At 45.2% G+C, this 71701-nt stretch overlaps 3 protein-coding genes across 3 annotated transcripts; 1 reads left to right on the forward strand and 2 right to left on the reverse strand.

Annotated features, from left to right (window-relative positions):
- Positions 1-8264: 8264 nt before the first annotated feature.
- On the forward strand, positions 8265-21825 carry LOC133381389 (zinc finger protein 883-like). Its single transcript, XM_061620468.1, has 5 exons — positions 8265-8446; positions 12094-12219; positions 14263-14345; positions 15153-15279; positions 17557-21825. Exons 3-5 carry the CDS (start codon positions 14331-14333, stop codon positions 18993-18995), a joined length of 1581 nt encoding a protein of 526 aa, XP_061476452.1. The 5' UTR covers positions 8265-8446; positions 12094-12219; positions 14263-14330; the 3' UTR covers positions 18996-21825.
- Positions 21826-36870: 15045 nt separating this feature from the next.
- LOC133381377 (zinc finger protein 665-like) lies at positions 36871-50305 on the reverse strand. Its single transcript, XM_061620426.1, has 4 exons — positions 50004-50305; positions 47296-47378; positions 46181-46307; positions 36871-41323 (listed from the first exon to the last, which is right to left on the reverse strand). Exons 2-4 carry the CDS (start codon positions 47308-47310, stop codon positions 39537-39539), a joined length of 1929 nt encoding a protein of 642 aa, XP_061476410.1. The 5' UTR covers positions 47311-47378; positions 50004-50305; the 3' UTR covers positions 36871-39536.
- Positions 47727-48625, reverse strand: LOC133381398 (N-acetylglucosamine-1-phosphotransferase subunit gamma-like). The gene is given in 3 exon segments (XM_061620485.1): positions 47727-47804; positions 47920-48007; positions 48009-48625. Coding segments are annotated over 3 exon segments (750 nt in total). The 5' UTR covers positions 48608-48625; the 3' UTR covers positions 47727-47741.
- Positions 50306-71701: the final 21396 nt, after the last annotated feature.

Genomic DNA, 71701 nt, shown 5'->3' on the forward strand with positions numbered 1-71701 from the left:
TCGGCTTCGTCACCTGCCAGTTGTAGGCCGGCACCTGCGGCGCCGGCAGTGGAGGGCGCCAAGGAGGAGGCCACAGGGGCAGCTGTCGGCAGCGGGTTCCCGCCTCTGCCGCCTCCCGCTGCTGCTGCTGCTGCCGCTGCCCGGTGGTTGTGCGTCAGTGGAGGCGCCGGCGCGGCGTGCGGCGGCGAGAGCAACAAAAGCGGCCCGCCATTGGCCGCCCGAGGACGAGCAGCCGCCGCGGCCCTGTCGCTCACCTGAGCAGCCGCGGGCAGAGGAGCAGCAGGAGCAGCGGGAGGCGGCGCAGGCGAGGCCGCCACGGAGGAGAAGGACGCGGGGAGGCTGCTGCTGCTGCTCCCCACCCTGGCCGCCATTTTGCGACGGAGGAGGAGGCGGAGGAGGCCGCGCAGGGCGCCGCCTTCGCCGCGGTGGAGGAGGGGGAGATGGCGGGGACGGAGGAGCAATGGGGATTCCCCTCAGGGGAGGGGACGCCGGGCCAGGCTGCGAGCAGGAGAAATATTCCGGCGTATAAGACGACTGGGCGTATAAGACGACCCCCAACTTTTGAGAGGATTTTTTTGGGTTAAAAAGTCGTCTTATACGCCGGAATATACGGTATATCCCGCCCCTCCTTCCAGCAGGAGCCCAGGGCTTCCTGTGTGTGTTTTTGAATGGCTTTTTAAAAATGCATTTTTAAAAATTTGTACATTTGCTTTTAATGTTTTTAATTGCTGTAAACCGCCCAGAGAGCTTTGGCTGTGGGGCAGTATATAAATGCAATAAACAAACAAACGAAAAAGGAAATCGCAACATTACATTTTTATGTGAACAATCATCAGAATGATTTAATTATAGACAGTCTGCATTTGTGTTGGAATTGCATTTTAAGACATTTATAAATCATTTTGATAAAGATGTTTTGTTTTGAAATTTTTTGAAGTTTTTAAGATCTTTTTGAGTGTTTTTGTTTGCTCCTCTGGGCTCGTACTGGGAGGAAGTGCAAAATATCGATTTTAATAATAATAACACGAATAAGAATAGTGTAAAAGCCTTATATGATGTAAAATGCAACACTAACATTTTCCCAAGATCTAAAGAGTGGCACTCTTTAAACCTTGTATTTAAATTTAAATGTAATACTATTAAAATTGGGTCTTAATATCAAGGCTTAAATGTAATATTGTGAGATTTCCTCAAGGTTTAGAGAGCGGCAGTCTTCAGATTCAGCACCTCAAAGTCATAAGAAATGGGGAAAAACATGTTATGAAAACCAAGGTTCAGGCGGGTCTACCCCGGACTGAGAGGTTGGGGCTGCGCGACTGCTCTGGCGGGAGACTATTGCCCTAGTGTAGGCCAACCCCATGGGGTAAGCTGCTCCTGGCTCTTGCCCAAGTTTACTGCCTCAGTAAACGTGGGGCTCATCTACATTGAAGCATTTCTTTGTAGCAAATACATTGCTTTTACCTTCATTATTCATTTGCACTGTTCACAGTTGATGCTCAATAGTAGCTGCAAATTCATTTTTTTGCATTCACACAATAGGTGTTCCTGTATCAAGGACCAAACCCACAGTTTCCTTGTGGCTCCTCCCTCTGATTTTGTATTTACACTCCAGTTACTAGGGAACTGGGCATGCACAGATTATACCTTGACCCTGTGAAGAAGGGGCGCCAGTCCTTCAGGACACCCTTCCCCATCCCAGGAGCCAATTCCCTACCCAGGGCGATTGATCCAGGCAAGATATCCTTCTCTGCCAAGGCTGTGCCTTCTCACAACAGCCCTGCAGGGTAGATAGCTTCCACCATCTCTTCTCTAGTTAATCACCCTGAGCCAAGGGGAAGTTCAGAGCCCTGTAACTTGCTTGAGATCCCCAGAGGCAAGAATCAAGCAGAGACTCCTTGCTCTGAGGCCCTAAACAAATATCCCAGTTTACACAGCAGTCATGGTCAGTGGTCAACGTACTGGTTAGAACCAACCCTCTCCTGAAATGAACACACACTGGTAAATAGAAGTAAATTTATTAAAGAATAAAAAAGAAAGGTGCACAGTTACAGTAGCAAAATGGTTTCCTAATATCCACACCCAAGAGGGCAAGGTAAAACAGAGAGAGTGCAATTACAATACAAAAAACAAGAAAGCTAAATAGTGTCGTCTAGTACTTACATAAAGGGTTTCAGTTGCATATCCACCCCTCCTCAGAGAGATGACAGTCAGGATAGTAGATGGCAAAAATGGATCCTCACTGGGCAACATCATGTAGGCATGAGGGGAACCCAGCGAAGGAACAACAATTAGAGTTTTCTGCGCATACTTATGGCAAAATCCCCCAGCCACAGACCAAGATACCACCATCATCATAGCCATAGTTGTCAGTAGAGACAGAATGCTCCCTCTGTGAATCAAGGGAAAGGAGTAGGAGTAGGGTGCAGAAACAAATACCTGGCTACCAAGCCCAGCGACAATCTGTAGACTCGGCTGCAAGCCCAAAACTGGGACCCATGGTCGAAGTTCACAGAAGCTGCCACCAGCTGGGCTAGAGTGAGGGGCAAGAGGAGACAATCAACATCAGCTGACAAGAGCTAAGAGTTACAGAAGCAAACTGCTGTAAACCGCCCAGAGAGCTTCGGCTATGGGGCGGTATATAAATGTAATTAATTAATTAACCAGTCAGGGGCCAAATCATACATCCTCCCTGAAGCCTGCCAGTCCTCTGCTGACCAGAAGGTGTTAAGTCGGGCCTCTGATTATACATCTTCCCTAGAGCTTCCCAGACTCTAGATCTTGTTGGAACCAGACCTCTGCTGATAAGAAGGTGTTAGGTTGGCCTCTGATTACACATCCTCTGTGAAGCTGGGCAGACAACTGCCACTCATGGCCTCATTGCAAAAAACAAATGTTAACCCGTGAAGAACCCACAATTCCCTGCTACACAACCATCTTGGATGCAGGATTTCATGACAGATCCCCTCCTCCAAAAGCCACAATGTAACCTGGGAAAGAAAGTACAATAAATACTGGAGCTGAATGGTCACTATCATTGCTTCTTTCTATTTACAATTCACAGCCATCAACCCCACATTATCTTCAGTTTGTTTAGGCTGCAGAGAGTGAACCCTGCTGTGAAGCTGATGGCTTTGCGGATGTGCCTGCAGTCGCAAAATACAAGGAAGGGAGAGATGGCCTGCCTGCCTGGTCAGTTACACGCTAGCAAAGCAAATGATCAGGCCCCTCTTGTCTGCTGGTGCTGAAGGCAGTGGCTTTGGTTGTCAGTCTCCCCCTCTCTTCTCTCTCTCTGCCTCCCCGCTCCTGTTAGCAAATTCTGGTGTTGGGGAACAGTCATGGAAAATCACAGCATAAAGATTCGTTTGCGGTAGGTGGCAAATGTGGGAGTGACTGGAAGTTCATGAACACCACAGCTCTATTACATTGCTATAGGGCTTCTGATTTTTTTGCATTTTCTATATGAAATCCCACTACTAACTTATAACTACATTGCTACAGAGAAAAGGTTATATTTAAATCACTACACTATAGCTGAACACCCCACAGTGTAAAGAGTGATCAGGGAACACAGTTAAGGAACTGGGTAATTCTGAGCCAGCCACTCTCCATCAATCACAGAGGAATGAAGAAGGCAGCCCACCGCAGAATACCTCTTACCTCGAGAACACATTATATTTAGAAGGTAAAATTGTACAGACCGTGCTATTGTAAAAATCAGTATCAAACTCAAATTGTATCTCTTTTCCACGTTGATTTTGTTGCAAAGATTTTCCCCTAGATGCGGCCATTGCTCTACAGCATACAAGACCAGGAATCTCTAATAATTCGTTTTCCCAAGATCAAATAGTGAAAAATATATCAAAGATTATACGCATTTTGCTTAGGGCAATATACTCACAGTGAGGTGAACGTGACCATTGCCTGCTAACCAGGCTTCACTCACAGGATTTAGGATTCTCTGGATATATTTCTTAATTTGTATATCTATATAAAAGTAAACATATAAAGAAAAGGGTATGTGAATTCTCCATAATCTGAACTAAACCCCCCCCCATATTTTACCATGGGACGATCTAACCAGACCCCCAGCACTAGTTACTTTGCTCACTTCATGCATGTTTGCTCATCAACAATATGTCGTTACTCAAAAGTTAATCGTACACACAGGCCTACTTGCTTCATTCAAGCTGAATTGCTTTTCTGTGATCAGAGAGCCTGTGGCCTTCTTTGTTTGGTTCTTTAGCTCCTTGTGATCTTTATTAATTTTCATATACCTTCTTATACAATAACCTATGTTTATATGTGTGAATATAAAAAATCCATTTTTTCTCCATTACGTTTTTATAAGAACAATCAACAAAATTATATAATTGTATACAGTCTGCGTCTGTGTCCGAATGGCTTTTAAAGAGGTTTTTAAAGCATTTTCATAAAGATGTTTTGTTTCAATATATTTTGAAGTTTTTAAGATGTTTTTGAGTGTTTTTGTTTGCTGCCCTAGGCTCCTAAAAACCTTATATGGTGGGAAATGTAACACTGTAACATTTCCCCAAGATTTAACGAATGGCACTTCCGGGAAGGGTGACTTCGCTTGTGCCTGCTTTTGGGACGGGCTCCCGCCTCAAAAGAAGCTTATTCAGATATAAATCAGTCAGAACATTTTTTTTTTTTGACTGATGAAATTTCTCCCGGGCAGGGAGAAACGTAGAGATCAACCTCAAAAGCCTGTTTTTGTTGGGAGGCCTGCCTGCCTGGTCGGTTACACGCTAGCAAAGAAAATGATAAGGCACCTGAACCCTGCTTTGAAGCTGATGGCTCTGCAGATTTGAGTTCAATTGCAAAATACAAGGAAAGGAGAGATCGCCTGCCTGGTCAGTTACATGCTAGCAAAGCAAACCATCAGGCACTTCTGATGCTGAAGGCAGTGGCTTTGGTTGTCAGTCTCCCCTCCTTTTTCTCCCTCTGCCTCCCCTCTCTTGTTAGCTAGTATTTTATCCTCCCCCCCAAGCAAAGAGTGCTCTAGTCAGTTTCTCAGTCACATTTGTACAGCAAATATAAAGCAAAGACATCAGTTCGATGTCATGTTTGCAGCAGTTTCATAAAAAGCAAATCCGGGTGCTGGGGAACAGCCGTGGAAAATCACAGCATAAAGATTTGTTTGCAGTAGAGGGCAAATGTGGAAACTACCCCAGGATGAATAGAGCATATAATTCTATTGCTTTCTGTGTACAATGTTACAGATTTACGCAAATTACAAGGCCCTGACATAAATAATAATGGCCTTGCTCTTCTGAGCACAGCTAGCGGAAATTGTTGGATAAACAAATTGGAAACAAATTGGAATTCACAGGAGGGATAGTAGGCACACTTGGTCAGTGCCCCATGCGAATTAATTCTTTGTGAGATGCTGGGCTTCTTCGACAGGAGCATTGTCATGGGACAGTGTCATGGGAAAAGGTTCCCTGAAGACAGAGGGTATAGCTCAGTGGCAGGGCATCCGTCTTGCTTGCAGAAGACCCCAGCTTTGCTATATTGGAAGATTTCTCTTTCTCCCCACTACCAATCATTTCCTTCCTGTTTTTGGAACACAACAGTTATTATTCCTCTGGGGGGGGGATTCTGTGGGAAGGAGAGAGAGCCTGGCTAGAACTCGTGGATCTCTCCATCTTTCTCGGTATTATTGTGTGTTTCTGGCCTTTTGTATATTAGCAACATGGTTATTTAACTATACATCTGCCCCATCTGCTCAGTTTCCTTCTCCCCTATACATTTTTTTTTTGCTATGAACTCTCAGTGGATTACATAAAATTTTATCTAATACTCATTATAAATTAGGAACACAAAGAAACTTTAATTGAGGGTTGCTACTTTTTTAAAAATGGCCCTCCCGTCATACATTTTAATGAAGCACTCTACTGGGGCAGGATTTATGGCAAATAAAGCTTTTCCTGAAATTGAGCTATTCTGGTGGGGGGATGTAGGCCGCTCAAAGCACATGCCTGGTGTTTTTCCACAAAGACAGAGGACTGGGAAAAGTCTAAGAAGGGGTTAAAACTGTACTGGCAGTCCAAGGCCACAGACTGCAGCTGTACAGTTCTGGATAGCTTAATTTGTTTATTTATTTATTTATTTATTATATTTCTATACCGCCCAATAGCCGAAGCTCTCTGGGCGGTTTACAGCATAAAAACATCCAGTATACAATTAAAAACATATATCAAACACATTGAAACAATATAACAAAATAACTAAACATAGTTAAACACATGGACAACGACAGACACAATCCTAAAATGTTAAGTATAAAACGTATTAAATCAGTTAAAATATTAAGCTGTATGTTAAAATTACTAAAATTAAGATTGTGAGTGATAGATGTAGGTGTTAAAGTAGATATTAAAATGTTAAAATGCCTGGGAGAACAAGAAGGTTTTTACCTGGCACTGAAAGGATAACAATGTTGGCGCCAAGCATACCTCATCAGGGAGAGAATTCCATAATTCGGGGGCCACCACAGAGAAAGCCCATTTCCTTGTTGTCACCTTCCGGGCTTCTCTCTGGGTGGGTCCCCGAAGGAGAGCCTTTGATGTTGAACGTAGTGTACGGGTAGGTTCATATCGGGAGAGGCGCTCCATCAGGTATTGTGGTCCCAAGCCGTGTAAGGCTTTATAAGTCAAAACCAGCACTTTGAATTGATAGCTGAAGCACAGAGTGTGGGGGTGTTGTTAGAGTTAGGAGAAGCCAGGAGTGCATTAATGTCTATATCTGCTAGTCAGTAAAAGACTCTTAAAACCTATCACGGACTTTGTCTGTTTGTCTTGGGCAACTACTGGGTTTTGGGCACAACCGGGTACAACCGGTATCTGGGCATACGCTGAAATCACCACAACTACAGGGGAAACCTCCAGCTGATAAAATAAGAAGTGCATTATTTATTTATTTATACTTACAAGGCCAGAGCAAAGGACAACAATAATAGCAAACAATAAATAATTGAGCGGCTTAAGGATTTATAAGCCAGTGAAACAGAATAAAAAAAGAAACAAAAAGCAAACAGAAAACAAAGGCCTGGACTTAAGTGGGAAATCTGTTTCTGGACTGAATCACTTCAGACTACAAATGGAGCTGTAGCAGAGTAGAATGTTCCTCCATGCAAGTCAGCAGAAAATCTCCCTGCACACAGAAATCTAGTTGGCAAAAGAAAGAGGGGTCTTCCCTAAGAGGCTTTTAAAAACACACACATAGGATTTGAAACTCAGAGGAAGGCAATGGTAAACCACTTCTGAATACCTCTTACCACGAAAACCCTATGAACAGAGTAGGAGAGCTTTGCGGATACCATGGACTGCGAAAAAGACCAATAATTGGGTGTTAGAACAGATTAAACCAGAACTGTCACTAGAAGCTAAAAGGATGAAACTGAGGTTATCATACTTTGGACACATCGTGAGAAGACATGATTCACTAGAAAAGATAATAATGCTTGGAAAAACAGAAGGGAGTAGAAAAAGAGGAAGGCCAAACAAGAGATGGATGATTCCATAAAGGAAACCACAGACCTGAACTTACAAGATCTGAACAGGGCGGTTCATGACAGATGCTGTTGGAGGTCACTGATTCATAGGGTCGCCATAAGTCGTAATCGACTTGAAGGCACATAACAACAACAATAGGATTTTTATTCTATTTTTAACTAGGGCTGCTGCCTCTGCTTGCTTCATTTACCAACCCTGCTTGCACCCCACCCTGTGGCACCCCAAGGCTTCCCCCCCACTCTGCCAGGGGCCCCTAGCTTTCCCCCCATCAACCCCACCCCAGTCTCACCATACATGGGTCGCCAGAGGGCCTGCCCCGTGTGCACACTGGTCGTCGAAGCCCGCCCTCTCCCCTCCAATGGGATCCAATCCTCCCCCTCCCCCGGGTCTCTACTCTGAGAAGGACTAGCATTGGATAGAACCCCTACGGCTTCCTTCGTCTTCCCCAAGAAGCAGGACCTCCTGCCCCATCTTCCCCCCAGCTGGATCTGCTCTCAAGTTGGGGGATGAACGTGAGAACGGCTTCGTCCCTCTGGTGGGGGATCAGGTAGGTGGAACTCGAAGGCTTAATCGGCCAAGGGGGTAGGGGTGGTCCTTAGACTTCCTTACACTTCAGGTTCCCAACCCATCATATCAGTAAGGAAGGGAGCCAGTAGCAAATAGGGACCAAGGAAGTATGGCAGCCATGAAAGCGACCCCAGCCTTTTCCCCTTGATTTGCTTTTTCTCTGGCGCAATGCCCTTGCATGCACACGACAGCGTTCGCATGAGAACCGGAAGTGGACGCTGCATGGTCCCCCCCTTTCTCTGAGTGTGTATGGTCGTTGCGCTTCCCTATTCCTCCCATCTGAAAAACGGGGGATCGGCCTGGTCAGTTTCCTCGGAAGGAGCCAAAAGAGCCAAGAAGGAAAGGTGGGAAACAAATTCTGTCGCCTCCATTGCGTGGTTTTTCTGCACCCTCCAGATGGCAGAGCGGGAGAGGGAGGGGGCGGTCCTGGTGCAGAGTAAGCCGCCTTGCATGGGTGTGTGTGTGTGTGTGTGGCTGGGTGGGAGCAGGCGCTGCACTTAGGGATGCCTGTCAGTTTGGATGGCTTTCAAAGAGGGTTACCCGCATTCCTGGAGGATCGGGCTGTCAGTGGCTGCTAGCCACGATGGCTCTGTGCCTCCCTAAACCGTCCGAAGCAGTCTCTGCCTCTGGAGGGCAGTTGCTGGGAATCTCAGGCGGGGAGGGGGTGGCTCTGGCCCTCAGGTCCCCCTTGCGGACTGGAGCCCCTCCTTGGCCACCAAATGGAGCATCTGGACGGGCCCTTGGTGGCCACACCCACCATCCAGGCTCCTCTGAAGTTATGAGGGGGATTGGGCCAGGGCGGGCCTCAGACTATGGGGGGCTCTGAGCCCGGTGCCAATATTGTCCCCCCCAACACCTGCCCCAACAAGGCCAGGGCCCTACCTTTCTCTGCCGCTTCTTTGACAGCAAGGCCACTCAGCACCTTCCACCAGCCCCCCCCCTTTCAGCAGTGGCCATTTTGAATGGGAGCTCACCGTTTGGGGAACAGGGGCTGCCCTTTTGGATGGCTGTCGATTTCCATGGCTTTCAAAGAGGGTTATCCGCATTCCTGGAGGATCGGGCTGTCCTTGGCTGCTAGCCACAATGGCTCAGTTCCTCCCTGGGAATCTCAGGCGGGGAGGGGGTGGCTCTTGCCTTCAGGTCCTCCTTGCAGACTGGAGCACCAGCTTGGCCTCTAAATGGAGCATCTGGACGGGCCCTTGGTGGCCACACCCACCATCCAGGCTCCTCTGACATTATGAGGGGGATTGGTCCAGGGCGGGCACCAAACTATGGGGGGCTGTGAGCCCGGTGCCAATAACATCCCTTCCTCCCAACACCTGCCCTCAACAAGGCCAAGACCCTACCTTTCTCTGCCACTTCTTTGACAGAAGGCCACTCACCACCTTCCACCAGGCCCCCCAGATACCCTTCAGCAGTGGACGTGTGTGTGTGTGGCCATTTTGAATGGGAGCTCACTGTTTGGAGAAGGGAAGAGAGCTCAGTGGAAGAGCACCTGCCTGGCATGCAGAAAGTCCCAGGTGTGATTCCTGGCATCTCCAGGTCAGGCTGGGAAAGTCTGAAATCTTGGAGAGCTGCTGCCAGTCAGTGTAGACATTACTGAACTAGATGGTCCAATGGTCTAAGATGGCATAAGGCAGCTTCCTGTGACTCAAGGTAGGGAAGAGCTCAGCTGAGGATGTCCACCCTCTCCTCCTCCTTTCCCCCCCTCCGCCCACCATGCAATGCTGTGCATGTTTACTCAGAAGTAAATCCCCCGTGTCAAATAGTCGCCTCTCCATGCCTCCTATCACATCAGCAGCTCCCAACTTTTTTCCCCATGGACCACTTGTAAGTTGACGATGCTTTTGGTGGACCACTTAACAATGTTTCTGGCTGTTGCAGCTGTTGTAATGCCCTCTGTTAGATGTTGTATGGTTTTTAACTGTATTTTTAATTGCATCTTTTGTACCTTGTATATTGCATATTTGTGACTTACAATCTGAATTCTGTAGAATTCCTCTGGAAGAGCGTCTTAAGTACCTGAGCTCAGCAAACATCCGTGGTGGCTGCTTCTTTCCTAACTTGCCCCAGATGCAATCTCCCTCCTCTATCAATAAATGCTATAGTTTTGTGGGCGGAACATTACATTTTGGATAACTTAAAATGAACTGTTTCCTCCTTGACTGCTCATGAGACTGATGAATGATTTGGGCCCCATCTGCACCATAAATGTGAAGCACTACCATATGCCTATAAACAATCATGGTTTTCCTCAAAGAATCCTGGGAACTGTAGTTTGTTAAGGGTGCTGAGAGTCGTTAGGATACCCCCATTCCCCTCACAGAGCTACCGTTCCCAAAACAGTCAATCTCTCTTCCTAGCACCCTTAACAAACTACATTTCCCAGGATTCTTCAGAGGGAAGCCATGACATTTAAAATGGTGTAATATTGTTTTAAAAGCAAACATTAAGAACGCAAAGCATATTTTGGGGTGGGCAACCCCAGTTAGTATTTTTTTCCCTGCAATCTTCACCTGTTTTCATTGTGTGTAGATGCCCTTGTCCATGCCATGCACCTGCAGGAATCTCTGGGCCAGGCAGAGATATTCTTTATTACTTATTTTTTATGGTTTTATGATGTCCTCATACATTTATGAGCATTTTGCAAGCCTGATAATTTGGACTGAATAACTTTATTGATGTAGCGGAAGGGAGGGGGAATCCCCTGATCATGGAGATATTTGATATGGGGCATTCCAGCACATATTTGGGGATTGAGGGACGTATAAACTTTACTTGGGAGTTCAGGGAACTGTGAATTTTCCTTTTAGTGTTTGGAACTTTCAGGCAAATGAGAAATTGGGAACTAGTAACCCAATTCAGCATTGTAATCCCAGCCAGGATCCATTTCTTTTGTCTCTGGAGAAATGAGATTGAGAAACACTCATAAGAATTCTGCTTTTAGGCTGCCGTCTTAAAGCACACTTTCAAAGAAGTAGAGTAAGACTGTCAGATCTTTATTGAGCATTTGTTCTGATTTGTTTATGGGCTGTTGATACGACAAGGAGCATTCATCCTGATTTTAGTGCAGGGCATTTACACCTCTGAGAAGTGCACTGTTGGTGACCAGAACAGTAACATCATTCACAGAAGGAGTAGATTAGGTGAGAAATCTGTTTCTGGACTGGATCACCTCAGACTGCAGGGGGATTGTAGGAGAGTGGAATGGTTCTCCATACAAGTTAACCAAAAATATCCCTGTACAAAGAAATCTAGCAGGTAAAGAAAGAGTTTATCCTCAGCTAAACTTTTTCCCTGACAGCCTTTTTTTTAAAAACACACACACACGGGATTTTTATTTCTATTCTTAACATGGAGCAGGGGAAGGGTACAGAAGCTTGCTGGCCGCCTCCCCTTGCTCTCCCTGTGAAGCAGCCAAGGCTGCAGCCACTCTGCGCTTTAATGGTTAACAACCACCACAACAGAGTAATGGGGAATTCTTATATTCAAAATGTAGGCAAAACATATTTTTTTAGAAGTTACTTAATTTCATAAAAGAGCAGCAGGACAGATAGGTGACCCTCTCCTTGGTGCTGTCATCACCGTCTTTAACGCAGATGTATCCACTATAACTACTATGCATGGTATGCTAGTAACAGCTTGACGCAAGAAGATAAGGGGAACAGAACACTGGTACTGGAAGTCTCTGTCCTCTCCAAGACATAAGAGGGATTAGTACTGGAATTTATTAGTTCATAGGAGAAATGTACTAGTATGAGAATTGTTAAACATTTCCTAATCGGCTAGAAAATAATGTAAACAGTGTAACCTTTGTGTAATGCTTATGATTGGGAAATGCTAATGTGCTTTGTCCTGGAATATATAAAAACCCAGGTGAACAGTGCCATGTTGCAGCACTCCACCAAACTCAAGGGAGACTGGCTGTGCGTACGGTAGTGACCAACAAAGGCCTACCTTTGCTGCAAGCCTGTATCTTCGTTTCCTCTAGGACCCCCAGTCCAACGGACCTCAAAATTCTCCATCAAGAGCAGCAGTTTCTCGAGCACCAGGGAAGGTTGCAAAAGGACTTCCCTTTCCTGTCCGCCAACTCAGAAGAACTGAAGTGAGTGAGCGGGTGAGTCTCTTTTTGCTTGCAGAGACGTCAGAGGGGGCTGCATGGAGGGAGCCTCAAGATCAAGGTGCACAATTTGGGGTGATGGGTATGGAGGAGGGGGATGTTAGAAGAATCCCCCCATTTAAGAGTCCAGCTGACTCCCAGTGTTTGAGGCTGCAATCCTGCCGTGCTGCTGGGTCCCCTCTGCCTCCTGTACTGAGCTTGCTGTTTTTGGGGCCAGATTTGAGTGTCCCTTGGGAACATCTGCATTTCTGGTGAGGAATAAAATGATGAATGTAGATAGAGCCTGCTTATTTTAAAGTGCTGCATTGTTTCTCTTGGAATTTGGCTATAAGCTTTTGATATCTGCATGTGGAATAGATATAATATATCTAAGAAGAGAGTCCTGAGCTAGATGGACCAGTGGTCTGACTCGATATAAGGTAGCTCCTCATGTTCCTTGTTTCCCTCTTTTGTTCAGCCTGGATGTTTTAATACTGAGGTTATTCTTTAAATCCTCTCCTGCCAGCCCTCCTCAGTTTCCATCTCCCCCAGAATAAGGTTGCTTAAAGCAAACGGGTGGCCCTGCCCCCCTGCTTTTGAAAGTTGGCTTGGCAGATGAAACGCTGAGGAAGCAAAACTTTTCCTGAAACTGATCTAAACAGTTGAGAACAACGTCCCATTCTCTCTTCCTATGTCCCGGGTGGCTGTTAAAAGCGCAGGAGCAGGGTCAGAAAAAAAAGTTAGCAAGGCTTGTCCTTCCACACTTGTGCGAGGTGCATGATTAAAAGGCTCTGAGTTCTTGAAAACACCTCCCTCTTTTAGTCATTTGGTAGGCATGGCCTGGTTCTGTTGGGAGATGCACGTGCCCCAAGACTGGGCATGATTTGCCCTTGATCTGAGCATTCAGTGAGTCTTTCTGGTGACCAGGAAAAGCCACCATAGTATCAATCAGTGTGTATATCCCCATGAAAATATGAACAAGAACGGGTAGCCACTCCCCCTTGCCCAGACCGCCTCCTATTAAATCAGCCCCCTGCCTTTCAAGCCACTAAAAAGCCCCCTCCCTGAGTTAATCTCTTCAAAATATTGGGCAATTTCTCCTGTTGTGGTGGTGGTGGTGGTGGCCTGCCCTGAGACTGGAAGAAGAAGAAAAAGACCCCTCCACAGGTGGTTGGCCCTTTCTGCACTGAGCGAGTGAAGGAGCACGATTCTTGACAGCACCTCCAGAGGGGCTTTGTGGGGGAGACGTGGGGTGGCGGGAGGGAAGAGAACAATCTCAGGCTGAGAGGGAGGCAAGGTTGGCTTTGAGGGACTGAGTTCCATTTTGAAGGGAGGAGATGTGGCAGGCAGAGGAGCCCATCCTCTTTTAAACAATCATTAAGGAAGAATGATTTTGAGTATACAATTGAGCAGTGGGATGGAAAGTCCAACAGTGACTGAGCATTTTTTTCCCCCGAGTGGGGTAGGGAGATACAGGCTACCAAGTAAAGGGCAATGAAGGAGAGAAAGGACATTTGCTGATTCCGGAGAGAAAGGAGGATGCAGGAGGGATGGTTTTCTTGTCCATCAAATGGCCATATAGTTGGGTCAGCTGAGATCATGTAGTCAGCTCGAACTAGAGGGCTGGTGGAGTTTAGGTGGGCCTGTATAGGATTCAGAATCAGTTAAGTTGTCCTTAATTTTAATCGTGGATAGTCTTCTTCCTAAATATTAAGTTCCATATGCATATTTCCTATGTTGTTTTTCTAGATAATAATTGTACGTACATTTTACCTCATTTCTCCCTGTACCAAGATACATTTATGTGCAACGTGCTGTTGATTTCTCTCTGACTGTTCTCATATTTTTCATAAGCTGAAATGCAGTAACTGGTGTTCTCCTGACTGATTTAAAATAAAGCTGTCAAAAATATTTTAGCCTCTCAGGCCATGTTGGGTCACCATCCTTTTGCCCATTGGGGCAATTTAAGAACCTCTTATTCAATTTTGACTTGAGGGGATTGGCTAAATAGGGCTGGGTACTAATTAGGTAATAATTGGGTGACATTTTCTCCCTTTGCAGGCTGCAAAATGGCATCGGAGTGACATTCTGGATCTTCCCCCCTTTACCCAGGAGAGGAAACATCCATAATGCAGCCAGCTCAGGTAGGGGAACATCATCAGGGAGACAAATTGGGGACAGCCAGAGTGGGTCTGTCCTTGTTCCAGGGGGACTAGTTGCAGGTGGCCTTGTCTCTTACCCTTGTGCTTCTGGGGATCCTTCTGTGGATGTCGATTCCACTGACTTTTTCCCATGAACCTTTGAACTTTACACTACGTAAGAAGAGCCCTGCTGGATCAGGCCCAACACCCATCTAGTCCAGCCCAGACACAGTGGCCAACCAGAGTCTTCTGGGAAGAACCTGAGCACAACAGCACTCTTCCAGTGATTCCCAGTAACTGGTATTCACTGGTATACTGCCTCTGACAGTGGAGGTACTACATGGCCCTCATGGCTAGTAGCAGTTCATGGCCTTGTCCTCCATGACTTTGTCTAATCCTCTTCTAAAGCCGTCCAAGTGTGTGGCCATTACTGCATGTTGTGGTAGCAAATTCCAGAGATTAAGTTTGCGTTGTATGAAGAAGTGCTTCCCTTTGTGTGTCCAGAAGCTGCCAACATGTAGCTTTATCGGACGGTCTCGACTACAGCATCAGAGAGGAAAATGTGTCTCTGTCCAGTTTGTCTGCACCGTACATTATCCTCTTTTCAAAAAATCATTTTCTGTTACAAAATGCAAGTTCACATATGAGTTCTTAAAGCACTTTCTCTTTATGTCAATGCTGTCTCAACCTGGTGTTTTCTGAATAGTCCCTATTTCCAACATCTCCCTTCAGATTATGAGTGGAGAACAGATTATTTCCACTCCTTGCCTGTGAGGATCTATGAGGAATGTGTTTGTTTTCATCTTCCAGGAGCCGGTGACCTTCAAGGAGGTGGCCATATATTTCACCAAGGAGGAATGGGTCCTGCTGGATCCAGGCCAGAGAGATCTTTACAAGGAGGTGATGGTGGAGATTCATGAGATGATCACCTCTCTGGGTAAGGATCCCCTTTAGATCACTGGAAGGGTATTGATGACCTTACCCTGGACATAAGAGTGTAAGAAGAGCAGGATCAGGCCAAAGGCCCGTCTAGTCAAGGGCTCTCCTTTCTCAGGGGCCAACCAGATGCCTCTATGAAGTCCACAATCAGGACATGAGTGCAACAGCACCCTCCCCACTTGTGATCCGCATACTGCCTCAGATACTGGTGGTAGCACAGCCATCATGGCCAATGAGTGTATCTGCTATGACTTATTTATCTCATGTCTTGTCTTCTGACCAGACAAGCCTCTTCTTGGGAGTGGGTGGGTGGGACTCCCCGTTTTATTCAGAGGACGCTGTACTAAGCTGGAGAGGTCCAGGAGCAGCAGGCGGGGAGTGCTGGGTTCAGGCTGTGTAGGGCACCTGAATGGCTCTGGAGGTTTCCCCACAAACCCCGACTGCCCCATTGCTTTGCTCCTCCCCCTATTCCTCAAGGCAGGCAGCAGCGAGACCAGCACTGGGAGGCCAGGGGCATAGTGCAGCTCCTCTCAGCCGCCCACTCCTGGATGGGCCAATGGACTGGCTCTGTTTAAGGCAAGTTCCTCTGTTTCACAAAGGACCTCTGAGTTTGAAAGCTAACCCCATCTCCCAGCTGGAAGGAGGAGGAGGAGGAGAAGAAGTCTTAGTCCTTGGCTTTTCAGGAGAGGAGAGATCAGCAGGTAGATGCTCAGATGTGTGATGGGACCCCTCTGTCTCTGGGTATTCTCACTAAATTGGCACAAATGTAGAACTTGAGGTGCCCCCCACCTTGTGCAGGGGTCTCACACCCTTTAACCCCAGTGCTCACTTGAAACACCTGAAGATTCTACTGATGCCTGGTCTATCTTTGCAAATTGCTTTATGGTTTACAACAGGATTTACTTTGTGGCAAGAAGTTCCATAGCTCAGGTTTGCCATACAGAGTTTTGTCTGGAGACTTTGTGACTCAGCCTTCTCCTCTTAGGCAGAATTTGCTGGTCCAGCAGCTATAAGGACAGAAAACCTTTTCATTGGCATCTTGGCATCCCATTGACTCCTTTCAAGAGCAAACACCTCAGATCTGCCATGTCCCAAATGAGCTGGTATGGAAGTAGAAGGATGAAGGGGTCTCCTGTGTGCTGCTTGGGATTTTGTTTAATGATTTCCATCAAGGGCGATGGATAGACCTCTTAGTCACAAAGCTCTCTAAATGCTGTGCATAATAAAATTATAGACTGAAATGACTGAAACTATGTCTAATACATCTTGGTGGGATGATTCATCCTAAAATGCAGCTATGTTTTTTTTTAAAAAAAATAGAAAATCAGCTAATTCTTTAATTACCTTGCTGCCCTCAGTTGGGAAATGACTGCTAAGAATCTTCCCATCTAACCAGTCTTCCATCTTCTGTGATTAAAGCAGGTCTTGTTGATAACACACCTCGCTTAGGATGTCTCTCCTCTCACTCTTTCAAAGGTGCATTAAAACAAAACTAATTCTCCTTGTTATTTTTAAACACTTATCTCCAAGAAGGCATTGAGTTTTATTTACTGCACAAATGCTTATTTTCTTCCTTGGCGCTTGTAGGGAATTGGGTCCCACCACCTACACAAAAATAGTTCCCTCAGCCTCACTTTGTGTAAACACAACTTAAGATATTTGTATTTTTAAAAAATGTATCTTTCAGGGTCTATGGAACGCTGTCCTGCAATAACTCAGAGTTCCTCAGTGAGATCCTTTTCCACTCCCTTAAAAGTCCTTTGAAGCCTCCTAGTAGTTTGGGATCTTAAATGTGTTTGATCAGTTTGTAAAGTCTCAGGAGATAATGTTCCTGACACTTGTTTCTAAGTGGCTTTTACCTTAGAGTCAAATCCCCTAAATCTCTACCCCAGCCAAATCTACCCACAACCCGGTCCACTGCTAGGGACAATCTTCCTTCAATCCCACATCTCCTCTAGTTGATCTTATGGTTGCATGGACAGTTTAGCTGATCTTAAAAATCCACTTGTGTCATGTTCCTATGTAAGAACATTACACAGGGCAACTTCTCGGCCTAATACAGCCACTCGCTCCCTTCTTCTGATCATCATCAGCCTTGTCACCAGTCAGCTACTGTTGAGCAGTTCTGTAACAGTAGAAGGCCTTGAACTTTGACAATTTTACTGGAATACCACAAGAAGTCCCAGAAATGTTTTTCGATATTCCAGATAATAAACAGATATATACACAACATTTCTCCATAGCTCTTTAACAGCTTTCATTTTAATTCCATCAGGAGATATCTGGGGTATCAAGGCTGATGGAGAGTCATCAAAGTTGTCACCAGAAAGAGCTGAGGAGCAGAAGAGTCGCGCTGGAGAGAAATCATATACATGCTCAGACCACGAGGAACATTTCAGCAACAGGTCAAACCTTACTGTACATAAGGGAGTGCACACAGATGGCAAACAATATAAACACCTGAAGTATGGAAAGAGCTTCAGTCATCATTACCATTATACTTTGCCTCAAAGAACTCATACAGGGGACAAACCTTACACGTGCTGGGAGTGTGGAAAGAGCTTCAGTCAGAGTGGCCAGCTTACATCACATCAAAGGACTCATACAGGGGTCAAACCATATAAATGCTTGGAGTGTGGAAAGAACTTCAGTTGCAATAGCGCCCTTACTGTGCATCAAAGAACTCATACAGGGGAGAAACCTCATAAATGCTTGGAGTGTGGAAGGAGCTTCAGTCAGCTTGGGCACCTTACTTCGCATCAACGAACTCATACAGGGGAGAAACCTTATGAATGCTTGGAGTGTGGAAAGAGCTTCAGTAAGCTTGGGCACCTGACTTCGCATCAAAGAACTCATACAGGGGAGAAACCTTATGAATGCTTGGAGTGTGGAAAGAACTTCAGTCAACATCACTCCCTTACCTTGCATCAACGAACTCATACAGGGGAGAAACCTTATAAATGCCTGGAGTGTGGAAAGACCTTCAGTTGGAGTAGCACCCTTACCTCACATCTGCGAACTCATACCGGGGAGAAACCCTATAAATGCTTCGAGTGTGGAAAGTGCTTTGGTCAGAGTATCAGACTTACTGAGCATCAAACAACTCATACAGGGGACAAACCTTTTAAATGCTTGGATTGTGGGAAAGGCTTTAGTCGTAGTGAACACCTTATTTCGCATCAAAGAATTCACACAGGTGAGAAACCTTTTAAATGCTTGGAGTGTGGAAAGAGCTTCAGGAAGCAGTTCAACCTTACATGTCATAACAGAACTCATACAGAATACAAACCTTACAAGTGCTTGGAATGTGGAAAGAGCTTCAGTCAGAGTGGCCACCTTACATCACATCAAAGAACTCATACAGGAGTCAAACCATACAAATGCTTTGATTGTGGAGAGAGCTTCAGTCACAGTAGCTATGTTACTGTGCATCGAAGAACTCATACAGGGGAGAAACCTCATAAGTGCTTGGAGTGTGGAAAGAGCTTCAGTCGGAGTAGCTACCTTACTTTGCATCAAAGAACTCATACAGGGGTCAAACCTTATAAATGCTTGGAGTGTGGAAAGGGCTTCAGTTGCAGTAGCTCCCTTACTTTGCATCAAAGAACTCATACAGGAGTCAAACCTTATGAATGCTTAGAGTGTGGAAAGAGCTTCAGTCAAAGAAGCTCCCTTACTGTGCATGAAAGAACTCATACAGGGGAGAAACCTTAAAAATGCTTGGAATGTGGAAAGAGCTTCAGTTGGAGTACAGCCCTTACTTTGCATCAAAGAACTCATACAGGGGACAACCCTTATAAATGCTTAGAGTGTGGAAAGAGCTTCAGTCAGCAATGATATCTTACTATACATCAAAGAACCCATACAGGGGTCAAAACCTGTAATGCTTGCACGGTAGCCCCTAAAATTATGGAAAACTGTTTCTACAGGTGTTTGCCCCGTGACCTGTCATGTACTAATACAGAAGTTAATCTTTCTTAATTAAAAGTGCGATGAAAGAAAAGGGCAATTTTGAATGACGTTGCGGTTTCTGTGGGGATCAAAAAAAGAATCCATGCAGTGTTAGAACTCACTGCTATTAATTGTTCATTCTTATACCATTTTTACCCCACTGTCCAGCCAAAAAGACTCCCAGGGTGGTTTACATCAAATCAATTAAAGTCAGACAGTCGCTGCTCACAGGTTTACACTAAAAAAAATGGCACAGGGAAGGGGACAGGAAGGGGGGGAATCAAACTTGGGGCCCAATTCTGAAATAGTAATGCTTGTGATGTTCTTTCTCCTTTCTCACAATAAGTTCTTACTACTTTTTTCCTGAAATTTATTTTTGGTATTTCTACTAGAGTCTTGGTTGTTCTGGAGTGTTTTCAAGCCCAGCTTGTCTTTTTCCTTCCGTTTTAGGGGAGAAGGGATTTCCTGCTTTGAATCAGTCCCTTCTTCATTTTTTATGTAAATTTGTATAAATATTAGCAGAGATTGTTAATGGTCTGAGATGTGTGTGTGCACTTACCTAAGTGGCAAGCTTTTACCCTGCATTAGGATCACTGAGACTTAAGACTTAGTAAAATAAGAAAAGATCTTAAGTGCCCTTGTGATGCTGGAGAGGTGGAAACAGTGACTCATGTCCTTCTATACTGTACATTTTATTGTGATCTACGAAGAACTCTAATTGAACCACTCTTATTGGAAACCTTAGGACGATCAGATGCATATTACGTTTTTCTACTCCTCTGACCAAAATAATGACACTACTTGCAGCGTTGCCAAATTTTGTGCTGCAGCGATTAAAATTCGCCACGAACTGAATCTAGCCATCTCGTAACTCCTGTCCTTTGCTGGGATCTCATAATTATGTCTTTGACAACTCTCTTTTATGATATCATGTTTTAATATAATATAACATAATTTTATTCTATAATGTTTATGGTTTTAACAACCTTATTTGATATTATTCTATCCCTTTTTATTGTCTTCTACCTTCGTATATACTGGGATAATTTTCCCCCCCTCCGATAGTTTTATGTTTTATATGTTTTCCTTCCCTTTTTCCTTTTTCCTTATGCTGGTCACTGACCGTAACAATAAAGATATATATAAGAAAAGCTACTTTATTTATGGAAATACATAGTAGATAGGAAAGGCATACCTAGTTCTAATTAACTAAGTTGGAGGCACAATGGCCAGGTTTGGGACTGCCCTCATGTCTCAGGAGGGAGAGAGCAGTTTTGAGGGTGTTTGTGGCTGTTCTCCTGTAAGTCAGTCTTTGGGGATTGGAGCTTTCACTCATAAACAAATTAACAGATTTTGTTTTCCTAGGGTTTATATACATTAGCTTCTTGATTTTGGCTTATTCGCCGATGAGGTTTATATTTCACAATTTTATTTTTTCCAACCTTTTCTTAGCGTTGCATAATGGTTAAAGCTATTACCAGCTTTGCATGTTGTAATTATTGTTCGTAATAGCTGAGTTGCACATTGTTCTTCTGAGTAGAGTTACGTTTACATATCCGTGTTCTATTTTTATTTGCGGAGTAATACTTGTTTGCATATTGTGATCCTCATTTCTCCCTTCCGCAAGATTCATTATGTGTCGTAAATTTCTCTTTGAGGTTATCATGCTCCTATCTTTCATATACTGAAATGCATTTACTGGTTTTCTGCTGATGTATTTAAAGTAAATCTCTCCAAAGGAAATATTGTCAGCATTTTTAGAACTTTGGAATTAAAGAGTTTATGCTTGAGTAATGGTATATACTGAATATTTAATTGAATGTAACACCTGCTAATCAATGATCTATGGTTATTTTTAGGTGTTTAGTTTTATACTTATAATCATTTCTAATTTAGGATAAGAATAGTTAATAGCATAAGCTAAGGGTTTGACCTTTTTCCTGAACTGACCTCTGTCCTTTTAGTGTTCTAAATGTTTTCAGTCAGCTGTTTTCAGATAAATATCTGTGGCAGGAGTAAACAAGGGTACAGGAGATACCATTCATCTGCAGCAGATCCAAGAATACAATGCTTCATAGAATTGTGGTTGAAAATAAGTGTAGAAGGCGTAACCACAATAACTTTAGTTGCTCTGCCCAGGTGGAACAACATTTTGTGACCAAAGAACATGTGCCAGACCCAATGGTGGCGTAAAGACACAAGAAAAGGAAGTCGTGATGACTCTGGGGGTCTTCATATTCCTTTTTTCAGAACAAAAATACCATTTAAAAGTTACTCTTTTTTTTTTAATAGAGATATATTAATAGGATATGACCCTTTTTAGGATGTGAAATGTTATTTAGCCAATTCGATTAAGAGATTTGAGAAAGGAGCTGATAAGCTATGAAACAAGGAAATAATAATCATAAGATGGAATGAAAAGTGTATAACAGCAAAGTCTGGGTTGTGAGCAGATTCTTCTGAGTTTCTGAGCAGATTCAGCCGTGATCTGAGCAGAGCGGTCCACCAGTGAAAATCTTTCCTTGTGTACTCTTCCTTCTGAGTTTGTAAGTAGAGTGCCTAATGCTTGCTGTGTAAAAGGGTGTGTGTCTATTTCTCTTCTAATAAATCTTTCTTTTGTTGATCAATAAATTGATTTTCTGTTAATATTATCCTTCAGTGTGGCTCTTAATCAGGTTTGCTGAGTCTCTACGCCTATTTTATTGATCGCTGGGCACTTGGGCCTTCTTCCCTTCATAGACTCCTGAGTTTTCATAGTGTTGTTGAACTCCTAACAGTATAGCCTTTCAGATTGCCCCTCTTCAGCAAGAACCTCCAGCAGACAGGAGCTGAACTATATCACTGCTGCAGGGGAGGGAATCTTTAGGTGCAAGTCCTTCTTGTTGGGAGAGCCTGCCTCTGGACAAAGACAAATTGTGGCCCAGCTACAATCAGACCCAGGATGTGAGGAGCAGGGCCTAGTCGGTGTGAGTGCCACAGCTTTATGACTCTGGATATTGACGCAAAAGGTCTCTGTCCCTCCCCTGTCCCTCCCCTGTCCCTCCCCTGTCCCCCCTTTCATGCCTCTAGGCACGACTCTCCTTCTGTCCTTTGATTTCCATCATTCCTGAATATTGTTGTACTCTTCTTTTTCCTAGTCCTATTCCATGTTTGGTGTGTCCCTAGGTTTGAATAGCAAGAGTCCCAACCCAGGAAGCCACAAATTATGGGCTACACCCACCCAAGGAGGTAGGATCTAGGCGGTGGGCTTCTCTTTGTGGGGACTGTAGTATCAAATCAAATTGTATTATGCAGTCAATGACCCACAATACAAGCGATTTAAACAAATTAAAACTCAATACAGTATCAACGATAATGCTTTGTTTAAAAATTCGAACTAGCACCGAGTTTCCTTTTTCGTAAAATCTGGGCTATACAAAGAAACTTTGCGACTGATTCAGTAATGGCCTTATGCTTGTCGGATAGAAGGTAATGCAATAGCCATTCAATAGATTTACCCGGGAAAGTTTTAGTAATTGGGAGAATCAGTTTGATACGAGCATCCTTGTATAATTCACAGTTGAATAGAACGTGATCGATGGTTTCAATCACCCCCGGCTTACAGAAACAGAAACAGAATTCCTGGGGAATTCCCTGGAAACGGCCTACAAGAATTGCAGATTGGAGGCAGTTAAATCTGGCACTAGTGAACAGGAATCTATATTGCGATAGAGTCAATTTTTCGAGGTAGGCCGCAGGATTTGGGAAGAGAAAGCTCAGACCAAAATAAAGAGGTGAACATGATGTTCGTGAACTGGACATTGAGTACTGTAGGTCTATGTCCCTAATCCGCTGGCCAATGATGTAGTTTGCCACCCAAGTAGCCAAAAGATCCAATGAGAGGCCAAGACACTTTATCTTCTCATTGAAAATTTTGGACCAGGAACTTATGAAGGAATCTCTCCATATTAGATGTAAATACCCTAGAGGGGGTCCTGCATAGGCCACTTTAGTCCAAAGGGGGCTGTAGTAGTGGATGACCTCATGGGTGCCTTCATCCTGAGTTTCACTTTCACCAGCTGGCGCTAGGCTCGCTGCTGGACTTTGGTGTGCATTATTATGGTGCCTCGGTGCTACTCCGCCTGGGTCCGAGATTGTAATGAGGTGTGCCTTTATGCTCCTCCTCACTAGGCAATGGGAGGTCCGGAGGGTCTTTATCATGGACCTTAGAGAGGGTAGGTCTGGGCTGAAATTTTGCTGCTCCTGGGTCCAGTGGCGGTGGTACTTTCTTGCAGTGTGATGCACATGTGGTGTCCTTAACACTTAAAGGTGGTGTTTATTGTTAGCAGAACCTGGAAGAGACCCCTCCCTCTGGGCTGGAGCTGGTGAGCCTTTATGTACACCCAGTCTCCTGGCTGCAGGGAATGGCATGGACCTTCCACTGGATGTGGCGAGGTTTCCTAGACCTGTGAGTGAATAGATCTGACACATTTCATTAGGGTTTTGCAATAAATTAACATGAGTCATCTGTGAGTTGTAAATCAAATTGGACACATGGCGGTGTGGCTGGCATACACATAGGGCGTCCTGTCAAGATTTCATGTAGCGTTAGGCGACGTTTATGATTCACAGCAGAGCTGATATGAATGAGGGCAAGAGGCAATTTGTCAGCCATTTCAAACTAGTTTCACCATAGATTTCAGAAAGCCTGTTTTTAAAGTCCGTATGTCATCATTCAATGCACAGTGTAGATGGTACTGTATATCAAGGGCCTTACAAAGATGTTGAGCTACTTGGCCTGTGACGTGTATTCCATGGTCACTGTCCAAACTCAAGGGCAACCACCGCCCAGGAAAGAAGGAGAGCTGTTTGCTGCTGCCTGCCTGCCTCCTGCCTGCTTGCTGCCACTGCTGCTCGGCTACCACCACTGCCCTCTCCCCGTTGGACTTCTGCGCTGCAGGTTGTCACACCTTGCAGGACCAGCTGGTACTCAGCCAGCTGTTGCTGATATCGTCCACCTGTCCCTTCACTGTAGGGAATACATAAGCCGGCTGGCTGAGGTGGCTCCTGCTTTGCAGATTGTCTGGCTTTTGGGGAGTGGGAGGGACTGCATGGAGGTGGTTGCACTCCTACTTGGTGGGTCGACTCCACAAGGTGGTGCATGGAGAACATTGCTCAGCTCCCTGGACTCTTCACTATGGGGTTCTGCAGGGGTCAGTTCTGTCCCCTATGCTGTTCAACATCTACATGAAACTGTTGGGTGCGGTCATCCGGAGCTTGGAGTGTGTTGCCATCAGTATGCTGATGACACGCAGCTCTATTTCTCCTTTTCATCTTCTTCAGGTGAGGCTGTCAATGTGCTGAACCGGTGCCTGACTGCTACAATGGACTGGATGAGGGCTAATAAACTGAGGCTCAATCCAGACAAGACTGAGATGCTGCTAGTGGGTGGTTCTTCTGACCAGATGGTGGATGTCCAACCTGTCCTGGATGGGGTTGCACGCCCCCTGAAGGAGCAGGTTCATAGCTTAGGGGTTCTCCTAGAACCATCTCTGTCACTTGAGGCTCAGGTAGCCTCGATGGCACGGAGTGCCTTCTGCCAACTTCAGTTGGTGGCCAGCTACGCCCCTATCTGGACAGGGATAACCTGGCTTCAGTTGTCCATGTTCTGGTAACCTCCAAGTTAGATCACTGCAATGTGCTCTATGTGGGGCTGCTTTTGTAGATGGTTCGGAAACTGCAGCTTGTGCAAAATGCAGCAGGCAGATTGGTAACAGGGACCAGAAGGTTCGAACATATAAAACAGATTCTGGCCCGCTTGCATTGTCTGCCTGTATGTTTCTGAGCTCGATTCAAGGTGCTGGTTTTAACCCATAAAGCCTTACACGGCTTGGGACCACAATACCTGATGGAATGCCTCTCCCGACATGAACCCACCCATATGTGATAAATGAGATATATAGTTTGGGAACTATAGTACATGTAGTGTTAATTTGACACAGCAGAAAATGAGTTAACTTGATTAACATAGAAACAGCAGAAAACAAAAAATTCTCTGTGGATACTAAAAGTGCCTGTGCAGGCTGAACACTCTGCTAACTTGTTTATCCCATGTAACCAGATACATTCAAGCTGGAATGTGCTGTGCCTGGGGGAGGTAAAGCACAAGGAGCGCTCAAGATTAGAACGCTCAGTGCAGAGACAATGGTGCACACTGACAACTGTTACTAACAAGCAATAAGGGAGGGGCTATGTGTGAGGAGGATTTGGAGCCATATATCAATGTAATCTGTGTAGCTATGCTTTCAGACCAGGATTCTGGCGTTAGCTGAATTCTTCGTCTCTCTTTTGCAAAAGATATAGGTAATCAATCAATAAAGGTGTTGTTTTTATCCTGGTTTCCCATCTGGTGATTATTGGAGCTTCCCCCAGATGAAAAGAGCCTTTTTTTGGGTGTAACAATTATGGCGAGCCAAGCAGCCAGGAGATTTGGTTAACCTGCTGACCTTCCAGGTCGCCCTTGGCGAGCCAAGGGGAACTCCAGGTTGTTTGAACCTGCCTTGGGGCCAAAGAAAAGGCGGAGAGTGGAAGTTACAGCAGTTTCAACTGGAGCTTCAAATAAGTGAAACCAGAGAAGTCAACACCTTAGGAAATAACGGGAAGCTGTAGATGACTGTGTGTGGCCGTGAGAGTCAGAGGCCTACTGAAAAGCCTGGTGAAAGATTTGTTTGTGGGATCGGGAGTAGGGTGACTTCACAGGGACTTGAGAGATGAGGGCCTGCTGAAAAGCCCAGGGGAACTGACCTATAGTAGGCAGTTGAAAAACCCAAGTGAAGTGGGAGCAGGGGCATCTCAAGAAGAACAGCTGTAGAATCCGTTAGCATGTTTTTTTGAGAAATTTTAAAGATTTTAAAAATGCATATGGTGTAGGTATTATGACTGAATGGAGTTTGATTAAGTTTTGTAATAATGAATGGCCTGAGGGGTGGTTGAGCCAAAGATGTGGTTGGAATAGGAGTCAGTTGTCAGGCTCCCATGTGTGTAGGTTGTAGCATTTTCCTGGGAAATGGGAGTGGTGTTAGGAATGATTTTGTCTGGATAGACGTGTATGAATTGAGTACTCAGGTGTGAATTGGTTATATGTGTGAAGGTGTGAAAGTGTGAAGGTTTATGTTGTTGTTGCATTTCTTGTTGCGTGGATCGGCTGTCCATGCCACTATTTTTGTTTGATGTCCTTGTTTGGCACAGGATTCAAAGAATGTAATTTGTTCCTTAAGTAGCGTTTAGCAATCTTTTAAGTTGCTATGAAGAGATTTGCTCTGTTTGTATTAAGCAAGGCTTGAAGAGAGGAAAAGGAACGAGAGATTTTTGCCAGACTTTCATACCCTCCTTGGCAGAAGGGGGAGAGAGGAAAAAGTATTTTAAAACCGATGCTTGAAGAGAGATAGAGGAAGGGAGGTTGAGGAACATCAGAGCTCCCACACATGCGTACTACGCTCTCAAGGAATGCATGAAGGACTGCAGGGAGAGAGCTGGGGAGACTCTGGGTCTCGGTGTAAAACCTTGAGACCAAGAGATTTCTTCCTGGTTTTGGATCAGAGCTCTTCCACATAGCTTCGGCTGTATTCAACCGCCCATTCCGGGCATAGGATAGGTAATCTCATTTGCCTTTCACCTCTTATAGTAATAAGGTCCTTTGATTTCTTAACTTTAAAGTTATGAATGAGTTAGGATGTTAATGATAAATGCTGCTACGCACCCAAGTAATTTTGTGGTGCTTTCTTGCTCTTTCTCTCAATAAAATCAGGCTTTGTTTTGTTTTGGTTTGAACCTGCATTTCTTGGGTTGAATATATGTACTATTTGAGCACATTTCAGGGCAAAGTGCTTGTTTTGTCTCTAGAAGGGGATCCCCTCCTCTCAAGGAGGTGTGCTTCATGGGACAGGAGGGTGGCAAATGCACACACTCAGGTTCCCAAGAGCACATGTAGCCAAGTTCTGAATGTAACTGGAATGAGTGTAATTTCCTTTCTTTCCATATTATGTTTTGCTGTCACTTGTTTTAAAGTGAGTGGGGAAATGTCCTTTAAATGCTGTGGTAAACCCAGAGGTTAAGGTATAGAAATTCCCTGGCACATTGTTATCCCCCTCTCCTTCTGTCCTTGGCAACAAAGCTTTGGCAAGCGGTGGTTGTGATTGTGACACACCAATTAGCCAACATTGAGACTGGAGAGAAGGTTAACTCATTAAGTTACTAAGGGGGTTCCCTAAACTGGGTCCCATACATTTTGACTTGTGTCTCCCTCCCTTTTCGAAAAGTCCTGGGGAACAAAGCCTTGCAAGTATTTTGAGCCGGTGGGGCTAGGTACTTGGAAAAGGTGGAAACAGGATTTGCACTGGGAATGTTCAGTGCTCTGGCTGGCAGAGACTTCTAACTGGTTCCTGACCCTTGAGATACCCCCCCTCTGTTTTTTCCTTTTGAGAGTCAATCTGGGAGAAAAAGCTGGTGACAACAGCTTTGCTCATGAGTGACTTGATTTGGGAATGTGGCATTTGAAGGTGGCTCAAACCTGAACTTATTTTAAAACAAGGTTTGGTTGTTTTGTATGTGCACTGCTTCATTCTTTGCATTTGGCTTTTGGTGTTGGAGATTTCTAAGCTATGGCAAAAGTGGTAGCCATAGAGGGAATAAAACGCTTTATGAGTCCAGTAGAGTGCCTATCGAAAATAGAGAAATGGTTGATTAAGCAAGGAAGGTGCGTGTGGGATGATGATTGTTTTAAGACAGATGACCCTATAAAACCATGACTGAGGCCTATGCCGGATATTGCAAAGAGTGCAGGCCTTCCAAATCAAAGAAAAGTGCTGCAGCTGTTTGGGGACTTTATAATGCATGTCAGGATTTGTCAGATTTATTAGAGGAAGAATGCAAGAAAAGTCAGAAGTCAAAGGAGTAAGTTGGCTCAGGCAGAGGAAGCCTTTGAAATAGAGCGCCTCCATTTGACTGAGGCTGAGGAAAAGGGAGTACAGAGGTGGTTCTGGAGGTTTTAAGCTTCCCTTTAGCAGGCGAAAGCATAGTGACATCACCTTTAATGAAGGGTGATACGTTGGAGGAACCCCAGTTTCTATGGAGGTACAAGGGTAGTTTGTTAAGATCGAGGCATACAGAATGTAGATAGAAGGTTTTGAGATACATAGAAAGACAGTGAACAGGTTCAAGAGTCAGTGACTATTTGTGATGGATAAGGAATGTCTTGAGTAAATTAGTGGGTTGTTTTAGGGAGAAGAAGAAGAGAATAATGTTAGAGTCTTTTTTCCTCTGTTCCAGTACGGGGTTTAGTTCTCACACTGCAGCTTGTTCTCTGTGTATGTGTGTGTCTATAACCCCTCCTTTCTTTCCCCCAGTTGATAGGCAAGCAGCCAAGAGAGCCACTGCCTTTTGCAGCCCGATATAATTCTGTTATATCTTTCAGTTTATTGTGTAATTGTGGTTGTTTCCTTGCATGTAAATCATGATTTAATTACAGGAATTAATTTTTGACTGAACTGCACGGACAGAGGGTTTTCTTTATGCATTTGTACATGATCAAGAAGTCTAATATTTTTATCTCATTTGCCTTTTTTATTATAGGATGGAGCACAAGCATATGCTACAATGTTTGTTTTGATTTTATACAGGTATAGAGGATAATCGCCTGGATCTCTCTTTATGTCACTCTGGTATAGTGTTAAGAAATTAAGAAGTTTCTTAAAGCTGTTTTCTTCAGTCTGTGCAGAAGCTGTAAAGTAACCCCCCTTTTCTTCCTAAAGGCTGCTTTTCGTGGCTACTTTCATGGGCAACCTCTGTATCAGAGGCTGGCGAAATTTGAAGGCCTTTAGAATGTGTAGTCCTGTTGTGTGTTTGTCTGTCTGTTGCAACACAATATTTTGGTTTTTGTCCACTTTTGAGCAGAAGTCTCATCTGGCCATGGATGTGTTTTATTTTTATATTTTCTTTCCTGTGCTGAAGCATTTTCCCCCAAAGGAACGTTTTCTTTTTGTGTGAGTCACAGGAGATTTGAGCAGGCACTTTTGACTGGAGCCTCATCCATTCTCCAGCATGTGCTACCAAGCATAGGGGCCTGCTTCATTTTTCCCCAACTATAGAAACTGGCAAATCTACTTTGGCCATTAACCTGAGATGGACACCACTATTTCTTTCGGCAAGATGTCTCACGTTGTGCAACCTGCAATTTTTGTAGCGGTCACTTGGGGGGAGGGGAAAGGCTATTCTTCATGATTCCAGTCTTTTTGCCTAGGACTGGCAAATCATACACAATCCAATTGAAGTTTCTACTGAACAGGACCAGCTGGTTTCCAGAGGATGAACTCTGTACAAGCTACCCTGCGGTATGATTCAAGACCCTGACACTTGTTTTATTTCCATTGTAATATTGAATGTAATGTTTTATGCATTGTCCTCCAAGGATGTTTTAGCTTTTCAAATTCCTCTGAGTGATTTTGTAACAAGGGATTTACAGAATTTGGCTATTTCAGATGTGGAGTTCACCAGTATAGAGTTTTGGGCCCATTTGTTTACTTTCCCATTCTGTCATAACAATGGTTAGGAATAGTGCAAGATACATGTCAGATAATACATGATCATCATGCAGTCACTCAGATCATAGATAAGCTCTTTCCCTGTTTGGCTGGGATGTGGACGCCAAGGAAGTTTCAACCTTATAATGCACCCCATTGTGGTGGTTTTGATTTTTCAGAAAATTCTGATCTTTGTCTAATTGGCCCTTGAATGTGTTTCCATCTCAAATGGCACAGATATACCAGAGGGAAGTCAGCATTGGAGCCTGGGGGCAGAACTGTGAAAGGACGTATACGTCTACATTTCAAAGAGGGGGGAGTGATATGGTTTGGCTAACCCCATGTTAGTTCAAGTGGACTCTAGGAGGTGCAAGGCCAAGAGCTATAACTCCCACCCCATCTCTCACACCCACCCGCCTGATGGTATGGCTGGTGATGCGTTCCAGAGGTTTTGTGCAAAGGAAAACAAGGGCAGAGCTAAATGCTGTTGCATAAATGTTATCTTATTCCTTGGTGTATACACCCCCACCCACAGTGAATCTCATTGTTCGTTAGAAAGAGTCTTCGTTTTTTTTTAGTGTCAATTAGAAGCACACATGCAGATATATACACACGTGTATCATAAGCTTGTGGATTGGGGACGTACAATCCCAAAGATATTGGACTGCCCAGATCCTTTTTGGTATGATGTAACTCAAATACCAGAAGGACTGGTAAAGGTAAAAATGGTAGGCTGTCCATGTCAAAAAGCAGCAGTAGTATTGCAGCATAAGCATACAGGGAAATTCGCCAGCTTGAATGGGGCATGAAGAAGATTTTAGAAGATTTTGCCAGGGGTACAGCCTGACTAAATAAGCTCCCACGTTAAGGTGGAAGGCATTGATGGGATAAAGCAAAATCTTCACTTCACATGGCCTCAGTTGGTCAAAATTGGAGATGAACATATACAGCATGAATTTTTGGTATCCCCAAATTGTCCTGTTGCCTTATTGGGCAGGGACATTTTAACAAAACTGCAAGCTTTCATTTCCTTTGAAGGGAACCTGATGAGAGTCACTATTCCTAAATGTTGTAGCTCTTCATATCAAATGGCCCTGAGGGGGGTGATGCAACAGAAGCCTGCCTCAGGAGCGAGGTTCGAGAAGGTCTCCAACCCCTTATCCAACAGTTCCTGAAGGATGGATGATAGTCTGGTCTATGGGAAAGGCAAAAAGGACCTTGGGCCTTGAAAGAAGGGAAGCGATATGTGATAGGCCAAGCCCCAGAACTCCAGAAGAACTGAGAGCTTTTTGGGACTAGTGGGGTTTTGCAGGGAATGGATCCCTGAGTTTGGAATAAAAGCGACTGTTTTGAATGAGTCCCTGACAAAGGAGGGGCTAAAAGGGACTTGAAATGGACTAAATGAATGGAAAAAGCATTTAGGGAGTTGAAACAAGCCCTAAGCAATCAAGTTTCAACCCTAAATTGCTTTTTGAGGGGGGATTGTGATAAATGAGATATATAGTTTGGGAACTATAGTACATGTAGTGTTAATTTGACACAGCAGAAAATGAGTTAACTTGATTAACATAGAAACAGCAGAAAACAAAAAATTCTCTGTGGATACTAAAAGTGCCTGTGCAGGCTGAACACTCTGCTAACTTGTTTATCCCATGTACCCAGATACATTCAAGCTGGAATGTGCTGTGCCTGGGGGAGGTAAGGCACAAGGAGCGCTCAAGATTAGAACGCTCAGTGCAGAGACAATGGAGCACACTGACAACTGTTACTAACAAGCAATAAGGGAGGGGCTATGTGTGAGGAGGATTTGGAGCCATATATCAATGTAATCTGTGTAGCTATGCTTTCAGACCAGGATTCTGGCGTTAGCCGAATTCTTCGTCTCTCTTTTGCAAAAGATATAGGTAATCAATCAATAAAGGTGTTGTTTTTATCCTGGTTTCCCATCTGGTGATTATTGGAGCTTCCCCCAGATGAAAAGAGCCTTTTTTTGGGTGTAACACATACGCTAAGCTCAACATCAAAGGCCCTCTTCCGGGTGCCTACTCTGAGGGAAGCTGGGAGTCTGGCAACAAGGGAGAGGGCCTTATCATTGGTGGCCCCCAAATTATGGAATGATCTCCTTGATGAAGTGCGCCTGGCACCCACACTGTTATCTTTTTGGCGCCAGGTTAAGACTTTCCTCTTCTCCCAGGCATTTTAGCATGTGTTTTTAAATTGTTTTTTTAAAAATGTGTTTTTAAATTTGTATATTTGTTTTTAATGTTTTAATTGTTGTAAACCACCCAGTGTCCTGCCCAGAGTATGAATCATGAAACGGAGGCGAGACTGGAATCAATTCTTGTTTTATTAAAGTAACATCGAAGGCAAGGTATCTCATAGAGGTCACTAACTAGCTCACTGTAATCCCTAACTAACTACTCAGGCTTACTCTGCAGCATGTAAGGGAAGCTGACTCAGCACCCGCAACGAGGGCGCAGGCTTAAATAGGAAAGGTTTTCGCTCGCAACCTCTCCTGCGCGGTGCCTCCTTCTGACCAAGCCTCTTTTCTCGGCGGCGCACACATCTGTTCATCGGACAGTCTAGACTCCTCAGGTGCCCCCATAAAAGGGGGAGGAGACGTTCCTGGTGGGGAGGCATTTGAAGGGCCAGCCAAGGACTACTTCTGGTTATTTTCATCAAGCCTGAAAGCCTGGAACAAGGATGGGCATTAGCAGGAGTTAAGTTTCTTGAAGGTCCTTGGAGAGCCTTGGCAAGAGGCCTGGCACAGCCTCAAGGCCAGCACCTGCTGTCAAGGCAACCGATCGAGATATAGGCTGGAGCGCTTCTGCCAGCCTTGTTGCTGTGGGGGTTTTGATTCTGTGTGGAGAAGGAGGTGTCGTGAGGGAAAAGTGAAACCGTTTGTTTTGTAGCCTGTAAGCGTTCATGCCTTAATGTCCAAGTAAAGGACTCTTCAGAGCTTGTGCTGATCACGCAAACACCAACATCCTGGGGGGGTGGAGTGGCCACACAGGCAAGGTCTTGCTCCAACGGGTCTCCTGGGACGCTCGGCAAAGGAGGGGTCTCCACGTGAGCGGGCAACATTCCCGTGGGAATCAGAGAGCAGTTGGGCATGTCTCCTCCCCCCAGATCTTCAGGAGCATCCTCCCCATCTGACATCTCTCCCAATGGCACAGTTGGGGGTGTGCACTCCCCGCCAGAGTCACTCTGTGCTGGGAAGGGGTCCTGGGGCTCCCCCACCTCTTGATCTAGGCCCCCCTGGGTCTCGACACCCAGAGAGCTTCGGCTATGGGGCTATACAAATGTAATCAATCAATATAAACCGAGGGATGAATTCTTTAAGGAGCTACTTAGCCATGGTTATGGAATCAGCGGGGACACAGGGGTATGCTTCAACCCAACCTGAAAACATGTCAATAATAATTAAAATATATTCAGAGGAGCAACACTTGGGCATCTGTACAAAGTCCATTTGAAGATTCAGAAACAGCTCCCATGGAGGGGGTGCTGTCTGAATGCTTCTGGCCAATGATATGAGCCAGGCAGGTAGGGCATGTGCTACGGTACTGCTGTACCATAGAAGAAATACTTGGGGCAAACCAATCATGCTGTACTGCAGCTATCGTCCCCCCCTTTGCTCATGTGGGCCACTGTGCCTTATGAGACCAGTCATTCTATTTGCTTTCTGGAGCCTGATCCTGTAGGTGTGCAAGATTAGCCAAGGAGGCCAATGGGGACTAGATATCTGGAAAAAACAATTAAATCATCAATAGTAGCCTGAGGACCACAAAGGGCCGCACTCCTAGCTGTGTGGTCAGCTAGGGCATTTCCATGTGCAACATCATCCGAAGAAGAATCATGAGCTTTACCTTTCACAATGGCAAGGGTAGAGGGCAAAAGGAGAGCTTGCAAAAGAGCGTTAATATAACAACCATTACTAATCTGTGCTCCTGCTGAAGTGAGGAATCCTCTCTGTTTCCACAACTGTCCAAAATCATGCACTGCACCAAAGATTTATCTAGGGTCAGTGTAGATGATGGCAGTCTGGTCCTTTGCAAGGATACAGGCTTGAGCGAAGGCAAAAAGCTCTGCCTTCTGAGCAGAGTCAGCATTTGGCAGTTGGTAAGCTTCTAAGACCTTGTATTGGGTACAGACTGCATGGCCTGTAACCAATTGTCCCTTCTCATCTCACAAGCAGGAGCCATCTGTGCAGAGAAGTAGATCAAGCTGGGGCCTTCTGCATGCAAGACGGATGCCCTGCCACTGAGCTACACCCTCTGTCTTCAGGGAAGCTTTTCCCATGACGCTGTCCCATGACAATGCTCCTATCGAAGAAGCCCAGCATCTCACAAAGAATTAATTTGCACGGGGCACTGACCAACTGTGCCAGGCCTCAGCATCACTCTGCATGATTGGAGAGCTTGCTGAACAATCCTCTGTGGCCATGGGCTGAAGGAGAACATCAGTGCTGGGAGAAAGCAATTGTCATCAGGGAACTTCAGTATCTCCACTGAGCAACTTTTCTTAAGCTCCTGAGGAATGCCCTGGGCAAGCCACATCTTAAAAAGCGATTCCAACAGAGACGCAGACTGTATATAATGAAATAATGTTGCTGATTGTTCTCATAAAAACGTAATGTTGCGATTTCCTTCTTTGTTGCTGGAAGCCCTGGTCTTCTGCTGGGAGGAGGGATGGGATATAAATCTAATAAATATATAAATAATATTAAAAGCGTCCTCATGACTAACTGTTGACTGGCATAGGAATGGATGTGCCCAAAGCATGCATTTTTTGGGGTGGGGAGAGAAACGTAAAAGAGTCAAAAAGGCTTCAGTGTACAGCAAGTGAGTGTAGCAAGAAGGTGATAACCTGGTGGTTGTTGGTCATTTATATAGTGCCATCAACGCACATGGCAATGTAGAGGAAAATGAAATCAATAAAAACACGTCCCTACCACAAAGGCATGCAATCTAACTAAAAAGAAAAGGGGAACATAGGGGGGAAGAAAGGGGACAAAAACAGGTAAGGACCAAGACAGACACTTCAGGTACACTGACTATGGAGAATTATAAAGGGAAAACCTAAACCTTATAAAGGTAAAAGAAAATTATAAAGGTAAAAGAAAAACCTAAACATGAGTCCCGCCTCCCGCCTCTTTTTACTGTAAAACCTGGTGGGATCAGCTCGAGTGGGTTTTTTTAAAAAAAATCAGCTTCAAAGAGATGTTGCAACTGATTGGTAGATCAACTCGTGGCCCCTCCAGGTGTGGCCAATGGAAACGCTTTGCTGTAGGCGACTAGGGTGCTCACAGCCTGAGATTCCAAAGGCTCTGGAAAAAAAGAAAGTTTTTTAGCTGGGATTTGAAAACAGTACTTGAAGGAGTCCTCAAGTGATCCGGAAGACGGTTCCAGGAGTATGAGGCGGCAAGGAGAAATGGATGAAGCCGAGTTAGGGAACATAAAACCCTGGGATGGCTAAGAAGCATAGAATTTGACAAGCGAAGCAGAGCTATAAGAAACAATGAAACTTCATGAACAATTACACGGACATTCTGTATGGTGTCACTGCCAGACCCCTACTCTGGATCTGGTCTTGTAATGGATCTCTCACACTGACCCCAGTACAGGTCTCTCTCTTTCACGATCCCACTACTAGGCGCAACCACCTGACACTCTGTAACGCAATACTGCCCTGAGACTGTGCCTTACTCATCTCCTCAGATTGCTATGTAGTGTCTGGGTGCACTTACAGGCCACACCCCCCCTGTATCTTTCTGCCTTTAAAGATTACGGCCCTGGGTTGTTTGGGATACCTGCTGCTGTTACACTCTCCCTTCACTGCTGCCACCATTAATACTGTTCCCATCATTGGTATTCGCTCTGCCCACCCTCCTGGTTCTGTAATATCACAGCCAAGGATTAGGCATGGTGTTAAACCAAAACTATTAACACAAGGAATAAACAAGATTACTCAGTCAACATGCGTGTGGTTACATATAATAGTTTTCTCTTTATATATCTTAGTCCTAAAACCTGCCTCACTACCTGCCTAAACACAAATCCACCCCTCCAAAACACAGAACCAACAACCACAACCATCATTCTCACATTTATATTTTCAATCACCCGGACGCTCAGCCAATCACAACTCACCATTCCTCAACATTCCAACACATGTACTCCCCCCTCTCACTCACTCTACTTACCACATTTGCCCTACAAAACCAACATTTACCATAATTACTGTACAACATTTACAGGGGCATCATGATCACAGTCACCAAAAAGGTTTGTCTGCAAGCAGTGAAGCAAATCTCATGTACATCGTCATCTGAAGTGTCACAAGGCTTCACAGTCTGGACCTTCGGGAAGTCTGCAGCCAGAGATACAATTGAGATGAAGTGAGGCAGGGATGCCATCTTGTGTCATCAGTGACTGCATGCAGCAGATGGTCATTACCACAAAGGTTGCTATGTCAACGTTTTCTCCAAATACATATTTTTGAATAGAATTCAAGTATAAGAGGCTAAAAGCAGTGAAAACATCAGCTCAGACTCCAAGACAAACATGGAGACAAATACCAGATGTTGCTGGAAAATCCCTCCCATCATCCCAGACCATTGGACATGCTGACAGGGGCTGATGGGAGTTGGAAAACTAAGAACATCGGAAGAGTCCCGAGTTCCAAAATTAGGTGGGGAAGAATGTTGTGGCACTCACACGGACTAGGTCCTGCTCCTCACAGCCTGGGTCTGTTTTGTATCTTTGTCCAGAGGCAGGCTAGCCCAACAAGAAGGAATTGCACCTGAAGATTCCCTCGCCTGGAGCAGTGATATAGTTCAGCTCCTGTCCCCCTTACTGGAGAGGGGCAATCTGAAAGGCTGTACTGTTAGGTGAACAACACTATGAATACTCAGGGGTCAATGAAGGGAGGAAGGCCCAAGTACCCAGCAGTCACTCATAAAATTGACATAGAGACTCAGCAAACCAGATTAAGAGCCACACTGAAGGATAATATTAACAGAAAATTATTTTATTGAGTAACAAAAAAATGATTTATTAGAAAAGAAATAGACACACACCCTTTCACACAGCAAGCATTAGGCACTCTTCTTATGCACTCAGAAGCAAGAGTATACAAGGAAAGATTTTCACTGGTGGACCACTCTCCTCAGATCACAGCTGAATCTGCTCTGAAGTAGTGACGGGGAATTTTGAGGTTAGCTGGACCAGGGGTCCTTGAGGAAATTGAAGACACAAGCTTGCAGCAAAGTTAGGCCTTTATTGGTTACGTGCGCACGGTCAGTCTCTCTTGAGTGGATGGAGAGCTGCAACATGGCACTGTTTGCCTGCAGTTTTTATACATTCCAGGTCAAGGACTTTAGCATTTCCCCAATCAGGGGGCTACACATCAGCATTACATAGGCATTGCATGAGCATTACAGTGTCTACATTATGTTCTGGTCAATTTGGCAATGTTCAGCACTTCACAGACCAGTACATTTTCACTATGAGCTAAGCATTTTAGTTAACACAATCCTTTCTACATCTTGGAGAGTACAGGGATGTTCAGTGTTTGTTTAGTGTTACCTTATAGAGTTCAAGCTGTACCATACATACCAGCATAGGGAAGCCAGCTCTAAAAAGAAAAGGATTCTGACTGGCTACTAAACTATTAAAATATTATAAACCTTTATAGCTTTACAAAAGAATATATTTATTGTTTACATATATACAATTCCCCATTAGTAGGGGAGTTTAACACAACCCAGACTTTGCTGTTATACCCTTCTCATTCCATCTTATGATTTCCTTATAGCTTATCAGCTCCTAGCTCATATCTATTAATCAAATTGGCTAAATAACATTTCACATCCTAAAAAGGGTCATACCCTATTAATCTATCTCTGTTCCAAAAAGTAAACCAAATGGCTAACTGGTTAAATGATAACTCTGTCCCCAGAGTCATCATGACTTCCTTTTTTCTTGTGTCTTTACCCACCATAGGGGCTGGCGCATATTGTTTGACCACAAAATGTTCTAGCAGTCACTTGTTACACCTGGGCAGAGCCACCAAGGTTAGCACACTGGTGTACCAAGGTGTAAACTGGGTTCCACAATGCTGGAGAGGCCGCTCAGGGGCAATCATGTCAAGGGCCTGATGTGCCTCGCTGTTCCACAGCGTGAGAAGGGCTTCAACAGGGTTACCTGCTCTATCTACTGGGAGCTTCCCCAGGGCATTCAAGAATCCAGTGGATTCCATTAGTCTCCGAGGGCAGACCATCTTAATCTGTCCACCAACCCTGCAAGGGAGGATTGGAGCCCCACGGTCATCGTGGAGGACATGAAGTCCTGAGCCGGAACACTAGAGGCAGCCTCAGCGTGGACATTGAAATCACCCCGGACTATCGTTCTGGGCTCCTGTGTGGGAAGACATCTCAATGGAATGAGGAGGTTTGGGATGATGTGCTCAATTCCCCTGTCCCATCTCACGCCCCTGCACTCCAGCCAGGTGGGCCTCTTGCGTGCTTTCACTCCCTGCCTATGTGGTATACAACAGTACAGAAGCCTGGGAAGCTTTGTTTATGTAACACAGATGAGGTAAGGAGAGGGTTTTAATTGGCCAATATAGACAGTGGATGCCAATACAGTAGTGAAGATGCTGTCACACACTGCTAAGGGCTGGGAACCTGGCCTTCAAGGCAGGCGCAATGCATCATGCTGCTCCAAAGCTCAAGGACACTGACCAACAGGACTGAGAAACAAAGACAGAAGCGTGAGACCCTATCACTCCGTTCACTGCACAGGCTCTCACCCTGGGCAGCAACTACATGTGCACCATACGCCCTCCCAACTACCAATCTCCCCTAGATTGATGTAAAAAAAAAAATAGAAGGAGGTGGAGCCCTTCCCCTCAGAACTCCCTAAGGGGCTACCCAAGGGCAGCTGGGCTTTTATGCCCTCTGACCCAGCCAGGAGCTGATGCAAGAGGCCTTCTACACTTGTTTTCAGCCACAATACTTTGAAGCTTTGTATTCTTCAATGTGCTGTAGATGGATGGTATGTCCTGTACCCTCGTTTCCTCCGGTCACAGACATTCACCTGAAAACATCTGACTGAAAACATTTAGAACACTAAAAGGACAGAGGTCAATTTAGGTAAAATTGCCCTTAGCTTATGCTATTTACTATTCTTACTTATCCTTAACTAGATATGATTATGAGTAACTATATAACTAAACACCTAAATGTAACCATAGATCATGATTAACAAGTGTTACATTCAATTAGACATATATACCTTTGCTGAAGCAAAAACTCCTTAATTCCAAAGTTCCTGAGTTCTAAAAATGCTAACAATTCTTCCTTTGGAAAGGTTTACTTTAAACACATCAGCAGAATACCAGTAAATGCATTTCAGGTTATGAAAGATAGGAGCATGAGACATTAATGAAACTTGGGGAAGGGAGAAACAAGAATCACAATATGCAAATAAGTATTACTCGACAAACAAAACAGAATATGGATATGTCAACTTAACACTTCTCAGAATAACAATGTGCAACTCAGCTATTACAACAATACTTACAGCATACAAAGCTGGTAATAACTTTATTATGCACCTCTACTTTCATTCACCCTCTTTCATCAGTCCAAACCACTTGAAACTTTTGTATGGTACAGCTAAATATGAAGCTACCTACTGTGGCAGCTACTGTGATTGAAGCACTTCCAACAGTCCAAGCATTTTTAAGGTTTCTCCCCTGTATGAGTTATTTGATGCACAGTAAGGGCGCTGCTTCGACTGAAGCTCTTTCCACACTCCAAGCACTTATAAGGTTTCTCTCTTGTATGAGTTCTTTGATGTTTAGTAAGGGAGCTACTGTGATTGAAGCTCTTTCCACACTCCAAGCATTTATAAGGTTTCTCCCCTGTATGAGTTCTTTGATGCACAGTAAGATTGCCATTCTGACTGAAGCTCTTTCCACACTCCAAGCATTTATAAGGTTTGTCACCTGTGTGAATTCTTTGATGTGAAATAAGATGTTCACTACGACTAAAGCCTTTTCCACAGTATTCCAAGTATTTATGAGGTTTGTCCCCTGTATGAGTTCTTTCATGCACAGTAAGTTGGTAACACTGATTGAAGCTCTTTCCACACTCAAAGCACTTATAAGGTTTCTCCCCTGTATGAGTTCTTTGATGCACAGTAAGGGCGCTACTGCAACTGAAGTTCTTTCCACACTCCATACATTTATAAGGTTTGTCTCCAGTATGAATTCTTTGATGCACAGTAAGGGAGGTCCTGTGACTGAAGCTCTTTCCACAATCAAAGCATTTATAAGGTTTGACCCCTGTATGAATTCTTTGATGCGCAGTAAGATTGCCACTCTGACTGAAGCTCTTTCCACACTCCAAACACTTATAAGGTTTGTATTTTGTATGAGTTCTCTTATGACAAGTAAGCTTGATATGCTTCCTGAAGCTCTTTCCACATTCCAAGCATTTAAAAGGTTTGTCCCCTGTGTGAATTCTTTGGTGTGAAATAAGGTGGTCACTACGACTAAAGCTTTTTCCACACTCCAAACATTTAAATGGTTTCTCCCCTGTATGAGTTCTTTGATGTGAAGTAAGGTTGCTACTGCAACTGAAGCTCTTACCACACTCCATGCAATTGTAAGGTTTGTATTCTGTATGAGTTCTTTGATGCAAAGTAAGTGCGCTACTCGAAATAAAGCTCTTTCCACACTCAAAGCATTTATAAGGTTTGTCCCCTGTATGAGTTCTGTGATGTTTAGTAAGGGCGCCACTTTGCCTGAAGCTCTTTCCACACTCAAAGCATTTATAAGGTTTCTCCCCTGTATGAGTTCTTTGATGCAGACTAAGGTTCCCAAGCTGACTGAAGCTCCTTCCACACTCCAAGCATTTATGAGGTTTCTCCCCGGTATGAGTTCTTTGATGCGAAGTAAGGGCGCTATTGCAACTGAAGTTCTTCCCACATTCCATGCATTGATATGGATTGTCCCCTGTATGAGTTCTTTGATGTGAAGTAAGGTGCTGACTCTGACTGAAGCTCTTTCCACACTCCAAGCATGTAAAAGGTCTGTTCTCTGTATGAGTTCTTTGAGGCAAAGTACAATCGTAATGATGACTGAAGCTCTTTCCATACTTCAGGAATTTATATGGTTTGTCTCCTGTGTGCGCTCTCTTATGTACAATAAGGTTTGAGCTTTTGCTGAAATGTTCCTCATGGTCTGGGCATCTGTATGATTTCTCTCCTGCGCAACTCTTCTGATGTCTTGTCAGTGTACACTCAGGAGGCATCCTTGTTTTACTTAGGTGAGTAGTTTCCCTTTGAATTTTATATTCACCACCCTCAGAAGCTCTGGATTCATCCCCTTGTTTCTGCATTTCTCTCCCCTCTTGTCTCTTTCCTCTATGTTGCCTCCCTAATTTCCGTTCCTCCTTCTGCTCCTCAGCTCTTTCCGGTGGCAACCTTGATGGTTCCCCCTCAGCCGTGATACCCCTGATATCTCCTGATGGGATTAAAAGAAAAACAGGTGAAGCGCTATGGAGAAATGCTGTGTATATATCTATCTGTTTATGATGTGGAATATTGGAAAAATATTTTGAGACCTCTTTTGGTGTAAGAGTACTGTATAATTGTCAAAGTTCAAGGCCTTCTACTGCTCAACAGTACCTGACTGGTGACTTGGCTGATGAAGATCAGAAGAAGGGAGCCAGTGGCTGTATTAGGCCAAGAAGCTGCCCTGTGTAATGATCTTACACCGGAACGCAACACAAGTGGATTTTTAAGATCAGCTAAACTGTCCATGCATCCGCAAGATCAACTAGAGGAGATGTGGGGTCGAAGGAAGATTGTCCCTAGCAGTGGACCAGGTTGTGGGTAGATTTGGCTGGGGTAGAGATTTAGGGGATTTGACTCTAAGGTAAAAGCCTCTAAGAAACAAGTGTCAGGAACATTATCTCCTGAGACTTTACATCTGATCAAGCACATTTAAGATCCTAAACTACTAGGAGGCTTTAAAGGAATTCTATGGGAATGGAGGAAGTGGGAAACGATGTCACTGAGGAACTCTGATTAATCGTGGGAGGGTGTTCCATAGACCCTAAAATATAATATTTTTTTAAAATACAAGTATCTTAACTTGGGTTCATACAAAGTGAGGCTGAGGGAACTATGGTGGGACCCAATACCCTACAACAGCCAAGGAAAAAAATATACATTTGTGCAGCAAATGAAACTCAATTTCTTCTTGGAGAGAATACCAGTATTTAAACAAGGACAATTTCTTTTCTATTAGTGCACCTTTGAAAAAGTGAGAGGAGAGACAACCTGAGCAAGATGCATTATCAAAGAGACCTGCTTTAATCACAGAAGATGGAAGACTGGTTAGATGGGAAGGTTCTTAGCAGTCATTTCCAAACTGTGTGCCACAAGGAAATGAATGAATTAGCTTACATATGGTTCCCAGGCGGTCTCCCATCCAGGCACTGACCAGACCTGACCCTGCTTAGCTTCAACAGGGTGCTGGTCTCATGTGCCTTCAGACCATAGCCTGGGTGTCAATGGGATGACACTATGCCAAACAACCAAGAGTCATCAAATCCAGTCAGGTCTGCATTTCTCAAACAGGTGGCTGGAACACACCAGTGGGCCTTAATGCCTCTGATCCATAGCCGGTCCAATGCCTTCTCACTCGCTTGCCCAACTCCTTGCATGCTGAGTAAAAGAGGCCAGGATACAGAAAGGTTCAAGGGTGGTGAGAACAACAGGAAGGTCTCCCTCCTTTTAAGGGGAAAAGGCCAGTGTTTCTGTATGTGTATGGATTGATTGGTCAAGATGCAATAATACTAACTGTGACTACTATAGATAACCGGACAAACCAGGCATAGAAAGGAAGGGGAGAAGAGAGCAACGTTCTTGTAGGAGGAACAAGTGAATGTAAAAGGAGCAGGGATGAAAGAATCTGGCTGGGATTGGGGGGGGGCAATAAGGTACCAATGGAGCGTGTAAAGAGAATGGGAGATGAAATTACAGAAGATGGGTAGAAATATGGACTTCCGGGAAGGGTGACTTAGCCTGTGCCTGCTTTTGAGACGGGCTCCTGCCTCAAAAGAAGCTTATTCAGATATATCAGTCAGATTTTTTTTTTTTTTTGACTGATTAAACTTCTCCCGGGTAGGGAGAAACGAAGAGATTAACCTCAAAGCCTATTTTTGTTGGGACGACCAGATCTCATTAATTTATGGGACGAGGTCCAGCCGACGAAGGTGGGACGGATTTTCAACAACAAGCTCTATCTGATAAAGCGAACGTTCATCTTATCTTCTAAGAGAGAACGCACTAACAGGCAAGCACCCTTCTTTCTATATTTTTCTTTTACTTGACTTAAATTGTTGCTGTTTAAAAGAGATTTGCCAGATTGATCGGTTTTTGACATCTCACTGGGGAGCCATAACTTCTCTCTGCTACTCACTAATTAATAGCTTATCTCTGTTTTTGTTGCAAAAAGCTGTCCTGGATTTGCATTCTAAAGATATACACAGAAGAGGGATTTCTATTCCAGATTTTTATTTTGAAGAATATTATATTGTCTGAGACTACTCTCTTTTTGGTCTATTTTATTTTGACGAATCTGTTTCCTGACGACCGCCATTAATTGTTTCGATCCTGGGAACTGCATTTTGTTTACTTAAGCATGGAGAGATAAGGCTGTCTGCTCTGTTTATACTGTGATGTCACCAAGTTTGGAGTATTAACCCAATTGTTGCTGAAATAAGAAGTGGTTTTCCTATATTTTTCTTTTAAAATGGCAATTAAGAAAGTGGCTGAGAATCTGGAAATAACTATGTTTCAGAAAATAATGGATGAGATTGAGATAACGAAACAAAACCTGCGACAGGGTTGTAAGGAGCTGAAAATTGAATTGAGTAAAATGACGCAGGAGATTAAAGATATAGGGGTCCCTGTGAGAGAGGTGACCCTGGAAGGGGTCCCTGTGAGAGAGGAGACCCCGGAGATTGGAACAAACGTGGAACAGGAAAAAGATTTGGAGTCTATGGACTTTAGAAATAAAATCTATTGTTTGGAGACACAGGAGATTAAAGACATAGGGGTCCTTGTGAGAGAGGAGACCCTGGAGACTGGAACAGGGGTCCCTGTGAGAGAGGAGACCCTGGAGACTGGAACAGGGGTCCCTGTGAGAGAGGAGATCCCGGAGATTGGAACAAACGTGGAACAGGAACAAGATTTGGAGTCTATGGACTTTAGAAATAAAATCTATTGTTTGGAACTCAATGTTATCTCTGAAGAAATTAATGAAGATTCTAGAGATAAAGTTATCAATGGCATGGATAATCTTCTGGACTGGAATGATGTGATGGAGCCCAATATAGAGAAAATCTATGGAATTAACTGCAGCCATGTGACAATGGAAAAACTTTCAAGAGATGACCCAGTGTATTTTGAAAAAAAGAACAGAGATATGATTTTACAGCAGTATTTCAGCAACCTATTCAGAATGGATGGCAAGAAAATATTTGGGATAGAGGTAATTCCCATCAGACTCTTACTATATGACTATGGCTTTGACAGCAAGATTATTATGGAATACTGATAATGGAAGATTGGATACTGAAATTACTGGACTTAACAAGACTACTGAAGATGGAAGATGGAAAATGGAACTAATAGGGATAATAGAACAATGGCTACTGAAATTACTGAACCTAACAGATTCTGATGTGATGGATTAATTGAAATGTTTATTTTGACTATGGTTATGACAATAAGATTATCATAATTAGTAATGAGATGGATTAATCGATATGCTTATCTGGAAAAAAAAATTGATAGATATATTTCTTAAAGAATTGAAACCTCTCTTTGACTTTTTGTGGAAAGAATAAAGTAATGTTTATGAGATTTGATGATTAAGTAAGATAACTACTGGAGGAAAGTGATTTTATAATATGACTTAAGAGACAGGATTGTTATATATTATAGACTTATAACTGATTTGATCTTTGACAAATGGGAAGTCAATATTTTACTCTTTATTTTTTATTTTTCTTTTTTTTTTCTTTTTTTTTTTTTGTTTAACTATTTTTGATTTTGTTTTTTGTCTTTGAATGTTTTATGATTTCGTCTTGTATGTTTTATGAAAATCTGAATAAAAATTATTGAAAAAAAAAAAAAAAGAAGATGGGTAGAAATATGTTGGGATGTATGTGGGGGTGGGAGGGGGAAAACATATATGAAAAAGCCTTCTCTCCGTACAGCTGCTGGACCAGCAAATTCTGCCTCAAAGGGGGAGACTGAGTCGCAAAGTCTCCAGACAAAGGTCTGTACTTAGCATGGGAAAGATGAGCTATGGAACTTCTTGACACAAAGTAAACCCTGTTGTAAACCATAAAGCAATTTGCATAGATGGACCAGGCATCAGTAGGAAATAATAACTGCCATCTGATTATGCCATATTTTGCTTCCCTCTGTCTGAAACTGGTGGGCTTCAGTAATCTTCAGGTGTTTCAAGTGAGCCCTGGGGTTGGAGGGTGTGAGACCCCTGCACAAGGTGAGGGGCACCTCAAGTTGAACAGTCTCAATTTGTGCCAATTTAGCCAGAATGCCCAGAGACAGAGGGGTCCCATCACACATCTGAGCATCTACCTGCTGATCTCTCCTCTCCTGAAAAGCCAAGGACTAAGACTTCTTCTCCTCCACCTCCCTCCAGCTGGGAGATGGGGATAGGTTTCAAACTCAGAGGTCCTTTGTGAAACAGAGGAACTTGCCTTAAACAGAGCCAGTCCATTGGCCCATCCAGGGGTGGGCGGCTGGGAGGAGCTGCACTATGCCCCTGGCCTCCCAGTGCTGCTATCGCTGCTGCCTGCCTTGAGGAATAGGGGGAGGAGCAAAGCAATGGGGCAGTCAGGGTTTGTGGGGAAGCCTCCAGAGCCATTCAGGTGCCCTACACAGCCTGAACCTAGCACTCCTCGCCTGCTGCTCCTGGACCTCTTCAGCTTAGTACAGCGTCCTCTGAATAAAACGGGGAGTCCCACCCACCCACTCCCAAGAAGAGACCTGTCTGGTCAGAAGATAAGAGATGAGATAAATAAGTCATAGCAGATGCACCCATTGGCCATGATGGCTGTGTTACCACCAGTATCCGAAGCAGTAAGGGGATCACAAGTGGGGAAGGTGCTGTTTCACTCATGTTCTGATTGTGGACTTCCCAGAGGCATCTGGTTGGCCCCTGAGAAAGGGGAGCCCTCGACTAGATGGGCCTTTGGCCTGATCCTGCTCTTCTTACACTCTTATGTCCAGGGTAAGTCCATCAAAACCCTTCCAGTGATCTAAAGGGGATCCTTACCCAGAGAGGTGATCATCTCATGAATCTCCACCATCACCTCCTTGTAAAGAGCTCTCTGGTCTGGATCCAGCAGGACCCATTCCTCCTCAGTGAAATACAAGGCCACCTCCTCAAAGGTCACCGGTCCCTGGAAGATGAAAACAAACACCTTCCTCATACAAACTCACAGGCAAGGTGTGGCAATCATCTATTCCCCACTCATAAAAGTTGGGACTTTTCACAAAACACCAAGTTGAGATGGCATTTACGTGAGGGGAAAGCACATTAAGAACTCCATTGTGAACTTGCTGATCTTCTAACAAACATATATATTTTGTCCTTGACATTGCCTTCCATATCTAATGACTGTTAAGTGGCCAATATAAAATGTTTTTGAAAAGAGGATTCAAACAGCATGCAGTTAATTAAGAGGATGGTTAGCTTAACATCCCTTTTGAGAAAACTAGTGGATAATATTATGAAAGACAGAATTTGCAGTTCTTCTCTCAGCTTGGATATTACAGAGACAAATACAATAATGTATGGTGTGGAGAAACTGGACAGAGACACATTTTCTCCCTCTCTGATGCTATAGTCGAGGCCGTCCGATAAAGCTACATGTTGGCAGCTTCTGGACACACAAAGGGAAGCACTTCTTCACAGAGCACAGACTTCATCTCTGGAATTCGCTACGACAACATGCAGTAATGGCCACACACTTGGACGGCTTTAAAAGAGGATTAGACAAAGCCATGGAGGACAAGGCTGTGAACTGCTACTAGCCATGAGGGCCATGTAGTACCTCCACTATCGGAGGCAATATACTACTGAATGCCAGTTACTGGGAATCACTGGAAGAGTGCTGTTGCACTCAGGTTCTTCCCAGAAGACTCTGGTTGGCCACTGTGTCTTGGCTGGACTAGATGGGTCTTGGGCCTGATCCAGCCGGGCTCTTCTTAGGTAGTGTTCAATTCAAAGGTTCATGGGAAAAACCAGTGGAATCAACAGCCTCCCACAGAAGGAGCCCCAGAAGCACAAGGGTAAGAGACAAGGCCCCCTGCAACTAGTCCCTCTGGAACAAGGATGGACCCACTCTGGCTGTCCCCAACTTGTCTCTCCGATGATCTTTCCCCTACCTGAGCTGGCTGCATGGTGGCTGTTTCCTCTCCAGAATAAAGGGGGAAGGATACAAAATGTCACTCTGAAGTCATTTTGCAGCCTGCGAAGGGAGAAAATGTCATCCAATTTTTATTTATTTATTTATTTATTGAATTTCTTAGTTGCCCATCTGGCTGGCTATCCAGCCACTCTGGGTGACGTACAAAATAGGCATACAAATATAACAGACATTAAAAATCTGAAAACAATAATGATAAAATACAGATAAATAACGATACAGATAACAATTTAACATAATGTTCATAAAATACCCCAAAGTAGACAAGCCGTGAAAACAAAAGCAACAAACTCTGAGTCCCTCTGAAACATGACGAAGTTTCCATCTGGGAGATCTGCTCAAATTCAGCCATCAGTTAGCAGGCTTGACACCCAATACAGCCTTGACGATCTTCACAAAGAACCCTCATCCACAGAAGTGCTGGGCCACATTCCCTGACGCTATGCATTTCAGCAACCTCTCACACACCTGCAACACACAGCCTCTGCACTTATTTATTTAAGAGACTATCTACTAAAATGGTACAGGGAGCAGAACACAGGCCAACAAATGACTGCCACAAATCACCAGCCAATTTCTGTACCTTATTGCACTTTTCCAGCGAGTGGAATTCCAGATTTTGAGGTTTTGTTCTCTTTCCTTCACTCACTTTCTCTCCTGTAAATTTAAAAGCTAGCTTCTTCAAATATCTCTCTCAACCGTTTCTTGTATCCCTGTTTTGTGATTAGCTCATCATGACGCAACTGCTCCACTTCATCCCACTTTCTCCGGAGGGTTTCAGGCAAAGCTGGGTACACTAAGAGAGAATGTGGGTGACAAACAAGTGGAGTTTCAAATGTAAGAGAATAAACACAAGTGCTTGGTTCAGACACATCAGCCAATCTGTTGTTCTTTCCACATACAAGAAGAACCTTTGTCTGTCTGTTCTTGGTTTCACATGAATCTCCATCTCTCATCCACATCCCAACAAACATATTGTTTTCAATTTCCCATTCATGCCAGATTCCGAGAATCCCACTGTAGGCATTCCACCGGAAAGTCTGCTCATGCTGTGTGACATTATGGAATGGGCAGAACTCATATTTGTACAAAGACTCCACATAACTGAAGCACTTGCCTGCCAGTCTAAAAAGATGTGCAGGACCTGACAGAGGGGAGGGGGCCGCTTTGGGCTGGAGGCGGTTCGAGGGAGGCAGGAAGGGATTGTTGAGCCCGAAGCTGTTGGGCTCCTCCACTACTTTCATCTTCCCGGCAGCGGCTTGTCCTCCCATCCGAGGCAGCACCAAAAGCAGGAGGTGGGGGGGGAGCGCTGTCGCCATATCAACCCTTTCCTCTTTCTCTTCCTTCCCGCCGCAGCCCTATTTAGCCCTATTTAGCCAATCCCCTCATGTCAAGATCGAATATGAGGTTCTTAAAGTGCCCCAACGGGAAAAAGGGTGGGGACCCAACAGGGCCTGAGAGACTAAAATATTTTTGGAGAGGTTTATTTTAAATCCATCAGGAGAATACCAGTGAATTCATATTAGCTTACAAAAGATATGAGCATAATCATATCAGAGAAAAATCAACAGCACGTTGCACATGAATGAATCTTGGTGAAGGGAGAAATTAGGAAAAATGTAGGTAAACAATGATTATACACAAAAACAAAATAGAATATGAATATGGAACTTAATTTTTAGGAAGAAGACTGCACGATTAAGATGAAGGACCATAACTGCTGCTGAATCCTATACTGGCAAGCCTAAACTCCACCAGCGCTCTAGTTCAAGCTGACTACATGATCTCAGTTAACTGAATGGCCATTTGATGGACGAGAAGAGCATCCCTCCTGCATCCCCCTTTCTCTTGCGCAATCGGCAGACTCCTTTCTTTCTCTCGTCGCCTTTTACTTGGTAGCCACTTTCTCCCACCAGGGAAAAAATCCTCATCAGCTCCTGGGCTTTCATCTCACTCTTCAGTTGTGTACTCAAAATCATCATTCTTTAAAATAGATTTTTTTAAAAGGATGCACCTCCCCATCTCAGTGCTGCTGCTTCTCCCTTCAAAATGGAACTCAGTCCCTCAAAGCCAACCTTGCCTCCCTCTCAGCCTGAGATTGTTCTCTTCCCTCCCGCCACCCCACGTCTCCCCCACAAAGCCCCTCTGGAGGTGCTGTCAAGAATCGTGCTCCTTCACTCGCTCAGTGCAGAAAGGGCCAACCACCTGTGGAGGGGTCTTTTTCTTCTTCTTCCAGTCTCAGGGCAGGCCACCACCACCACCACCACCACAGGAGAAATTGCCCAATATGTGGAAGAGATTAACTCAGAGAGGGAAAGGAGGGGGCTTTTTAGTGGCTTGAAAGGCAGGGGGCTGATTTAATGAGAGGTGACCTGGGCACAGGGGAGAGGCTACCCATTCTTGTTCACATTTTCAGGGGCATATACACACTGATTGATACTATGGTGGCTTTTCCTGGTCACCAGAAAGACTCACTGAATGCTCAGTCTTGCAGTCTTGGGGCACGTGCATGTTCCAATAGAACCAGGCTATGCCTACCAAACGACTCAAAAAATTGTTGGTGTTTCAAAGAACTCAAAACCTTTTATCATGCATCTGGCACAAGTGTGGAAGGATAAGTCTTGCCAACTTCTTTTCTGACCCTGCTCCTGCGCTTTTAACACCCACCTGGCACATAGGAAGAGAAAATGGGATGTTGTTCCCAACCGTTTGAATCAGTTTCAGGAAAAGCTTCGCTTGCTCAACGTTGCATCTGCCGAGTTACTTTCAAAAGCAGGAGGGCAGGGCCACCCGTTTGCTTTATTAAATCAAGCAGCAACCTTAATTCTGGGGGAGATGGAAATCGAGGAGGGCGGGCTGGAGGGGATTTCCCTACCAGCATCCCACATTGTGCACCTTGATCTTGAGGCTCCCTCCATGCAGCCCCCCTGTGATGCCTCTGCAAGCAAAAAGAGACTCACCCGCTCACTTCAGTTCTTCTGAGTTGGCAGGAGAGGAAAGGGAAGTCCTTTTGCAACCTTCCCTGGTGCTCTAGAAACGGCTGCTCTGTTGGGGTGGTTGTTAACCATTAAAGCGCAGAGTGGCTGAAGCCTTGGCTGCTTCACAGGGAAGAGGTGCAAAGGGAGGTGGTCAGCAGGCTTCTGTACGTTTTCCCTCCTCCACGTTAAGAATAAAAATTAAAATCCCATGCATCCTGTCAGGGAAAAAGTTTAGCTTAGGTTAAACTCCTCTGTCTTTACTTGCTAGACTGCCACCTGGAGCTCTGTAAGGGAATGGGGGGTCTCCTAATGATTCTCAGCACCCTTAACAAACTACAGTTCCCAGGATTCTTTGGGGGAAACCATGATTATTTATAGGGGTATGATAGTGCTTTACATTGATAGTGCAGATGGGACCTTAATCATTCACCAGTCTCATAAGCAGTCAAGGAGTAAAGAGTCCCCCCCCATTTTTGTTGTTAGGTGCCTTCAAGTTGATTATGACTTATGGTGACCCTACGAATCAGCGACCTCCAATAGAATCTGATATAAACCACCCTGTTCAGATCTTGTAAGTTCAGGTCTTGTTTGGTCTTCCTCTTTTTATACTCCCTTCTGTTTTTCCCAGCATTACTGTCTTTTCTAGTGAATCATGTCTTCTCATTTTGTGTCCAAAGTATGATAACCTCAGTTTCATCATTTTAGCTTCTAGTGAAAAAGACAAATAATTGGGTGTTAGAACAAATTAAACCAGAACTGTCACTAGAAGTTAAAACGATGAAACTGAGGTTATCATAGTTTGGACACATAATGGGAAGGCATGATTCACTAGAAAAGACAGTAATGCTTGCATGTGTGGAAGGAAAACTCTTTAGACCAATTAAGGAGTGCCAGATGGACAGAAGCTTATTGCAATGCAAAAAGTACTGATAGCCATCAGGAGAGAGTCTCTCTCCCTATGACATAACACACAGTGATAGAGGCATGGCAAAACATGCAAAGCAAGATTACCGTATACATGAGATGAGGAGTGGTCTCCAGTGCATGTGATGAGTACCTTCTGAATGTCTCATACATATTCCTATGACTCCAGTTATTTCCACTTTTAAAATATGCTTGCTGGATAAAAATGTCTAACCGCAACTTCTCCTTTCAGGAGCTAGCTGGCACACTGACTATTTCCCCATATCCTCTAGAGGTTTGCTGCTACGGCTCAATATATGAGTATACAGAAAGCCATTTGGCTTCATAAGCATATTGATTATTGAACCCTCTTATAAGCAGGGGGGAGAGAGTCCAGCTTTATTTCCTCACATGTACACTTCTTTTAAATTTCTGTTCAAAAATTATTTGAAAGATAAAATTATAATATGCTGGTTTTGCAAGTAATTAAAAAACCCCTGCATGTAGACTTTTATTATAATCATAATTGAAATAGTTTACAGTAAACGATTGCCTACCAACATCCTGCTGTGATTTTTTTGTTCTACATCTCCCAACCTGCACACAGAGAAAGGAACTTTTAGAATCATAGAGTTGGAAGGGGCCTATAAGGCCATCGAGTCCAACCCCCTTCTCAATGCAGAAATCCAAATTAAAGCATAGCTGACAGGTAGCTGTCCAGCTGCCTCCTGAATGCCTTCAGTGTTGGAAAGCCCACCACCTCCCTAGGTCATTGGTTCCATTGTCGTACCACTCTAACAGTTAGGAAGATTTTGCTAGTGTTGAAAGCTATAAACAAGAAAAGACAAGTTTTCTGTCCTTGCAATGGATTCTAGCTCCTGCCTAGAGGTCAACAAATTCCTTGTCGATCACAGTCCTGACTTCACTTATTGGCTACAGACCTGAAAGGGTGGGATTAGAGCAGCCAGCCACCAGCTCATTTAACAGAAGTTCCAGAGGGGCGGTGGCTGAAGTTTCAGTGTATATCTCTTGAACCAGACTACCTAGAAATTTAATTTTTTAAAAAATGAAAGTTAAGTGTCCAGAGATTGGGGTGACTCACCCAGAGACCTGATCTCCCAACATCTGGAGTCTCTGGGCAAACACTGGAGCTCTAGCAACCCTACCTCTACCTGTCTCAATGTAAATGTACTGCCTTCAAGTCAATTCTGACTTATGGCGACCCTGTGAATAGGGTTTTCATGGGGCTGAGTGGCAGTGACTGGCCCAAAGTCACCCAGTGAGCTTCATGGCTATGTGGGGATTCGAACCCTGGTCTCCCAAGTCATAGTCCAACACCTTAACCACTGCACCACACTGGCTCTCCTACCTGTCTCAATAGGCTTGCTTAAACAAAAATATCTTAAGCAAGTGCCAAAAAGACTAAAGTTACGGCACCTGTCTGATGCCAATCAGCAGGGAGTTCACCCTCCGTCCTCCACCAGAGCCCCAAGGGAAATGTTTTCTCTTTCAGCCCTTCTTCAAGTCCCTTGGTCAGTTCCCCACCCTACATTTAAGGCACATTCAGGGCACATTTAAAGCAAGTGAATCCCTCCCCCAGACCTGGGAACTGTAGTTTCCCCCTCACAGCACTACAAATTCCCAGCCCCGTTAAGAAACTTCAGTTCCCAGGATTGTTTGTGGGGGAACTCATGAACTTTAAATGTGTGCATAGTATGGATCTCCTTAAGCCTCATTTTTACACTATTAGTGACTTTGGGATTTATTTAAATACAGGCCATTGTTTATAAACCTATAAGTCTGTTATTCTAACCCCAGTTCCCTAGGAACGTGAGCCCCACTGGATTCAACAAGACTGATGTCCGAAGAGACATGGTTATGCTTGCGCTGCAACTTATCAGTGATGTATTCATCCACTGAATCCCCATGTACGTAAACGTACATTTCTGACAAAAACATCGCTCTTAAATTAATTATTCAATGTAAAAGAAACAATCATGTTTCTCTGCAGCGTTTGAGTTTAGGTATACTGCCCCTACATGTGGAGGATCCACTCCTCTGGGAGCTCAGAGTTCATCCGCCGGAGGGAGCTGATCAGAAAGTTCACAGGACTTAACACGGGAGATCTCAGAAGAAAATGAGAAAAACAGGCCAGAGCCTTCCCTGACAGCTGGCTTCTGCTTTGGGGGGGGGGAGATTCAGAGCCCTCCAGGAGAGGCTGCAGCACCATCCGCATACAATGATTTAAGTGGGTCTGCTCTCTGGGTTCCCCCCAACTAAGGTCTACTAGGAGTAAACCCACTGAAATTAATGGACCTCGGCTAGTTTTGGCTATGAACTTCAATGGGTCTACTCTGGGTAGGACTAGCATTGGATACAACCCCCTAGGCATCCCTTTTTCTGCCCCAGGAAGCAGGGCCTCCCCCCGGCCCGCTCTCCATCTCTCCCCCCCCCCCCCCCGCTAAATCTTAAATTGAGCGATGAATGTTAGAAAGTATTTCCTGGCTTGGCCTCTCCGCTGGGGTATCAGGTCGGTGGAACTCGAAGGGTTAATAGGCCAAGCTGGACGGTGGTCCTTAGGCTTCGTGACACTTCAGGTTCCCAATCGAGAGCGGCAATAGGGAAGGGCTAGATTTTATTATCATTGTTTTCAGATTTTTAATGTCTAATGTATTTGTATGTCTATTTTGTTCATCTCCCGTAGTGGCTGGATAACCAGCCAGATGGGTGACTAATAAATTCAATTAATAATAATAAATAAGGGCGCAGCTGCAAAAAATAGCGGCAGCCGAAGGGGAAGGGACAAAGTGGCATGGAAGCAATGAAAGCGGCTTCAGGCTTTTGTGTGATTGTTGCTTGCACCATGATCCTGCCTGCCCAGAACAGCCTTCGCATGAGGGCGGGAAGTGCATGCTACATGTTGTACCCCTCTCTCTCTATGGTCATCACACCTCCCTATTCGGCCTGGTCAGTTTCCTTCGGAAGGAGCTGAAAGGAACAAAGAAGCAAAGGTGCTGAAAGAGGGGGGTGGGATAAACCTCCCGGCTCCCCCCTACTAAGAACCGGAGGGCTTCTCGATGCAACCCAACCGAATCTCATGCAAAGCAGAGACCCAACTCCATGGCTGGTTTTCCTGCAGCCTGCATGGGGGGGTGGCAGGGTGGGAACAGCGGCTGCACTTTCGGGTGCTCGCCAGTTTGGATGGCTGCCAAAGAGGGTCCGACGCATTCCTGGGGGATTGGCAGACACGGGTGAGGGGAGGGATGAGAACTCTTTCAGGCTGAGAGGGAGGTAAGGTTGGTTTGCGGGGAGTGAGTTCCATTTTGAAGGGAGGAGAAGCAGCAGTGGTGTCACTAGGGTTGGTGTCACCCGGTGCGGTAACTCATGGTGTCACCCCCATGGACCTCCTCCCGTACAAGGTATGATAGCATTCTTCAAGTACTTGAAAGGTGGGCTGTAATCTCTTCTCGATCGTCCCAGAGTGCAGGACACAGAATAATGGGCTCAAGTTGCAGAAAGCCAGATTCCGACTGAACGTCAGGAAAAACTTCCTAACTGTTGGAGCAACGTAACAATGGGACCAATGAACTGGGGAGGTGGTGGGCTTTCCAACCCTGGAGGCCTTCAAGAGGGCAGCTGGACAGGGACCTGTCAGGGATGCTTTAATCCGGATCCCTGCATTGAGCAGGGGGTTGGACTTGATGGCCTTATAAGACCCTCTCAACTCTCTACCATCCTATGATTCTATGAAATTTACACCTTGGAAAGGGGACAGTTCCAAAAACATCCATTTCGTAAACAAAAGTCACAACTCATGTGCTAGAAGTAAACGATTTCTGACATACACTTTCATCCATCTTGGAAATACAGGCTGTTCCCTGCAACAGGACAGGGGAGGTCTGTGGTTCTCCGGATGTTGCCAGACCCCCAACTCCCATCAGCCCCAGCCAGCATGGCCAATGGTCAGAGAGGGCCCGAATCCGTCCCTGCCCAACGGCAAAGCGCCTCGGGCCCCCTTGGAAATTTATGCTGAAAGGCGCTCCTTTGTCCCTGCAGATATTCCTGGACTCCAACCCCTATTAGCCTCAGCAAGCACAACCCATGGCCAGGGATGATGGGAGGTTCCCCATAGCAGTCCCAATGTTTAGATGCAGTCAGTTTCCTTGCAATTTCCACCCATTGCCTCTACTCCTGTCCTCTTGAGTGACAGAGAACAAACATGCTCCATCTTCTACATCACAGCCCTTGAAGACAACTGTCACATCTCCCTTTAACAGTCTCTTCTCCAGGCTAAACATATTGAGATATTTCCATTGTTTCTCAACAGTTGCAAATAAGCGCAGGCCGGGTAGCTTTTTTAGTTAGTTGTCAATCCTGGCTAAGGTTGAGGATTAGTTCTGCATTCTAGTGTTTCTCAAACTACTCCTCGTCTCTGGAAAGCCATACCTGAAATGCTCTTCTGATTTACAATATATGTCAGTCAAGAGATTTAGCAAGCTAGTCTTAATCATCATTTTCTGAAACATTTTTACAGAGAGGAATAAAACAACAACAGGCAATTGGCAAGGTCTTTGCCACTGGATGATAGAATCTGGAAAAATGTCCAAGCAATTGATTACATGTGGGAAAATGAAATAAATGGGGAGGGGAGATGAATCTAAAACCTGTGGAATTGTTGCAACAAGAGCTGTTAAACAGAATGCTCTAGTGATGTCATAGGGGTGGGCCCTGGTTATGTCATTAAGCATGATACATTAAGCATCAGCCACAGTTGCTTGGAGCACACCACTTAAAGAAACAAAAAATTATCTGAATGGAAATTAAGATAGAAGTCTTAGCTAAGTGAGGGTGCTACCAGTCCCCTGAAGTGACAGGATATTTCTTTCTCACCTGCTTGTTGATTTGGTACCAGGCCAAGTTCAAGGTGTGCTTTCCATGTTACAGGTTCCACCAGGGCCGGCGTAACATGGTAAGACAGGTAAGCACCGCAGGAGGGTGCAACACTTGTGGTGCATGGTCTCCCCTGAAGTTTCTCAGGTTTCCAAAGTTGTCCACAGACACAAAAAGATTGGTGACACCTCAAGTAATGACTGTACCACACTGTTATATTCCACAACTGAAGGAATAAATATTGCACATAGTGGCTGCCCCTGTAGGCACTGGAGTGCTGGCAAAATTCCCACTTCAAAAATTAAACTGCACATGCACTGCCTTCTTTTGCTCATAGTTGCTAACGGGGGCTTCAATGGGACAAGGAAACCTTAATAACTTTTGAGCAGCTGCTCAAACCTTTCAAACCAATGAAAGATTGTGTTTCTCAATAAGCCCAAATAAACTACATCAGTAGTTTTCATCAAAACTGGGGGGGGGGAAGCCTTTTCAAAAACTGGAGAAAAAAGGGAGCATATGTCAGTTTTCGGCATTCATCTTGCAGTAGCTGTGGCAATGTTTATAAGGATCGGACTGAAATTTGGCACATTCGTAGATTTCATCAGGTAGATCATGTATGTAATGTTTCAAGTTATTGTTTCAACAGGTGCTATTTTTAGAACCTATAAAATATTGAGCCTTTTTTGTTGTTGCTGCTTGCCTTACATAACGGGGCACTCCAGAGCCTCTTTAATAGTCTTGCATTGTTTAATAAGCATGCACAAGAAAACATACAAATCATAATCCAATAAAAATTCATAATCAAAACACTAACAGCGTACCACAATACACAAACGCACACTGAACACAGTGTTGTATTTTAGTTTTTTATTTATTTGAGTCACAATCTCATGACTGGTTGTTTTTCTTCCTCTCTGAGCCAGTCAAGGAGAGTGTTCAATTCCTTTCTTTCCCAAGGACATGACTGCAGTTCAGCTTTGCATGCAGTTTCAGGAAATTATCTCCATTTGGTGCTTAACAGTGTTTTTGGCAGGGACAGGAGGCACCAAGCTAGTACCATTCTCTCTCTCTCTCTCTCTCTCTCTCTCTCTCTCACACACACACACACACACACACACACAAAGAGCCAAAAAGTAGCTGGGGTTGGCGGGAACTCCCTAGTTCCTGCAACCGCCTTGTCTTCTGCCCAAGTCTTGGGTTTTCCCACAGGCCAGCTTCGCCGTGACTCTTTCGTTGCTTCAGCTACAGCCTGTGCCTGCTCCCTCCGTCCCTCCCAACATGATCTTGACGAGCCGCAGAGACTGGGAGTTCCGTAACCCCCACGGCATGATCTGGGGCTCCTTCTTCCTCCTCTCCCCCCCTTGCTCCATGCATGAACTCTTTATTATGTCTGCCATGCTCACTCCTCCCCACCCGCTGCTGGGAACTATCAACACAAAGCGCCCAGCCCCAGAGGACTACAGCTCCCAGCGGCCCCAGGTGGAGTGTCAATCAGGCTGCGCCGTCGGGTCAGCGGCAGGGCGGGGCCGGCGACGGCCACTCCGTGAATGCTGCCTGGCAGCAGCTCCTGCAGGCCACCCACTGGCAGCACGAGGTGGGCGCCGAGGGGATGCGGGGGGCGGCGGTGTAGTCACCCGCAAGGCAGGCTTCATGGGGGCAGGGGGGCTTCGCGCTGAGGCAGTTGCCAGGGAGGGGCTGGCGTCCTGGCGCCCCTCAAGTGTTGCACCCTGCTGAGGTGCTTACCTGGATTACTGTGTTACACCGACTCTGGGTGTCACCCCCCTCATGGTGTCACCCGGGTGCGGTGTGCATCTCCCGCACCCCCGTAGTGACGCCACTGTGCTCATCCTAAACTGGTGCTTGAAGGCTGTGAAGGGCTGGATGTGGGTTAACAAACTGAAACTTAATCCAGACAAGAGTACTGCTGGTCAAGGGAAAAACTGCATCAGGGATGGCATTGCAACCTGTTCTGGATGGGGTTGCACTCCCTTTGAAGGAGCAGGTCTGCCGTTTGGGAGTCCTCCTGGAACCTGCCCTGCTGCTTGAATATCAGGTGGCTGCGGTAGCCAGGAGTGCTTTTGGCCAACTCAGACTGGTCTGCCAGCTGTGTCTGTTCCTGGAGGCAGTTGACTTGGCCACAGTGACACATGCATTGGTGACATCGAGGCTTGATTACTGTAACACACTCTATATGGGGCTGCCTTTGGAAGTGGTTCACAAATTACAGTTGGTTCAAAATGCAGCAGCCAGAATGTTAACTGGAGCACGGCGCAAGGAGCCTATCACTCCTGTGCTTTATTGACTCCATTGGCTCCCACTTTGCTTCCAGGCCCAATTCAAAGTGCTGGTTCTGACCTTTAAAGCCCTAATGGCCTTGGACCAATGTACCTGAGGGACTGCTTATGCCCATATGTACCTGCCCAGGATTTAAGATCATCTGCCTCTGGTCTCCTCTGTGTGCCTGGAGTGAAAGACGTTAGACTGACGGGCACGCGGGAGAGAGCTTTTTCAGCTGTGGCCCCCAAGCTTTGGTACACCCTACCCCAAGAAGTCCACTCTGCTCCCTCCCTGATGGTTTTCCAGAGACTTCTGAAAATGATCTTGTTCTGGAGGGACTGAAGGTAGAGCCTGACACTGAATTTATGCCTTCTACATTAAATTTTACCCTTGTAGTCCCCTTTAGTATCTCTCTCTCTCTCTCTCTCTCTCATATATAGTATTTTGTATATTCTAATTTATTTTAATGTTTTTGTGATTTTACTGTTTACAATTTTATTATGTATGTGTTTGATTTTATTTTTGTAAGCCACCCTGAGTGCCCTATTATAGGGTAGAAGGCCGGGATAGAAATATTTTAAATAAATAAATAAATAATAAATTAATGGCCTTCCAAATTCAACAGAAAGGAAGGGGAATGCCACATGGCAGAGGAACTCCAAGAAGCCCTCGGGGTCGTGGCAGGACCAACCCCACAGGGCCAAGCAAATTCGGGACCCAATGCAATTATTGTAGACAGGAAGGTCACTGGAAATTAGAGTGTCCAAATAGGCCAGGGCACCCTCCTTCATCTGCCCCCTCAGCTCCTCTGTCTCCTCCCTTTCCTTCTAGCAACCCATCTGCTCAGTCAAGATTAGGATTGTGCAGAGTGATAAGCGGTGGTAACGGAGCCAAAGCTCTGCTCACGGCCAGAGTTCGATTCCAATGGAAGGAGGAAGTCGAATCTTCAGTAAAAGGGGTCGAGGTCCACTCAGCCTTCCATCCATCCGTGGTCGGTAAAATGAGTACCCGGCATATGCTGGGGGGTAAAGAAAGGCCAGGGAAGGAACTGGCAATCCCACCCCATATATACGGTCTGCCTAGTAAACGTCGCAAGACGTCACCCTAACAGTCGGAAACGACTCACACTATAAGTGCGGGGACACCTTTACCTTTTTTAGAGGGATGCAACATTATTTCTCTGCTGCTGCCGCTTGACCCTATAGGGCTTGTTACCTACTCTATTAATTATCACACTGTCTCCTGTCTTGTAGACACTGGTGCTTCTCACTCCAATTTGCATGCCTCTGAATTTCCTTCTATTTCTGCCTCTTGTACTGTCATCGATGCTATAGGCACTGAAGGACATATTATACCTCACCCTGTTTCTGTTCCCTTGTCTGCTCCTATTGGTTTTATTTCTGAGCAGCATGCCTTTCTTCTTAGCCCTTCTTCCACTGTTAATCTTCTCAGGAAAAGATTTGTTGTGTAAATTGGGCTGCACGATCTATTGCTCCCCTGATGGCATCTATTTGGATGTGCCTGAGCAATGGCAGTGGAGCGTTTTGGCTGTTGCAACAGGAACTGTTGGATAAGGTTCCTCCACAACTCTGGTCTGCACAAGTCAGTGAAGCAGTCCAGGTCTGAAGCGCAGAAGCTGTGCATATTACTGTTGACGCAGCCAAACCGCTCCCATGCATACCTCAGTAGTCCATTTCCAAGGAGTCCGAGGCTGGCATTAAACCTGTTGTGGCTTCTCTTTGAACAAGGAATCATTGTTCCCACCAGCAGCCCATGTAACACATCTATCCTCCCTGTGAAGAGGCCAGGGAACGATACTACAGGGTTTGCTCTGGGTGTCCTCACACAGAAACATGGAGAAAAACATCGACCTATAGCTTATTACAGCTTTCCTCTAGGTCTGGTAGCTTCTGGACTGCCACCCTGCCTTTGTTCAGTAGCCTCCACTGCTCTCCCCTCATTGTGGTCATCCCACATGCTGTGACTGCTCTATTGCTGGGAAGCAAAACTCAGCACATTTCTAATTCCGAGCTCACCCAATATGAAAAACTGCTTCTATCTGCTGCTGTGACTTTAACCCATTGCTCTGTTTTGAACCCAGCTTCACTGTTACCTGCCCCCATGAACAGAGAACCTCATGACTGTTTTACTGTTACTGAGCAACTGTTAACTCCTCACCTGGACGTAAAGGATTTACCATTGCAAAGTCTTGATCTACTTCTCTGCACAGATGGCTCCTGCTTGTAAGATGAGAAGGGACAATTGGTTACAGGCCATGCAGTCTGTACCCAATACAAGGTCTTAGAAGCTTACCAACTGCCAAATGCTGACTCTGCTCAGAAGGCAGAGCTTTTTGCCCTCACTCAAGCCTGTATCCTTGCAAAGGACCAGACTGCCATCATCTACACTGACCCTAGATAAGTCTTTGGTGCAGTGCATGATTTTGGACAGTTGTGGAAACAGAGAGGATTCCTCACTTCAGCAGGAGCACAGATTAGTAATGGTTGTTATATTAACGCTCTTTTGCAAGCTCTCCTTTTGCCCTCTACCCTTGCCATTGTGAAAGGTAATGCTCATGATTCTTCTTCGGATGATGTTGCACATGGAAATGCCCTAGCTGACCACACAGCTAGGAGTGCGGCCCTTTGTGGTCCTCAGGCTACTATTGATGATTTAATTGTTTTTTCCAGATATCTAGTCCCCATTGGCCTCCTTGGCTAATCTTGCACACCTACAGGATCAGGCTCCAGAAAGCAAATAGAATGACTGGTCTCATAAGGCACAGTGGCCCACATGAGCAAAGGGGGGGACGATAGCTGCAGTACAGCGTGATTGGTTTGCCCCAAGTATTTCTTCTATGGTACAGCCGTACTGTAGCACATGCCCTACCTGCCTGGCTCATAACATTGGCCAGAAGCATTCAGACAGCACCCCCTCCATGGGAGCTGTTTCTGAGTCTTCAAATGGACTTTGTACAGATGCCCAAGTGTTGCTCCTTTGAATATATTTTAATTATTATTGACATGTTTTCAGGTTGGGTTGAAGCATACCCCTGTGTCCCTGCTGATTCCATAACCATGGCTAAGTAGCTCCTTAAAGAATTCATCCCTCGGTTTATATTGATTGATTACATTTGTATAGCCCCATAGCCGAAGCTCTCTGGGTGTCGAGACCCAGGGGACCCAGGGGGGCCTAGATAAAGAGGTGGGGGAGCCCCAGGACCCCTTTCCAGTGCAGAGTGACTCTGGGGGGGGAGTGCACACCCCCAGCTCCGCCGATGGGAGAGATGTCAGATGGGGAGGATGCTCCTGAAGATCTGGGGGGAGGAGACATGCCCAACCGCTCTCTGATTCCCACGGGAATGTCGCCCGCTCACATAGAAACCCCTCCTTTGCCGAGCGTCCCAGGAGAGCCGTTGGAGCAAGACCTCGCGTGTGGGGCCACTCCACCCCCCCAGGAGTCCTTGGCTGGCCCTTCAAATGCCTCCCCACCAGGAACGTCTCCTCCCCCTTTTATGGGGGCACCTGAGGAGTCTAGACTGTCCGATGAACAGACCTGTGCGCGCCCTCTGACACCCCGTGTGCGCTGCCGAGAAAAGAGGCTTGGTCAGAAGGAGGCACTGCGCAGGAGTCAGAGGTTGCGAGCGAAAACCTTTCCTATTTAAGCCCGTGCCCCCGTTGCGGGTGCTGAGTCAGCTTCCCTTAGATGCTGCAGAGTAAGCCTGAGTAGTTAGTTAGGGATTACAGTGAGCTAGTTAGTGACCTCTATGAGATGCCTTGCCTTCGATGTTACTTTAATAAAACAAGAATTGATTCCAGTCTCGCCTCCGTTTCATGATTCATACTCTGAGCAGGACACTGGGTGGTTTACAACAATTAAAACATTAAAAACAAATATACAAATTTAAAAACACATTTTTTAAAAAACAATTTAAAAACACACACTAAAATGCCTGTTGTAGTTGTTATGTGCCTCCAAGTCGACTACGACTTATGGCGACCCTATGAATCAGCGACCTCCAAGAGCATCTGTCATGAACCACCCTGTTCAGATCTTGTAAGTTCAGGTCTGTGGCTTCCTTCATGGAATCAATCCATCTTTTGTTTGGCCTTCCTCTTTTTCTACTCCCTTCTGTTTTTCCCAGCATTATTGTTTTTTCTAGTGAATCATGTCTTCTCATGATGTGTCCAAAGTAGGATAACCTCAGTTTCATCATTTTAGCTTCTAGTGATAGTTCTGGTTTAATTTGTTCTAACACCCAGTCATTGGTCTTTTTCGCAGTCCATGGTATGTGCAAAGCTCTCCTCCAACATCACATTTCAAATGAGTTGATTTTTCTCTTATCCACTTTTTTCACTGTCCAACTTTCACATCCATACATAGAGATCGGAAATACCATGGACTGAATGATCCTGACTTTAGTGTTCAGTGATACATCTTTACATTTGAGGACCTTTTCTAGTTCTCTCACAGCTGCTCTCCCTAGTCCTAGCCTTCTTCTGATTTCTTGACTGTTGTCTCCATTTTGTTTAATGACTGTGCCAAGGTATTGATAATCTTTGACAAGTTCAATGTCCTCATTGTCAACTGTAAAGTTACATAAATCTTCTGTTGTCATTTCTTTAGTCTTCTTGACGTTCAGCTGTAGTCCTGCTTTTGTGCTTTCCTCTTTAACTTTCATCAGCATTTGTTTCAAATCATTACTGGTTTCTGCTAGTAGTATGGTATCGTCTGCATATCTTAAATTATTAATATTTCTCCCTCCAATTTTCACACCTCCTTCTTCTTGGTCCAATCCTGCTTTCCGTATGATATGTTCTGCGTATAGATTAAATAAATAGGGTGATAAAATACACCCCTGCCTCACACCCTTTCCAATTGGGAACCAATCGGTTTCTCCATATTCCGTCCTTACAGTAGCCTCTTGTGCAGAGTATAGGTTGCACATCAGGACAATCAGATGCTGTGCCACCCCCATTTCTTTTAAAGCATTCCATAGTTTTTCATGATCTACACAGTCAAAGGCTTTGCTGTAATCTATAAAGCACAGGGTGATTTTCTTCTGAAATTCCTTGGTCCGTTCCATTATCCAACGTATGTTTGCAATGTGATCTCTGGTGCCTCTTCCCTTTCTAAATCCAGCTTGGACATCTGGAATTTCTTGCTCCATATATGGTAAGAGCCTTTGTTGTAGAATCTTGAGCATTACTTTACTTGCATGGGATATTAAGGCAATAGTTCGATAATTACTGCATTCCCTGGGATCCCCTTTCTTTGGAATTGGGATGTATATGGAACGCTTCCAGTCTGTGGGCCATTGTTTAGTTTTCCATATTTCTTGACAGATTTTCGTCAAAATGTGGACAGATTCAGCCTCAGTAGCTTGTAGCAGCTCTATTGGTATGCCATCTATTCCTGGTGATTTGTTTCTTCCAAGTATTTTAAGAGCAGCTTTCACCTCGCATTCTAAAATTTCTGGTTCTTCATCATACGGTTCCTCCGTGAATGAATCTGTCATCCTGGCATCTCTTTTATAGAGTTCTTCAGTGTATTGCTTCCATCTTCCTTTTATTTGATCTCAGTCAGTGTGTTCCCCTGTTGATTATTCAACATCCCTACTCTTGGTTTAAATTTCCTTGTCAGATTACAGCAATACAATGGCTCGATTACTATGTCAGTCATAATAATCAACAAATTACATTACACCCCCTGCCCCTCCCACGGCAGGAGTCATCAATGACTCACTGGCCAACAGTCTCACCACTTTTAATTAAGGACTTAATCTCTTCTCTCAAACAAGGGAAGGCCCCTGGTGAGGACATGATACCCCCAGAAACTTATAAAAACTTCCCAGACTGGTGGGCTCCTGTCTTGGCCAAGCTTTTCACACAAATAAACATCTCAGGCGTTCTTCCAGTTGGTTGGAATATGAGTATAATCATCCCAATATACAAAAAGGGTGATCGCTCAGACCTGAATATCGTCCTATAAGCCTGATAGATATTGGAGCTAAACTGTACGCAAAATTTCTTATGATGAAACTAGAGGAGTGGGAGGAGGAAAATCAGATAATCTGCCCCGAACAAGCAGGATTTAGGAAAGGTTGTAGCACTATAGATCACTGCGCTACTCTTTCCTTCCTAGCAAAAAAATCAATACAAGGCCCGACAAAACATTTATACGTAGCCTTTGTAGATCTAGCGGCTGCGTTTGATTCAATAGATAGACCAAGACTATGGGAGAAACTTAAAAATTCCAAAATAGATAGACGTCTTCTATTCTTGATAAAATCATTATACTCTAACACCAGCTCCAGAGTCAGAGTGGGCCCAACAGGCTCCCTGACAGACCCTTTTTTAATAACTAAAGGAGTTAAACAGGGATGTCCCTTGGCCCCATTCTTATTTAACTTCTATTTAACTGTTATTGTATCGGCAGTCTCGGGAATGGACCTTTTCCCCCCTTCTTTGGGTCAAAGGAAAGTTTCCCTCATGTTATACGCAGACGATATGGTTTTATTGTCAATAACCCGCAACGGACTCAGAAGGGCTCTACTAAAGCTATCATCATATTGTGTCACCGAAAAACTACAGATTAACTGCTCCAAAACAAAAATCATGGTATTTGGCAAAAGGTCACCAATGCACAAATGGTCAATCAACGGTCACCCAATCGAGCAATGTCGAACTTTTAAATATCTTGGTGTCCATTTCTCCGATTCCCTTTCTTGGAGAAAGCATATAGAGTGCACTAAACTGTCCGCACTTAGAGTTAGTGGAACTATCCTGAACTTCTATCGCTCAGTAGGTGGCAACCTAGTCTCCCCGGCTTTAAAAATATTTCAAGCCAAAGTTGTTCCTATGATGCAATATGGAGCACCTATTTGGGGATGGGAAAACCCTCAACTTGACCAATTATAGATAGTTCAAAACAAATTTCTAAAAAAACTTCTGCTTCTACCATCAGCGACCCCAGCAGTGCTAATTCGGGCTGAGACAGGGATTTCATCAGTTAGGGCAAAAATTCATTCAACTCTGGTAAATTACTGGAAGGCGAATAAGCAATCTTCCCCAAGGCAAATTTTGAAAATAATAATAATAATAATAAATTTAATTTCTGTGTCGCCTATCTGGCCAATGGCCACTCTAGGCGACGTACAAGGCAGTTAAAACACAATATGATAAAATACAATGGTACAATATAAAAACAGTATAAAAACAATACAGCAGCAGACAATAAAATTAAAACAGGGTAGGAGGCATTTCAATCTCAGTAATTAACCCTCCCCGGAAATCCCAAAGGCCTGTTGAAAGAGCCAGGTCTTTAAAGCTTTACGAAATGTATTTAGGGAAGAGGCATGCCGGAGATCTTGTGGGAGGGAGTTCCAGAGGGTGGGGGCCGCCACTGAGAATGCCCTCTCTCTAGTACCCGCCAATCCAGCTGTTTTTGTCGGCAGGATTGAGAGAAGGCCCTGTGTGGCTGATCTTGTCGGGCGGCATAATTGGTGGCGTTGAAGGCGCTCCGTAAGATAAAATGGGCCGAGACCGTATAGGGATTTAAAGGTTAATACCAACACCTTGAATTGGGCCCGGAAGACAACTGGAAGCCAGTGTAGATTGAACAACACTGGTGTGATGTGATCCCGGTGGCGACTATTCGTAAGTAGTCGAGCCGCCGCGTTTTGTATAAGTTGTAGTTTCCGGACCGTTTTCAAGGGTAACCCCACGTAGAGCGCATTACAGTAATCCAAACGAGAGGTGACCAGGGCGTGTACTACCAGTGGGAGCTGATGAACAGGAAGGTAGGGTTGCAGCCTTCGTATGAGGTGTAGTTGATACCAGGCTGCCCGGCTCACTGCCGAAATCTGAGCCTCCATGGACAGCCTGGAGTCAAGTACAACCCCAAGGCTGCGGACCTGGTCCTTCAGGGGTAAACTCACCCCATTGAACTTCAGGTCAACATCTCCCAACCTTCTTTTGTCCCCCACAAGCAGCACCTCGGTCTTATCGGGGTTCAGTTTCAGCTTGTTCCTTCCCATCCATCCACTCACGGATTCCAGGCACTTGGACAAGGTCTCCACAGCCGACTCTTGTGAAGATTTAAATGAGAGATAGAGCTGAGTGTCATCTGCATATTGGTGACACTGCAGCCCAAATCTCCTAATGATTGTCCCTAGCGGCTTCATATAAATATTAAATAGCATGGGAGAGAGGACAGAACCCTGTGGCACACCACAATTGAGAGGCCAAGGGTCTGAAACCTCCTCCCCCAATGCTACCTGTTGAAACTTATTGGAGAGGAAGGAATGGAACCACTGCAATACAGTACCTCCAATTCCCAATCCCTCCAGGCGATGTAAAAGGATACCGTGGTCGACAGTATCAAAAGCCGCTGAGAGATCGAGGAGGACAAGAAAGGAGAATTCTCCCCTATCTAATGCCCTCCTCAAATCATCTACCAGAGCGACCAAGGCTGTTTCAGTTCCATGACCAGTCCTGAAACCCGATTGGTATGGATCCAAGTAATCCGTTTCATCCAAGTGTGTTGACAACTGGTTGGCCACCACTCGCTCAATGACCTTGCCCAAAAATGGTAGATTCGAAATTGGGCGGAAGTTATTAAAAACTTGGGGATCCAAGGAGGGCTTCTTCAGGATGGGCTTTACAATTGCCTCCTTGAAGGCTGATGGCATCACACCCTCTTTCAAGGATGTGTTTACCACCGCTTTGATCCCCTCGCCCAATTTCTCTCTGCAGCTCATAAGGAGCCACGATGGGTAAGGATCAGTTAGACAAGTGGTAGGCTTCACAGTTGTAAGCACCTTGTCCACATCCTCAGAAGGGAGAAGCTGAAACCGATCCCAACTTACCGGCATGCAACTGGCCAACTCTGGTTCATCCACTGTATCCACGGCGCACGGAATCGAGCTCCGTAAGTGTTCGATTTTGTCAGCAAAGTGCTTTGCTAATATGTCACAGGAGGTCTTTGACTGTTCCAAGGGTTCCTGAGCAACTGGACCGACCAGGCTTCGGACCACCTGGAACAGCCTCCTGGGACAGCACTCTGCAGACGCAATAGAGGCAGCAAAGAAAGCCTTCTTTCCTGCCCTTATTGGCACTTGGTAGGCAGCTACTGCTGCTCTAACCTGTGTCCGGACATCTTCGGAGCGGGATTTCCGCCACCGGCGTTCTAGTCGCCTCACCTCCTGTCTCAGACTACGCAACCGCGGTGTATACCATGGTTGTAGCTGAGTTCTATTCAGGGGGAGAGGACGTTTCGGAGCCACCCGGTCTAATGCCCTGGTGATCCCATCATTCCACTCCTTCACCAGGGTTTCGACCGGGCGACCTTCAGCAGGTTCCAATTCCCCAAGCGCAGTCAGGAATCCATCCGGATCCATCAGGTGCCTGGGGCAGACCATTTGAATAGGTCCTTCACCCCTGTGGAGGGGGCATGGTATCGAGAAGTTCATGTTTACCAGGTAGTGATCTGACCATGACACAGGGGTGGAATAAACCACTCCCAATTTCAGACCACTTCTCTCCTCTCCCAGGACAAACACAAGGTCAAGAGTATGACCAGCTACATGGGTGGGCCCAATATTACTAAGGTGCAGTTCCCAGGAAGCCATGGTTTCCAGGAAATCCCGAGGGGCTCCAGTGAGAGTGGCCTCGGCATGCACGTTAAAGTCACCCAGCACTAACAATTCTGGGGACAACGCCCGTACAGCCGAGACCACCTCCAGCACCTCGGCCAGGGAGTCCGCTGTGCAGCGGGGTGGGCGGTACACCAGCAGGATCCCTAAACTGCTCTTCGGGCCCAACCTCCAGTACATGCAGTCAACAAATTGGGTCCTATGAAGAGGAGGTCTGGCAAAAACCAAGGACTCTCGATAGATGACTGCCACGCCCCCTCCCCGCCTTCCCACCCTCGGCTGCTGTGCATAACGGAAACCTGGTGGACACATGGCCTCAAGAATGGGAGCAGAGGCTTCGTCCAACCAAGTCTCCGTAATGCATCCCAGGTCTGCCCGCCCATCCAAGATCATGTCATGGATGAGTGAGGTCTTCTGCGTTACAGACCTGGCATTACATAACAGCAGTCGAAGGTCGGTAGGAACCTTGTGTCCCCCAGCTACCGTCTGGTTCTGAGCAGACCCGGAACATGGGATGAATATAATGCATCTATCCCGTGTTCCCCTATTCTGGCATGGTCTGCCAGCAGCACCCTTCCAGTGCCTGCCGCCCAAACTTCCTATAACTTGGCCCCCCACCTCCCTCCCCGGCTTGCACATGCCTCTATCCCTATCTCAGTCAACAGGCCACCCACCCTAACAAAATTAGTCCGGAGACCCGCCTCCGTATCCTATACAGCTGTAATTAATTAAAATAATTCAATTTAACTTAAACTAAATTAATATAAATTACAACCCAATTTCACATTCACATTCACACAGTCATACACACTCCACAAACACTCCAACTGTAATCGGCCACAATGATGGATCACCCGAACAAACAGTGGCAGTGAAGCTGCGATGACAAGTCCGCAACAGCAAAATGCCTGCTCCGGGTCGTAGCGATGGTATCCCAGACGACACGAGTCATAACGATGGTATCCCAGGTGACATGGGCAGGCATCGGCAATGATGACAACGCAGCGATGGCGGCGACAACGCAGCCGCATAGACAATGTCCTAGCAGCAGCGTAGCCCGCAACGGCGGGACAACAGCAACGACGCCCACCCTCCAGAGGGCAGGGGCGGCAACGACAAACAGACAGGACGCAACGACGGTCCTCAAGGAACAACACGGCCTGCAACAGCAACGACGGCACCGAGCCACAAACAGGCGGCAGCGACGACGGCGACGCAGGGCCGCGGCGCCCCAGCAACGGCACACCCGGCAGCGACACAAGGCCCAAGCAGGAAGGAAGCAGCAGCGGTAGCAGAGAAACCAGCCGCAACGACGAGCCCCGGAGGCAACACGACCCCCAACGGCAGCAGCAAGCAAGCAGGCGGCGACCACAGCGGCGCAGGCGTCCCGACCACAGCAGCAAGCAACGAGCCTCAGCCCCAGCCCAGGCCGCAGCAGGACCCTGGACTCCAGCAGCCGCAGCGCCGGCGCAAGTCGGGAGGAAAAACACTACCGCAGCGGCAGCAAGAGAGGGCATCGGCCGCGACGAAAACGCCAGCCGCAGCAACCCCACCAGAGAAAGGTAAGGGCTGTAGGAGATCTTCATAGAATGGTATCAAAAGAAGGGAGGAAGGCAAAACACTAGCTCACCTCCTACACAAAACCAAGGGTATTTAAAGATGTTTAGAGATGTTTAGTGATGTGAAATGATAGACGACGGAGGAGCTTCAATTCCACAACCTCCTACTCCGCCGCCATCAACAGCCTGTGCTCAATAAGTGTATGGTCGGACAAATTTTGGTCTGCCCAACTAACAAAAATTTGCCAACTTTACCACATAGACCCTAAAGCCCTACAAGACCCTTCTAACAAAACCAGCTTCACGGAGGTTCTTCTCCGGCATACTGCTTGGATGGATAGGCTAACTATAATAAATTCTAATTTCACACGATGGTATAGTCTTTTCAAATCAGATCAAACCAAAGCAAACTATTTAGATTTTCTTAAAGCAGTAAATCTTCGTCACGCCTTCACAGCTTTGAGATTCCAATCAATGCCTTCGGCATACTTGACTGGCAGATATAACGGGACCCCCCATGCCCAAAGACTGTGCATCTGTGACACTCCCGAAGTGGAAGATCTTCCAGACTACTTGCTAGAATGCTCCCTATACAAACACCCCCAGTCAAAATTCCTGGACGAGGCGCTGACACATGCGCCCGTAGACCTACTCTCGCGTATTTCCTTCCTTCTCTCAGACAGGGACCCAGGCATTACATACAGGGTAACTTTATTTGCCCTAGCAGCGCAGAAATTACGGAAGAAACGTATAGAGGAACTAGGACTTACTGTCTAGATAATACATGTTGCTATACTGATTGTTACAATAACAATGATTTTAATTGTATTTTAAAAATGTTTACCTGATAGAAAATGTACCATTTATTTTATAGTAATAATATTTAAGATCCCAATTGTAATTTTAAAATGATTCACCTCAATAAGTGTATGACCTGTTAGAGGCCTATGGCCAGACAGTAATAAATGATGATGATGGTTTAAATTTCCCTTTCATTTCTCTAATCTTTTGGAACAGGGCTCTGTGACGCCCTTCCCTGGCTGTACCTGTCAGGTTCCTACCTGCTCGTGGTTACTGCCTGTCACTAGGCACCACCAGGGACTCCACCAGTCCGGACTGTCCTTTTTTATGGTTTCTCCCCCCGCTCTAGCATAGACCTCACCAGATCCCCCTGCTAGGCAGCACCACCAGTCACGTCCTATAACCCGTATTCCCAGAGACTCTGCCTGAGTCTCTCTATCAGGTTACCTCTGTGACTGCGTGCTTAAACTGTCCCAATCCCTTTGTATCAATGCAGATAATCCTGGTTTGCTCTGAATACTTGTGGTGTTATTCTTCCCTTCCCCGCTGCCACCATTTGTCACTCTTCAGCCTTGGTATTTACCTTACCCTCCCTTCTGGTCTGTGAAACCCCAGCCAAGGATCAGACCTTTGGTAAACCAAATACAGTATTTATTAAATAACAAAGATAACAAGATTTCTTTATAAAGGCACTTAAGCATATGGTTTCATCTATCCCTGAGGTACTGGTCTTAGTATTAATCCGAACTCCACCCTCTCCTCACATCCACCAACTCTCCACACAATCTCCTCTCTTAAACCCACCAAAACAACCCACTAACATCCACCCAGATTTAACTGTCATCCTTCCATTTATACTCTCCGCCCTTCTCCACCCTCAGCCAATCATCCAGCATTCTACTGCCCATTCACTCCCCCCTCCTCTTTCACTCCACTTACCATGTATCTTCTATTCAAACAGCACTTACCATATATACACTAATACAGGAACATCACAGGCTCTTGTTCTACACTTTTTGTTGTCCTCTTCTATTTCTATACAGTAACTATTGTAATAGTTCTCTTTGTACTAGTCGCTGTATTGTTGCATTTAGGGTTCTGACCGTGTTTCTATCTCCTTTTGCTTTTGCTTTCCTTCTCTCTTTAACCATTTGAAGAGTTTCTTCAGTCATCCATTGAGGTCTTTCTCTCTTTTTAACTAGAGGTATTGTCTTTTTGCATTCTTCCCTGATCATGTCTCTGACTTCATTCCATAGTTCTTCTGGTTCTCTGTCAACTAAGTTTAAAGCCTCAAACCTGTTC

The sequence above is a fragment of the Rhineura floridana genome, chromosome 3 (genome assembly GCF_030035675.1).
Source record: "Rhineura floridana isolate rRhiFlo1 chromosome 3, rRhiFlo1.hap2, whole genome shotgun sequence".
NCBI lineage: Eukaryota > Metazoa > Chordata > Lepidosauria > Squamata > Rhineuridae > Rhineura > Rhineura floridana.

Bases quoted from the DNA above. Each gene is read 5' to 3' on its own strand.
- LOC133381389 (XM_061620468.1), top strand. The intron at 15,280-17,556 runs GTAAGGATCCCC...TAATTCCATCAG, and splicing joins TGAGATGATCACCTCTCTGG to GAGATATCTGGGGTATCAAG.
- LOC133381377 (XM_061620426.1), bottom strand. The intron at 41,324-46,180 runs GTAAGGATCCCC...TAATCCCATCAG, and splicing joins TGAGATGATCACCTCTCTGG to GAGATATCAGGGGTATCACG.